The sequence below is a fragment of the Ovis canadensis genome, chromosome 11 (genome assembly GCF_042477335.2).
Source record: "Ovis canadensis isolate MfBH-ARS-UI-01 breed Bighorn chromosome 11, ARS-UI_OviCan_v2, whole genome shotgun sequence".
NCBI lineage: Eukaryota > Metazoa > Chordata > Mammalia > Artiodactyla > Bovidae > Ovis > Ovis canadensis.
The window spans coordinates 14,092,752-14,164,646 of NC_091255.1; the positions used below are offsets into that span (position 1 = coordinate 14,092,752).

At 44.4% G+C, this 71,895-nt stretch overlaps 1 protein-coding gene and 1 long non-coding RNA gene across 6 annotated transcripts; one reads left to right on the forward strand and one right to left on the reverse strand.

Moving 5' to 3' along the window:
- Positions 1-2,812: 2,812 nt before the first annotated feature.
- Positions 2,813-43,286, reverse strand: MMD (monocyte to macrophage differentiation associated). 5 transcript variants are annotated; one of them, XM_069602526.1, is made up of 8 exons: positions 42,977-43,283; positions 34,676-34,757; positions 33,993-34,146; positions 29,653-29,813; positions 26,132-26,206; positions 24,443-24,544; positions 21,955-22,024; positions 11,602-13,565 (listed from the first exon to the last, which is right to left on the reverse strand). In XM_069602526.1, the coding sequence occupies exons 3-8, from the start codon at positions 34,035-34,037 to the stop codon at positions 13,365-13,367; spliced, it is 654 nt and encodes a 217-aa protein (XP_069458627.1). In that variant the 5' UTR covers positions 34,038-34,146; positions 34,676-34,757; positions 42,977-43,283; the 3' UTR covers positions 11,602-13,364. The 5 variants fall into 5 exon arrangements, with proteins under 5 accessions (XP_069458630.1, XP_069458629.1, XP_069458627.1 ...); XM_069602529.1 differs by lacking the exons at positions 11,602-13,565; positions 33,993-34,146 and adding an exon at positions 2,813-3,379; XM_069602528.1 differs by lacking the exons at positions 11,602-13,565; positions 33,993-34,146 and adding an exon at positions 6,701-6,855.
- A 234-nt stretch (positions 43,287-43,520) lies between these two features.
- Positions 43,521-46,214, forward strand: LOC138447132 (uncharacterized). The gene is made up of 3 exons (XR_011259685.1): positions 43,521-43,727; positions 44,450-44,602; positions 45,878-46,214. It is a non-coding gene; the product is annotated as an uncharacterized lncRNA (long non-coding RNA).
- Positions 46,215-71,895: the final 25,681 nt, after the last annotated feature.

The following is a 71,895-nucleotide window of genomic DNA, read 5'->3' on the forward strand; positions in this document are numbered from 1 at the left end:
CTCATCCTCTGTTGTCCCCTTCTCTTCCCGCCTTCAATCTTTCCCAGCATCAGGGTCTTTTCCAATGAGTCCGCTCTTCACATCGGGTGGCCAAAATACTGGAGTTTCAGCTTCAGCATCAGTATTTGCGATGAAAATTCAGGACTGATTTCCTTTAGGATGGACTGGTTGGATCTCCTTGCAATCCAAGGGACTCTCAAGAGTCTTCTCCAACACCATAGTTATAGTCCAACTGTCACATCCATACATGATTACTGGAAATACCATAGCTTTGACTAGAAGGACCTTTGTTGGCAAAGTAACGTCTCTGCTTTTTAATATGCTGTCTAGGTTGGTCATAGCTTTTCTTCCAAGGAGCAAGCATCTTTTAATTTCATGGCTGCAATCACCATCTGCAGTGATTTTGGAGCCCCTCAAAGTCTCTCACTGTTTCCATTGTTTCCCCATCTATTTGCCAGGAAGTGATAGGACCAGATGCCATGATCTTAGTTTTCTGGATGTTGAGATTTAAGCCAACTTTTTCACTCTCCTCTTCTACTTTCCTCAAGAGGTTCTTTAGTTCTTCTTTGCTTTCTGCCATAAGGGTGGTGTTCCTAGCCAGGAGCTAGTCCACATTCTCCAGGGCACCTCTGATGAGGAAGAACTTTTGGGAATGGAATTCAGCGCCTCCTGATTGTCAGGTCCTGTGTTAGACATTTCATGCAAATAATCTCACCATAGCCCTAGGAGGGGACAGCATAATCTCTCTTTTCAAACAGAGGACATCAAGGCTCATTCAAGTCACTTATTCCTCTCTTTTCCACCGGCCAGGTCACAGCCTCCAAAGATCTGTGAAGAGCCAGGCCTTTATCTCTCACTGGCTCAAGTTGCTAAAGCTGATAAGGAAAAAAGATAGACTTGGGCCAGACACAGGGTAGATTTCCACCACTGAGGCCACCACAGAAGCAAGTTAAATCAATGGGCAGAAGAGAGATAAAACACTGCACAAAGCAGCTTTCTTTTCCGGGAGCAAAGATCAGCTAGGGAGGGGTGGAGGTGAGGGCAGGTAGGGGAGAAAGTCTTCGAATCTCCTTCTTAAACAATCAGACAGTTCAAGGCTGCTTGCGAGGAAATACACGGGCCCACGTTTTATTTCTAAGATTGGTGCTCATTTTTAAATTAGTACTTTTACAGTGTTTGACTATCTTCCAAGATTGGTTTTATTGCTAAAATCTGCATTTTAAAGATAAACCAAGACCCGGGGTCTTGCACCTGTGCTTTTCTGCTATTTAGGAGCCCAGACTCAGTTCATTATTGAGAGCGCAGCACTGGGATCTCTCTAGAAGATCCCTCAAAGAATTCCAGTGCTAATCACAACACCAAACATGTGCCTACAGACCTTACAGTGGCTTCCAAAGCCCTGTATATCCGCCATTCAGTTCCCCTTTTAAAGGAAAAATAATCCATGACCTTTGTTAAAGAGGAGTAGGCAGAGTTTCAGAGGCTACTGCAATGGGGTTTTGGAGTAAGGGCCACTAAGCTCAATACAATGACTGGGAGGAAGTTCCAGTCAAGGAACGGGGCTGGGGGCAGGAGTGGGGTGGTCAGCGGGTGGATAATGACCGAGCAGGCCAGGGTTGTAAGATACCAGTGCCGGGGGATGAGGAATTTCATTAGCTCCCAAGGGTAAGGCTTTTCCCTTTAACTGACCCAGCAGGATTCCTGCTAAGACTGGACTAAACAGGCCAAGGACAGAGCCCGAGGTCAGGGACTTGTCAGAAAGGGAACTCGGGAGGCTGAATAGAGCTCGGTCAAAGGAGATGGGCTCTGTCAGCCTCTCTGACTTGGTTGCCGAGTGTTCCCTGCTCACAGGGCTCCTCCCGGCCCCCTCTGTGCCTGTGCAGTCCCTCCCCAGGAAGGCCTTTCGCTGCGGGAATCGGCACCGCGGGTCCTTACAGTCGCCCCTCCCAGAGAGTGCCTGTCTGTGAGTACAGGCCCACCCGTCCCCATGCCCCCCGCCTCTCTCCTTCCTCCCGACACCATCTGCCATGCCGTTTACTTGTACATTTTGTTTATAGTCCCGTTCTCCTCCAGGAGAATGTCAGTCCCATGAGGCAGGAATTCACTGTATCCCCAGTACCTGGAACGGCATCTGGCATGTCGGAGGGGCTCACGCTTTGTTGAATGCATTGGATGCCTGGATGCTGACGGTCTCCATAATACCTTCAGATCTTGATTATCTACGTCCACAGCAAAGGATGACAGTCCCCAGTGTCGGAAGACCCTTCCGACCAACTCATAGCTTACTTTTACCAGGTGTTATTTCAACTTTTATACAATAACCTCAGATGTTGCTCAGTCACTCAGTTGTGTTTGATTGTTTGTGACCCCATGGACTGCAGCACGCCAGGCTTCCCTGTCCTTCACCATCTCCTGGAGTTTGCTCAGACTCATGTCCATCGAGTCGGTGATGCCATCCAACCATCTCATCCTTCTCTTCCTGTCTTCAATCTTTCCCAGCATCAGGGTCTTTTCCAATGAGTCAGCTCTTTGCATCACGTGGCCAAAGTATTGGAGCTTCAGGTCAGATGAACCATGGAATATTTGCCACCCATAAGAATTCTAAGGTATTATGTGCTTAGGAGGGGTTGAAAATGGGAAAAGGAAACCCAGAAATATTGGAACAAAGAAACCCATCTAGGAGTTTGCTGCAGAACACTTCACATGCATACAGGGTCATCTTCCTCAATTGCCAGAGGAACAGATGAGTGCCCCACCCTCCTTTTGTCAAAATTTTGGCTCTCTGTGCACTAATGAGAAAGAGAAATACAGATACAGTTATGGAGAAGGAAAGAGTGGCTTTATTTCTTTGCCAGGCTAAGGGGGTACACAGTAGGATAGTGCCTCAAGAATTGTGCCCCTTTCCTGGTGAAGTGGTGTTGTTTAGTCACGGATTCATGTCTGACTCTTTTGTGACCCCATGGACTGCAGCCTGCCAGGTTTCTCTGTCCATGAGATTTCCCAGGCAAGAATACTGAAGTGGGTTGCCATTTCCTTCTCCAGGGGATCTTCCCAACCCAGGGATCAAACCCACTTTGGCAGTCAGATTCATTACCACTGAGCCACCATGGTAACCTGCATAGAAAGAGATTGTCTATCTAGGCAGGCGAATGCGATAAGGATCAAGGCAGTGATAGCCTACTTCTGTTTTCTGCAAGTTTCAGAAGGGTGGGGCTGCTGACAGCATTAGGGTGTGTGCAGGGTCCAGGTGGTCCAATCTCCTAATCTTGATGAGTTTTCCTTTAATCCTGTGGTTTTGTGGCTGCTCCTCCCTTGATTAGCAACTGTTTGAATCTGCTCTTTTGGAACTCAGAGAAGGTCATGGAGGCTGGAGTCTTGCCTATAAGAAATGGTGAACAAAAAGGCCATTGTTCCTGGGAGTCCCACAGCGCTCTGCTCAGCATCACGCCCTCTCTCCTCCCGAGAGGTCCTGTACAACAGGCCCTTAGTAGGCAATCACACAAGCTGCTGCTTCTATCTGCAGTCAGCATCATCTTCCCTCCAGAGGCCCCACGCGGGGTTTCTCAGGAGCACCCATGCTGTTTAGGAAACCCGTCGGACTGTCTGCTGCCACGCGCCCCTGCTCATTCTTTCCCCGTGCCCAGATTGTCATCTCTCCTGTCTCTACCCACTGCCCCCTTATTTCTCATCTCCCTAGTAAGTCCCCACACACCCTGCACGTTTCAGCTGAAACTGCCTCTACGGGGAGGACTTCGGACTCCCCTGGGCAGGGTTAATCACTCCTCTTCCAATAATAGCAGCCAGTACAAACACTGTGATTAGGCTGTATTATAATTACTAATTTGTGGCCAAGTCCTCTCCCCAGGTGAACACGGGGGCCTGGAGAGCACAGACACAACTTACTGTCAGCGCCAAAGGAAACGTCTCAGCGGGCAGGTGTCTCTCACACCTCACCACTGCCCAGGAGGCTGGGGAAAGCCTGCTTCAAAAGCGCCTGACTCACTTCCGAGCTTCTGGAGTGCAGGGAGGCTCTGAGAGCAGACTTCACACAGGCTTCCTCTAAGGCGTGCTCTTCCAAAGCAACAGCTGATTTTCAGACAGAGGATTTGAATCTGGCCCAGCAGATGGAAATCTACTCCCCTGAATAAGACAGCTGTTGAAAAGCTAGTTAAAGCAGCCATTTCCTACCTGTCTGCTCACACTGGCATGTTCACTGGTCACTGTCATTTGGAAAGTGCCAGAAAACAGGTCAGCAAAACTCCACTAAGGCCTTGGAACCAGATAAAGGAGTGGAGCCAGGGGATCATCTGGCCGGAGTGACAGGCAGGAGTTCTGTCTTTTTATAGCATCCGCAGTAGGAGATCAGTCTCTAGCACAGATGTGATACCCAGGAAACAGTTGATAGTGGCTCAGACATGAGTTGGACCATAAAGAAAGCTGAGCACCAAAGAATCGATGCTTTTGAACTATGGTGCTGGAGAATACTGTTGGGAGTCCCTTGGACTGCATGGGGATCCAACCAGTCCATCCTAAAGGAGATCAGTCCTGGGTGTTCATTGGAAGGACTGATGTTGAAGCTGAAACTTCAGTACTTTGGCCACCTCATGCGAAGAGTTGATTCATTTGAAAAGACCCTGATGCTGGGAAATATTGAGGGCAGGAGGAGAAGGGGATGACAGAGGATGAGATGGTTGGATGGCATCACCGACTCAATGGACATGAGTTTGAGTAAACTCTGGGAGATGGTGAAGGACAGGAGAGCCTGGCCTGCTGCAGTCTGTGGGGTTGCAAAGAGTCAGACACAATTGAGTGACTGAACAACAATAGACAGTAAAGAATCTGCCTGCAATGCAGGAGACCTGGGTTTGCTCCCTGGGTCAGAATATCCCTGGGAGAAGGGAATGGTTACCCACTCCAGCTGGACACAACTGAGTGACTAACACTTTCTCTTTCAAACAGTTGATGGATGAACGTGCAACTTCAGGGGAAAAGAGACAAGACGGAGGAGACATTGTATATTGCAGTTGACAATGCAACTGCATTGTCATTTTTAGAAGTCCCTCAGTTGTTTCTCTGTGGCTGCCCTGGGCCCTGGTCACTGCTCGAGGGCTCTCTCTGTGGTGGGCAGGGCAGCTCTCTGGCTGGGCTCTGGTGGCTCTTCCCTGGGGTGGCTGCTTGTGTGCGGCCCAGGATCTAGGGCTCGGGGCTCAGCAGCTGAGGCTCATGAGTTTACTTGCCCTGCGGCGTGGCACCCCACTCCAGTACTCTTGCCTGGAAAATCCCCTGGCTGGAGGAGCCTGGTAGGCTGCAGTCCAAGGGGTAGCTAAGAGTCGGACACGACTGAGCAACTTCACTTTCACTTTTCACTTTCATGCATTGGGGCAGGAAATGGTAACCCACTCCAGTGTTCTTGCCTGGAGAATCCCAGGGACAGGGGAGCCTGGTGGGCTGCCGTCTATGGGGTCGCACAGAGTTGGACACGACTGAAGCGACGTAGCAGCAGCAGCAGCGGTGGCGTGGGGGACCTTCCTCGACCAAGGACTGAACCTATGTCCTCTGCATTGGCAGGCGGATTCTTAACCTCTGAACCACCAGGGAAGTTCCTAGAACTGATCCTTTAACAAGCCATCAAAGGTGGGTCTGGTAGGTGAGCCTCCAAAGTGGCACATGTAGCAGCAGGCGGGGACCACATTGCTGCCCGGGACTGTGGCCCAGTCAACCGGGCGCCTTTGGGTTGACTAAGTGGAGGGTGCATGTTCCCCACTGGGCACAGAAGGAAAACTGTCCAGCTTTCCTTGCCCACCCTTTGTCCACATAGTGCTCTGGATAAACCGCTAGAAAGCCAGGGGTGTCCGCCTGCCTCAGTTTAGCTTCAGCCACAGTCCCATGAGCTTTTAAGAGCTAAAAAGTGCAGGAGACTTTTTAAGAGCACTACTAACTGTTCCTCCAGGTTGCTTCTGCTTGAAAATCTCTGCAGGTGGGCTATATTGTTTGAAAAGCTCAGCCATATGGGGAGGCCATTTGTCTAGTGCCAGTCATATGCCAGAATGCATGAATTAGGCACTTCGGGGGTATCATTTCATCCTGGGGCTGCACCCTGAGGGAGGTCCTGGACTTCCTTCTGCAGGTGGGCATGGAGGCTCCAAGGTCATGAGGGATTTACTGAAGCTCATCTTCACTGGCAATCTGTCCCAGGCTGGCTGACCCATGCCAACTCAATACGCAGCTTGCAGATGAGATCAGAAAACACTCATGTTTTAAAAGAACCAAATCTTTTTGAGGAATAGCATTTCCTGACCTTTTCGGTGGCTGACATGGTTTGGGTGTCGTAAGTTTGATCTGGCACGGAATAGCAGGGGGGAGCTGCAACCTCTCCCAGGTGGGGCTGAGAGCGTTTCCCAAGGCCCTCCTGAAGCCTGGCCAGTTGTTTCACCTTGGCTTCCAAGTGCAGGGAAAGTCTGAGGGACAGTGAATTGTGTAGGAGAACGAGAGAGCTGTTGTGTTGGACAGGCTCCTGATGGGAACAGTTTTGACTTGGTTTGCAAGCGCCTAGACTGCACGGTGGCACTGCTTCTTGGAAAAATCACCCCGCTGATCATGACAGGGAACATGTAGGAGGAAGAGGCGCATAAGGTAAGAGGCTGGCACTGTCTGTGCCAACTAGCAAAAGCAGCAGAGACGCGAAGGCAGTAATTCTAACCTTGTTAAACTAAAAACATTTCTCAGGTCCTCTTGGGAAACTTTATTTTGCTTCCCAAGGAAGGAAGCGAATCGGCTTCTTCGAGGTCAGTTTCATTTGGAAATTTTCCTCTTTCACTTTCCATCTAATTGGCACATAAGAAGAGCAGACACAACCTGGAAATGTCAAGCAAAAATCTGGAGGTTTGGAATGAGTCTTGTTTGTAAAAGGTCTTCCTTTGGGCTTCCCCAGTGGCTCAGTTGGTAAAGAATTCGCCTGCAGTGCAGGAGACCCCGGTTTGATCCCTGGGTTGGGAAGATCCCTTGGAGAAGGGAAAGGCTGCCCACTCTAGTATTCTGGCCTGGAGAATTCCCTGGACTGTATGTCTGTGGGGTCTAAAAGAGTTGGACAGGACAGAGCAACGTTCACTTTCACTTTGGGTAAACCCATTAAGAAAACTTTGACCCAGGGATTGCACTCTTGAGAATGAAAACACTAAGACTCCAGGATCCCTGGGTTTAATCTGGCTCTGACACTTATCTTGAGCAAGGAAATTCATTTATCTGTGCTTGTTTTCTAATCTGTAAAATGGAGATAATAAAATTATCTACGCATACGGTTTTTTGTAAAGAGTGAGACAGTCCATGTAACTAACTAGCACAGTATCAGTCCCCCAGACATAGAAGTACTCAATTGTTTCTTATTATAATCTCAAAGACCCAGTCACAAACAGGGACAAAACTGTATGCAAAGCTGTTCATACAGCACTATTTACAGTAATGAAAAATCTGAATCTAAACCCCCCCAATTAGTTCATGACTAAAACAGGCTGCATGTCTGGTCTGGAAAGATGATGGAGCCATTAAAAATTTTGGCTACGAAAGCTATATAATAATTTAAATGTTTATAATATAATAAGCAGGAAAAAGCTGTTACATAATTGCATATTGTGGCATATTTACAACTGTACAAAACAAAAACCAAATTCCTTAAATAGCGGGGAAAGAATGGCAGAAAATATATGATGAAGCATTAGGATGAGTGGACTCATTCTAATTGAGGGCAGTCTGCACTGAGGCTCATGGGTTGCAGAACCAAGTGTTATTTCAGTTTATTATTACATGCAGAAAAGAGGACCAGAGGGATGCAGGAGAGGCAGAACAGCTTTCCAGACTTTTATAAATTTAGTTTCAGTTGGAGGATAGTGGCCTTAGAGTGTCGTGTTTGTTTCTGCTGTCCAACGTGAATCAGCCAAAGGTATCCGTGTGTCCCCTCCCTCTGGAAGTTCCCTCCCGTCCCGCCGGCATCCCTCCCCTCTAGGTCGTCACTGAGCACTGAGCTCCTGTGTTACACAGCAGCTTCCTGCCAGCTGTCTGTTCTCCACACCATAGTGTCTATGTTTCAGCGCTACTCTCTCAGTTCGTCCCACCCTCTCCCTGCCCTGCCGCATCCGCAAGTCCACTCTCCACGTCCACACCTCCATCCCTGCCCCACAAACAGGTTCATCAGCACCGCTTTTCTTGATTCCATATATATGTGTTCGGTTCAGTCTCTCAGTCGTGTCCGACTCTTTGTGACCCCATGAATCGCAGCACACCAGGCCTCCCTGTCCATCACCATCTCCCGGAGTTCACTCAGACTCACGTCCATCGAGTCAGTGATGCCATCCAGCCATCTCATCCTCGGTTGTCCCCTTCTCCTCCTGCCCCCAATCCCTCCCAGCATCAGAGTCTTTTCCAATGAGCCATCTCCTTGCAGTCCAAGGGACTCTCAAGAGTCTTCTCCATATATGTGTCAGTATACAATATTCCCCTTTCTGACTTACTGTACTCTGTATAATAGGCTCTAGGTTCATCCACTTCAGTTCAACCGACTCAAATTCATTCCTTTCTATGGCTGAGTAATATCCCATTGTCTATATGCCCACAACTTCTGATTCAGTCATCTGCTGATGGACAACCAGGGTGCTTCCATGACCTGGCTATTGTAAACAGTGCTGCAATGAACATCGTGGCACTTGTGTCTTTTAAATGATGGGTAGTTGGTCCTTTGAGCCCTTCGGTAATCTAGCTTGGATTTTCCCTTATTTAGGACAGACTGTCTCATGTTTCCATGCCAGTTTCTCATCAACTTTAATTGTAGTTTCTATGAATGTTCTAGCGACCCTTGGTCAGGGAAGCCAGTCGGTGAGAGCCACATTGGCTTTCAGGGACCAGAGCCACTGGGCAGAGCAAGTGTGTCCTGAAAACACTTTATGTTGTCTTTCTTGTGCACGACACCACCCTCCAACCTGCCCCTCCCTTTCCACTCTCATTCCCAGGCCTCTTTCCACTTCTGCTGTGAGGGTGGCGCTGCGCTGTGGACGGAGCTGGGTGAGACTCAGCTCCTGCCTGCAGAGGGGCGGTCCCGGCCACAGAGAGGGCAGACAGACAAACGCTGCCCAGGGCAAAGGACGGGGCCAGAAACGGGCGGCGGTGCTGAGGCCCAACCGGGAGGATGCACGGGGCCGGAGCCTGGGGGCACGGGTGGAGGTCTGGACCAGCAGATGCTCCCTGGGCAGGGTACTGGCTGGGAGTAAAGGCCTTCCAAGCCGAGGAAGAGCGGGTGTGAAACCACAGGTACCAAGGCGCCGTGAGGGCAAGATGTCACGGGGCTAGTCCGCGGGGTCCAATCAGGGAGAGAATAAGGAAGAGTCAGCATGAAATTAAAAGACGCTTGCTCCCTGGAAGAAAAGTTATGACCGACCTAGACAGCATATTAAAAAGCAGAGACATTACTTTGTCAACAAACGTCCATCTAGTCAAGGCTATGGTTTTTCTGGTAGTCATGTATGGATGTGAGAGTTGGACTATAAAGAAGGCTGAGTGCTGAAGAATTGATGCTTTTGAACTGTGGTACTAGAAAAGACTCTTTAGAGGCCCTTGGACTGCAAGGAGATGGAACCAATCAATCCTAAAGGAAATCAACCCTGAATATTCATTGGAAGGACTGATGCTGAAGTTGAAGCTCCAGTACTTTGGCCACCAGTACTGAAGTTGAAGCTCCAGTACTTTTCCACTCATTGGAAAAGACCCTGATGCTGGGAAACACTGAAAGTGGGAAGAGAAGGGACTACAGAGGATGAGATGGTTGGATGGCATCACCGACTTGATTGACATGAGTTTGAGTGAACTCTGGGAGTTAGTGATGGACAGGGAGGCCTGGCGTGCTGCAGTCCATGGGATTGCAAAGAGTTGGACACAACTGAGCGACTGAACTGAACTGAGCATGTGAAGAGGCCACAAGAAGGAGGCCTGAACCATACAGACCTATACAGCCGTCAGTGGCAGTCCTGAAGCAGGGGAGAGACAACCTCATTCTTTCAGGGGGATGACGCTGGTAAGCGTGGAGGATGAGCTTGTCTGTTGAGTGTGACTGGTGGCGGGTACACGAGGAAGTGGCTACAATAGTCTGAGAATCACTATCTAGGGCTTTGTAGGGAGCCGCAGTGTGAAATGGGGTGAGGAATCAGATCAGGGAGCTGGGCTTGAGGTGGAGGTGACAGCTCTGGCTGCCTGGTTGAATCTGGGGGGTTGGGGGGTCCAGTCAGAGAAATGAAGGATGTACATGGCTATGGCCATGCTATCAACCAGGACAGGATATTTCAGAGAAATGGGTTTGGTGGGGGAATGAAGAGAATGACCTCAGCTTGGGACTGGGTGAGGAAAATGTACTGGAGGTGGGGAAGAGGCAGTTGATTAGAGAGGTCTGGCCTTCAGAAAAGTTTAGGCTGGAGGTACTGATAAGGATTGATGCTTTAAAATTGGGATGCTAGAGAAGACTCTATAGAGTCCCTTGGATAGCAAGGAGATCCAACCAGTCCACCCTTTAGGAAATCAGTCCTGAATGTTCACTGGAAGGACTGATGCTGAAGCTGAAAGTCCAATACTTTGGCCACCTGACATGAAAAGCTGATTCATTTGAAAAGACCCTGATGCTGGGAAAGATTGAAGGCAGGAGGAGAAGGGGACGACAGAGGATGAGATGGTTGGATGGCATCACCAACTCGATCGACCTGAGTTTGAGTAAACTCCGGGAGTTGGTGATGGACAGGGACGCCTGGCATGCTGCTGTCCATGGGGCCACAAAGAGCTGGACACAAATGAGCGACTGAACAACAACTGATAAAGAAGGAGATACACAGAGTGAGCAGATGCTCCAGGAAGAGATGCTCCAGGAAGTCCTGGTGGACTAGACAACAGAATTCTAAACAAAACCTCAAGACACCCAATCTTCAAATAGATTTGACAGAGGTTTGCGTGAGGGTTTACTGAGGTTCTAAACTGTGTGAAAATTGTTGTCTTTTCCATGATTATGCTGACGAATTTTCAGTTCAAGTTTTTGATCCATTTGTTCTTGCTAACTCTGACAATGCTGTGATGCAAAGTGAACAGGAGGCTTCAGAACTGGAGAGAACCTGGGTTCCTGTCCCAGCTCCCTGAATGAGCACAAGGCAGGTAAGCCTGACTGTTTCCTACCCTGCAGAAGAGGGAGAATGAAATCCAACACTCAAGAGTTGTTACTCACTTACAGTATGTGTCTGCTTGGTAACAAAAAAGCGTGTTAAGTTCAATCTTACAGGATATTATATAAACTAAACCAAAAGGCTTCTCTCGGTAACATCATTTATAAAATTTATAATCCTTAGGCCCAGACTAGCATATTTTAAGCTGAAAATGTGCTTTAATGTTTGTACTGGTTCTGGCAATTCAATTATTAAAAAGTGGACTAGAAAATTGTAGATGACAGGGTACATTTGTTTTTCTTCCCATCCTGATTTTTCAAAAAAAAAAAGAGAGAGAAAAAAAGGCTAGTATACAAATTACACATGCTAGATGAGCTCAGGCGTTCAAAAATGCATTATCATTTTCACAGTCATCTAATTTAGAGACAGTGGAACAAGTCCAAGTAACAATTTTATTTTAGTCTACAGCACAATTTTTTACATACACTTTAGTGGTTTTGACAGTGGTACTTTTCAGCAGACTTCAAATGAATCGACAAAAGTTAATATACTTAAAATTAAATATACACAAAAAACAAGAGGCATCCAGATGTTCAGAACCATGCAGAAGGGATGGTCTGGTTGGTGTTTTCACTGGGCACCTTGCCTATTTGGGGTTGCAGAGAGTCGGACATGACTGAGCAACTATCACTTTTGCCTATTTAAGAATTCATCAGCAAAAGGCAGTTCTTCTGTTCTTCATTCCCATATAATTTACCAAAGTCAGAGTTCTAAACGTACACACACACACAAAATAAACCTTCCTTTAAGGCTACATCAGTACAAAATTTCAATGAACTGAATTCAATATACGGTCAAACTAACAATTCCAGTGATCATACCCAATCACTAGAAAACAGGCAATATCAGCACCGGATCTAAATGCAAGGTTATTTATTAAAACACCAACAGGAGATTAACCAAAAAGCAACTAATATGTTAATCTTAATATAAGACATTGAAGAAAAACCAAAAACAATATATTAAATATCACTCCACTGAGCCAGGCTATAACTGACGGACAACAGACACATGAGTTTGTCAAATAGTGCTTTAAATACTTTTCTGTGATAAAAAGTGTATCAGGAGATGCAAAGGAAAGGTAGAAATGTGAATTTATCCATTTAGTTCCACAACTTAAAATGACTATCAAACTGATAAGATAAAGCTAAGTGACAATAACTTAACCACTGGGCACCAGACAGGCATGACCACTATTCACTGTAATTCATAACGCTCTTCAGGAGTGTTCCGTGGATGGCCAAGCCAGCAATCCTGTCTTAATACAGACTGGATACTTATCCTCTGTGGGAAAAGACCCTGAAGAAGACATGGCAAAGGCCAAGAGAAAAAGTTCAACCTTTTGAAAAAGTTAAGTGATATCAAAATGCTTTTCTATCGCTGGGAAACCAAACTAGGTCAAATATGCGGCCCAAAGCAGCACAGAATTCAGAGTCAGAGGTTGGCAGGAAAGTTTTGGAAAACTTGCAGTTTTTAAAAATTGGCAATTTCTCCATGCTTAATAAAACTATCAGAGAAGAGGTATAATGTTTGTTCATTTGTGGAATGTTGACAGATTGCTGCAAAAATTCACATGAATGAAGAACCGCACAGATGCGCTTCAATGAAGTATTTTTTAAAAATTTACAAAAAACTGAAGTTTCTATTTAAAAAATAACCACGTATGCCAAGATGAAACATGGTAAAAAGTAGTGTAAGTTCTAGTCATGATTCTTTAACAGCTAATGGGAAAGTGATAGAAATCATTTTCTCTTAAAAAGGAAGTTTTGTTATTGCACTGACTTTTACAATCTGACCTAGTAATTTAGAAAAATCATGTAGTAAAATCTGTAAAATTAAAATACAAAATTCTGGTTTGTAAACATCAGTTGGCCAAGTCTCTCCAGAGTCCTTCATGATAGTGGAATGGAATGAATAATTAATTCACTACCTTATTTACTTGCTGTGAGGGGGAAAATTCCAGAACACAGCTTTCATACTTTCACAGTAATTATATTCAAAGATATAAAGAAAGTCAGTGCAGTCGTCTTCTTTTCTTTCTCTGTGCAATTTTCAGCTCTTATCCCACTCCTAAGTGCCGTAACTGAAATAATACTGCTTTGGAGACCTAGTACAGATTGGTCATAAATGTCGCATAAAGTCTGTAGGACTTCGGTAAAGATATTTCCAAATGGCATAGTAATGCACTGCAGCTGCTGTGGCCACAAACAGGTGCCAGATGGCATGGGCAAATGGAATGATGCCATCGCTCTTGAAGAACACAACTCCCAGGCAATAAATTAAGCCCCCACAGGCAAGTTCCTGAAGTCCATCCGTGTTGTTCTGTCAACAGAGGAAAAAAAATGAAAAGGTTTTGATGTTACTCTGATATGACAGCTAAATCCATCCCTGCAAATGCCCCCTAAGTCTCCTGATTTTCCAGACAACAAAGCAGCTCTGCACAGACAGAATCCTAATCTGTAAACATGAACTACACTTAAATCAACCTGGATTAACCTCTGAATCGGCCGTCTGGATCTCACCAAGCAATCAGGTTATAGGTTCCATGGCAAAAAGCAGAATCTTCTGCTCATCTATAGCTTGTTTAAGCAGACGAATCACATCTAAAGTGAACGGTCATTCATTTAATAAAGTCAAGTCCTTGGCTTTCATCTTTCTCTTGAGGAGCCTTCTTCCCTACAAAGGTACACTCAAGCCGCTCTGTTTATAATCCACAGCGCCAGCACAGTTTTCACTCCCTTTGTCTTCCTCAAACTCTGTTCTACACTAATCGCTTTTCTCAGACTCCTCTGTTTCTGTGAGCTTGTGGCTTCCTTACAGCTGACACGGCCAGAAGGCAAATCATTGCTAGGAGTGACCTCTGAGACCATATAGCACAATACAGTTCCTAACCTTCTAGATGCTCCAGGCCTTTTTGTCTTTGTGCCTGCGAGTTTTTTAGCTCAGCAGGAAATTAACAGTCAGTTGTGCTTTAGCACAAAAACGAGACTTTATAAAGTACTCTTGGTTTTCAAAGCCCTTGACTCATCTACAAGATGAGACCGGGCTGTGTGATGGCAGGCGAAGAGAACAGAGGCAGGGCTCAAGATGCTGATGGACGAACTTGCCAGGGTTTCTGGAGACCAGAACAGGGAGGTCTCCAGTTCTGCAGGGTGAATGGGAACCTACAGCAGCTCATGGTCAGGCCTTGATAGGGACAGTGGTGGGTGTTCTAGAGGCCTGGGCCCTGCGGCTGCAGCCTTGACAGCCTTGGAGCAGGGCCCCGCGCAAGTCCCACAGGGGACGGGGGTTGGGGGGGCCTGGTACGTGGGCTGCCTGCGCCAAGGCGAGGGCGATGGCTGCACTGGACACAGAGCCAGGCGTCGTGAAGACCCAGGCTGGGGGCGAGGGCCAGCCCCGTCTTCAAAATTCACATGGGCACCAGGGTGTTCTGCAGGACCAAACAGTGAGGAAGGAGACTTCTCAGACTGCTCCTTAACCATCAGTCAGATTTCATTTTCTTTAAAAAGTAAAACATAGCAAAACAAAACACCAGACACATTTATTATTTCCTAGAGGTTATAGAGCAATTAATATCCATCAATAAGAGTACATCATGAGAACGCTGGGCTGGAAGAAACACAAGCTGGAATCAAGATTGCCGGGAGAAATATCAATAACCTCAGATATGCAGATGACACCACCCTTATGGCAGAAAGTGAAGAGGAACTAAAAAGCCTCTTGATGAAAGTGAAAGAGGAGAGTGAAAAAGTTGGCTTAAAGCTCAACATCGAGAAAACGAAGATCATGGCATCTGGTCCCATCACTTCATGGCAAACAGGTGGGGAAACAGTGGAAACAGCGTCAGACTTCATTGTTTTAGGCTCCAAAATCACTGCAGATGGTGATTGCAGCCATGAAATTAAAAGACGCCTACTCCTTGGAAGAAAAGTTATGACCAACCTAGATAGCATATTCAAAAGCAGAGACATTACTTTGCCAGCAAAGGTCCGTCTAGTCAAGGCTATGGTTTTTCCAGTGGTCATGTATGGATGTGAGAGTTGGACTGTGAAGAAAGCTGAGCGCCGAAGAATTGATGCTTTTGAACTGTGGTGTTGGAGAAGACTCTTGAGAGTCCCCTGGACTGCAAGGAGATCCAACCAGTCCATCCTAAAGGAGATCAGTCCTGGGTGTTCATTGGAAGGATGGATGCTAAAGCTGAAACTCCAGTACTTTGGCCACCTCATGTGAAGAGTTGACTCACTGGAAAAGACGCTGATGCTGGGAGCGATTGGGGGCAGGAGGAGAAGGGGATGACAGAGGATGAGATGGCTGGATGGCATCACCAACTCAATGGACATGAATTTGAGTGAACCCTGGGAGTTGGTGATAGACAGGGAGGCCTGGCGTGCTGTGATTCATGGGGTCACAAAGAGTTGGACACAACTGAGCAACTGAACTGAACTGAATAATAAAAAATGCCCTGTGTACGTCTATTAGGGACATTTTCCTTAGAGAGGGTTAGGTTTTCCTAATGGAGGGTTAGGATTCTTATAGGAGCATCTGACCCCCAGTGAAGAGTCACTGATCTAACACAGCCTCCTTAGAGATGAAGAGACTGAAGTCAGAGAGATAAGTACTGCTTTATCAACTTTCAAAGAACCAGAACATGGTTAATCTTAAAAGCAGATTACGTCTGCTTCATTATCAACGCCATTACTGTGTTTCTGTGTCCCTATTAAATGTTTGAAACATTCATTTAATCTTCACAATCCTAAATTAGGTATTTTTATCTCAACTCCACAGATGAGAAACCTAGAACACACAGAGGATAAATAATTTACCCATGGCCACAGAGCCTTTAAGTATCAGAATCAGGATTTGAATCAAGACCAAGGTGTTTTGTTTCCTGAAGTCACATTCCTTTTTCAGGGAGGGAGGGAGCTCTTTTAAAAATTGATGATTCATTTATATAGTGTAATGCATAGATATTAAGTGGACTGTAAGGTTTTGTGAAATGCACACTTCTATAAGATGATGCTGTCAAAAGTGCTGCACTCAATATGCCAGCAAATTTGGAAAACTCAGCAGTGGCCACAGGACTGGAAAGGTCAGTTTTCATTCCAATCCCAAAGAAAGGCAATGCCAAAGAATGCTCAAACTACTGCACAATTGCACTCATCTCACATGCTAGTAAAGTAATGCTCAAAATTCTCCAAGCCAGGCTTCAGCAATACGTGAACCGTGAACTTCCTGATGTTCAAGCTGGTTTTAGAAAAGGCAGAGGAACCAGAGATCAAATAGCCAACATCCACTGGATCATGGAAAAAACAAAAGGGTTCCAGAAAAACAGCTATTTCTGCTTTATTGACTATGCCAAAGCCTTTGACTGTGTGGATCACAATAAACTGTGGAAAATTCTGAAAGAGATGGGAATACCAGACCACCTGACCTGCCTCTTGAGAAATCTGTATGCAGGCCAGGCAGCAACAGTTAGAATTGGATATGGAACAGCAGACTGGTTCCAAATAGGAAAAGGAGTACATCAAGGCTGTATATTGTCACCCTGCTTATTTAACTTCTATGCAGAGTACATCATGAGAAATGCTGGGCTGGAAAAAGCACAAGCTGGAATCAAGATTGCCGGGAGAAATATCAATAACCTCACATATGCAGATGACACCACCCTTATGGCAGAAAGTGAAGAGGAACTAAAAAGCCTCTTGATGAAAGTGAAAGAGGAGAGTGAAAAAGCTGGCTTAAAGCTCAACATTCAGAAAACTAAGATCATGGCATCTGGTCCCATCACTTCATGGGAAATAGATGGGGAAACAGTGGAAACAGTGTCAGACTTTATTTTTGGGGGCTCCAAAATCACTGCAGATGGTGACTGCAGCCATGAAATTAAAAGACACTTACTCTTTGGAAGAAAAGTTATGATCAACCTAGATAGCATATTCGAAAGCAGAGACATTACTTTGCCGACTAAGGTCTGTCTAGTCAAGGCTATGGTTTTTCCAGTAGTCATGTATGGATGTGAGAGTTGTACTGTGAAGAAGGCTGAGCGCCGAAGAATTGATGCTTTTGAACTATGGTGTTGGAGAAGACTCTTGAGAGTCCCTTGGACTGCAAGGAGATCCAACCAGTCCATTCTGAAGAAAATCAGCCCTGGGATTTCTTTGGAAGGAATGATGCTAAAGCTGAAACTCCAGTACTTTGGCCACGTCATGCGAAGAATTGACTCACTGGAAAAGACTTTGATGTTGGGAGGGATTGGGGGCAGGAGGAGAAGGAGACGACAGAGGATGAGATGGCTGGATGGCATCACTGACTCGATGGACCTGAGTTTGAGTGAACTCTGGGAGTTGGTGATGGACAGGGAGGCCTGGCGTGCTGTGATTCATGGGGTCGCAATGAGTCGGACACGACTGAGCGACTGAACTGAACCGAACTGATGTAACTCATATTACCCCTATCAAGATACACAAATATCCTAACACTCCAGAAAGTTCTTTGGTGATCCTTCCCAATCCTAGACAACCCCTTCCACTAAGGCAACCGCGGTTCTTGTTGCTATTACCACAGACTAAGACTCTCCATTTGAGAACCTCACATAAATGGAATTATACTCTATGTACAGTTTTGCGTCTGGCTTCTTTTTTGCTCAATACAGTATTTTTGGTGCTAGTAATAAAGAACTTGCCTGCCAATGCAGGAGATGTAAGAGATGCGGGTTCAATCCCTGGGTCAGGAAGATTCCCTAGATGAGAAAATGGCAACCCATTCCAGCATTCTTACCTGGAAAATCTCATGGACAGAGGAGCCTGGCGGGCTACAGCCCATGGGGTTGCAAAGAGTCAGCCACGACTAAAGCGACTCAGCATGCAAGTGTGCACCTGCACGCATGCGGGTGCTAAAGCCATTCATTCCTATTACTTAGCATTGTATCAAGTTAAGAGATAATTAGTTTATCCTTTCCATTTGGGGCTATCATGAACAAAGTTTAACACTTAGACTGGTTTACAAGTCCTTTTGTAGATACATGTTTTCATTTTTGCTGAACTATAAATATGTGCTTAATTTTATAATAAACTGCTAAGCAGATTACCAAAGTGGTTACATTTTATATTTCCAAAACAGTGAATCGAGGCTCTAGTTATTTCACATCCTTGTTGGTATTTGGTGGCGTCAGCCTTTTTAATTTAACTATTCAGTATGGTGTGGTGGTAAGCTTTTAATTTTCATTTCCCTGATTTCTGAGATGACTGGTGACAATGAGCAGTTTTTCAAGGGTTTACTGGATACCTGTATCTCTTTCTCTTGTTATTATTGATTTAGAGTGGTACAGTGTTTGGTACACATCCTTTGTCAGATACATATAGAGAAAGCAAATAGTTTCTCCCAGCCTGAGGCCTGACTGTTCAAATTCATTGATCTTTTCTTCTGCAGTATCCCATCTGTTGTGAAATTCCTCCAATACATTTTTTTTTCAACATATAGTTTTCAGATCTAGGATTTTCATTAGGCTCTTCTTGCTTATATAGCAATATTTGTTTAGATAATGGATGCTAAGAGTACAGATTTTGTTGTCTTCCAAATGTTGAGTTTGTTCCGTTGTTTACTAGATCAACTTTTATCCTTTGAGGTTTCTGGGCTTTGTTATGGGAGTGCCACAGCTTTGTCTAAGACTTGATCTTGCTAGGGTCAATGGAATACTTGTTTTGCTCTGTGTGGTCTCTCCTTTCTGGCTGGTTGGAACTCTGGGGTCTCCAGTACTGGGCTCATTCAAGAATATCCACTTACTTCACAGCCTTTCAATAGCTATCTTCAGCTAGCGTATGCAGCATCTTGCCCAGCACAAATGCAGCTTAGTATTTGGGCAAGGGCACAAGGAAATCCCTTTGTAGATTTCTGGAGACTCTTCTCTGTGAAGCTCCCTCATCTCCAGGACCCTGCCCCAACCTGGGGAGCTGAACTGCTGGTTTGTTTCCTCCACCCAGATGGCTGCTCCTGGACTCCACTTTCTTTCACTGTACTTTGCAAAGCATTCCAAACAGGGAGAAAACTGCAGTCCATTTGAAGCTCATCTTTTGGTTTCTCTCTCCTCAAGGATCATAGTCCTATATGTCTGTGTCCAATGCCAAAAAACTGTCGTTCATGCACTTTACCCATTTTTTATAGCTCTTTGGGGCAGAAGGGTAATTCTGACACTCGTTACTCTGACTGCAACACCGAAGGTTTGAGTCTTCCTCATCTGTGCTGCTCCTGTTCCTTCAGATGCCTGCGTGGTTCCTTCTGACCTGCTCTCTGCTCGCTGCTTTCACCACAGGACTCGTGTCCGCTGCACGGTCACACCCCTCACACGCCTGTGCACATTCGGAGGCTCCTGCTTCCCCGTCCCCGGGCCTTCCTCCACGCTGGGTCCATCTCCGCGCCACGTGCGCCACTCCTCCGCCTCTTGGCTCCCGCCTGTCCTTCTGAATCAGCGTGAACAGCGTTTCCTCGGGTATTCTGTCAGGCCCTCCCAGAGCAGGCTGCACTTTCCACAAAGCCTTATAAAACTTGATAGCCGCTTCTTATTTTGTATGAATTGTATTTTTCTGCTTGATTCTATCAGGGCAAGGGTGGGGATTTTCCTGTTTGATTAACGTGAACAGTAGTCACCTGTTATTGTACCACTTGAAAATGTCCATGAAAGATTTACACTAGTAAAAATACTGGATAAACTTGTTTTTACGATACCCAGAGGCAATTTACTTGAAGCTTCACTCTAATCATTAGTAACCCATCAACACAGACCTTGCTCTGGGTGTCCTCAATTGCCTTCCAAGCAGAGTTTCTCACTTCTGTCTTTCACCTCCCTCCTCTCACCATTCCCTGATGCCTTTACCAACTAAAGTGAAAGTGAAAATGAAAATGAAGTCACTCAGTCGTCTCCGACTCTTTGCGACCCCGTGGACTGTAGCCCACCCGGCTTCTCCATACATGGGATTCTCCAGGCAAGAATACTGGAGTGGGTTGCCATTTCCTTCTCCAGGGGATCTTCCCAACCCAGGGATCGAAACTGGGTCTCCTGCATTGCAGGCAGACGCTTTAACTGCTGAGCTATATATATTTTCGGTGCAAGGTAAGTTACTAAAGCCATTGTAGATCTCATATCTCAAAGAACATATCTCGTTACAATCTCATAAAACATACCCCTTGAAAAAACACAAGCAAACATAAATCCTAAATCTTTTACAGGTATTTTTGTGACCAGGGCAAGAACTATACACAGCAAAATTCTTACAAAGTGCCTGTGAGCTCAGGAGTGAAATTACAGGTACATTTCTAATCCTTGCAGGCTAAGAAGAGAGTTCAACTAACCAAACCATGAGTTCCTTAATTAATACAGTAGCCAGTGCCCAAAAATGCAGAGTATAGACTGGAAATACATAAGCTAAAGGCACAGGTGAGCAGTGGGCAGGATTGTGAGGTCGTTACGTTACTATTCCAAACTGACAAATAAACATGGATTTCTCAACACTGGTTAGTCTGACTCATACAGGTAATGCCACATTTTCACTCATTAAAGTCCCCAAAGGAAAATTTCAAGCAAAGTTAAAAGACAAACAAACAAACAAACACTTTCCTGGGAAAGAGAAATAATACGACTTAAAAGCAAGTGAAAAGAAATGTAAGAGTGAAGGGATTCAAGAAATATCCAATAAAATGTTGAGCCAAATGACCTTTTGAAGTTCTTCCAATGCTTAAATTTTAAGAAGTCATTAATTTACTGTTTACAATAGCCAAGACATGAAAGCGACCTAAATGTTCATCAACAGAGGAATGAATAAAGAAGATGCGGAACACATGTACAATGGAATATTACTCCACTGTAACTGAGTAATATTTTTAATATTACAAGCCATTAAAAAGAATGAGATAATGCCATCCGCAGCAACATGGATGGACCTGGAGATCGTCATACCGAGGGCAGTAAGTCAGAGGAGAAATATTGTATGACATCCTTTATGTGTGAAATCTAAAAAGAAATGAAACAAATGAACTTATTCACAAAATAAATACAGACCCACAGACTCAGAAAAGGAAGTTATGGTTGCCAGGAGGGGAGGATGGCAGGAAGGGACAGTGAGGGAGTCTGGACTGACATGCACACACTGTTATATTTAAAATGGACAACCACAAGGCCCTCCTGTACAGCATGGGGAACGCTGCTTGATGTCATGTGGCAGCCTGGACGGGAGGGGAGTTTGGGAGAGAATGGATACAAGTGTATGCAGAGGTGCTCTGCTGTGCAGCTGGAACCATCACGGCATTATTAATTAATTATACTCCAATATAAAATAAAAAGATTTTTAAAAAATTTACCCTTGTCCATGAATTTAGGTTTAAGACACTAAGTAACTTAAAAAATTCCCGCCTTCACATTATCTCACACCTCTTTGGGTAAAGGGTAGGAGTTGGGTGAATAGAAAGGTTATCCCAAAGAACAAATACAGCAGATTACCATATGGAAGAAGACACTTGGATATACAGCTTTTCCAAACTATAGACAGCAAGTAGTGCAAGTTGTGGCACTTTGTAATTGATATATTTTTTCTTTTGAGTCTCTAATAGGCATATTATAACTTCAGAAATAAAAACTAGAAATTGTATCTATAGACATATTACAAGTCACAGTGATTGGAAAGAAAATAAGGTGAAATAACTAAATTATGAAGAAACTTACCATTGATGTTACCACCAAGGCAGGAGAAAAGCCCATTGTGAGATAGAAAAAGAGCTCAATCACCTTATACCTGCAGAGGAGAAATGTGTTAATATAATTTATCTATTCCTACAACACTTAAACCATTTCCTCACCATTTTTTTCTTTTTTCTTCTGAAATACAAATGTAAACTCTTAATGAAATATATTTCATTTCTAATGAAATGTATTTTCCCTACAGGAGACCCCAAGCCTCTAACTGAAATACTGTGGTTGAGTACAACAATGAACTAATATTTCTTTCAGGATTGTTGTTGTTTAGTCATTAAATCCTATCTGACCCTTCTGGGACCCCATGGACTCCAGCCCTCCCGGCTCCTCTGTCCATAGGATTCTCCAGGCAGGAATACTGGAGTGGGTCGCCATTCCCTTCTCCAGGGGATCCTCCTGACCCAGGGACTGAATCTGCGTCTCCTGCATTGGCAGGCGGATTCTTTACCACTGAGCCCCCAGGGAAGCCCTTTCAGGATTGATAAGGCATCAAATTCTACATGCTGCATGGAAAATGTTCTTTGCCCAAAGTTATCACTGAATCCAGTTAACCACGCACTTTCCCTTTCTAATCCCAGTGTTTGCCTTCACCATCATTCCAATTCATCACTATAAGATACTGAAATTATGAAGCTGCACAAGGAATAGCTTGGCGCCTCCTCTATCAGTGGCAAAGGGATGGGAGCCTTAAAGAACTAAGGGAATGTGTTTCTGATTGTCTGTTTTGTATCTGCAGAAACTCTGCACAAAATTTGTTAAGGCTCATCACCTTAGATGCAGATTACTTGAAAATGCTAAAAAAAAAAAAAACACTGTACTGAAATTCAAGTTATATTTATGCCTAGTCAAACTACACTTTAAGTTTCTCGAAGGCAAAGACCAAAGTATATTTATGTTTGGATCTGCAGGGCCTAGAACAGTATGTGGCACCATTTAGGTTTTCCCTAATACCTGCCAAACCAAATGGCCAAGGGTGACTCGCATCTCGTTCTTAGTGTTTTGCACTCAAAGTCCACCGGGAAGTAATCATATCAGGGAACTGGGGAAGAATGTGGGTTTGGTTTACATCAGAAGGCCTGAAATAGGAGAAAAAATAGTTGTCTTACTTTACTTCCTATTTTATCCAAGGGTATAAATTAGGGGTTTGAGTCTGGGAAGCAAACTGTTCCCTTGGATATATATATATATATATAAAATGCATAACACCACTCAGAATTGCTAATTATGGTCAAAAATGCACTTAAGTGAATTTCAAAGTTACAGAGAAGTTAGCTAAAACTACTATTTTCTTCTGAAAAGAGAAAACAATTTATTACTTTGTGACAAGCACGTTATATTCAATTCTGAGGGCCATTCTGCCAAAAACAATAGATAAAGAATTTAATAAACTGTCTCCAAATAAATGATCTCATGGTTGTGAGTTTCTCAAGCTCAGGCGTATGAAATGACAGAAAGAGCCATGGAGTAGGAACTAGGCCGCCTGGGTCCTAATTCCAGACGTGTCGCTGATTTCATGCGTGACTACATGTTCTCAGTTTTCAAGCATGAAGCAGAAATAGATGACTTGAAGGTCTCTTCCAGAACTAAGATGCTAAATTTCAATAAGCTTTCTTTTTATATTGCTTCACACACCAGGACCTTTGAGTAACAGGTTTAAAAAAATGTGTTCCATGGTGAGGATACTAAGAGCAATGGCACCCCACTCCAGTGCTCTTGCCTGGAAAATCCCGGGGATGGAGGAGCCTGGTGGGCTGCAGTCCATGGGGTCGCTAGAGTCGGGCATGCCTGAGCAACTTCACTTTCATGCATTGGAGAAGGAAATGGCAACCCACTCCAGTGTTCTTGCCTGGAGAATCCCAGGGACAGGGGAGCCTGGTGGGCTGCCGTCTATGGGGTCGCCCAGAGTCGGACACGACTGAAGCGACCTAGCAGCAGCAGCAGCAGCAGCAGCATACCCTTCCAAACATCCCCCTTCCCAGGAGTCCTAGGTTGGAACAGCCTCTGGGTCCCTAACTAGGTTAAGTGTTATGCTGAGGGCTCAATATCTATTATCTCCAACCTTCCTAGAAACTTAGAAAAGCAGCTATTTTTCTCATGTGGTAACTGTAAGTCACAGAGGGTCTGGCTAGTGTGCAGAAACGACTAGTCTGGCTGAGGATGTGAAGTGAAGGCTGGCTCATTCCAGAGTCAGAACTGCACTGCCATTGCAGACGAGGGAGAAGGCGGCTTTGTCTTTTAGCTACATCATGCGTTACACAGGTACCGTTCATTTGTCTGCAGCAATCTGTCTGCCAGTGATAAAGAGCAAATGGTTCTGAAGATTTGTTAAAACAATATATATTCTGTTTATGTATTTCTACTATTTTGAAGTGCAAATGTAAAGTAAATCATACTGTAATGTAGATAAAATTTAGGAAGTTAATTTTAAAGGTATTAAATGTAAATTATTTTCTCTTACTTTTCATGGTAGAGAAATACATAAATGGTTCCTCCAGCTGCCATGAGCCAGATAAACCAACGCATATGAGATGCCAGGGGTCCAAGTTCACGGAGATTTAACCTAAAAACGTAAACATGACAACAGAGAACAGAAGTGATAAATGAAAGGAGTTCATACAACCTGTTTTCCTCTAGTCCTGAAAACTGAGAGAGAAGGAATGAGGATAAGACCAGAAAGAAAAAGCGCTCACCATGTGTTGGAGGTATTTGGGCAACTGGGGTCAAATTAATAACTGAAAGATAAAATTGTCGTTCAACCTTTAAGACTTAGAATCAGTTCCAGTGTGGTTTAAAACAGAACCAGCCGAAAGGAGACATGGGGAGGTGAGCCCCAGCGCACCGCGACCCGCGACTTTCCTGATGAGGCGGGCTGCTGCAGAGGCCACTCGCCTTCTCATTCTGGACTGCATCCCCGAGAGCAGACTGTTTACCAAGATTACTGAGAACAAAACCCTCAACCGGATCACACACACGCACACAATGGACACCTACTACACAGACCAAGTATCTCTGCCAAGAGAAAACGTCAGAAGAATTAGCCCAACATATGTCATGCGAGATACTTTGCTAGAATTTAACCATGGACTCCTGTGAAGCCTGAACTTAAAATGCTACAAATTCATCTGTACTAAATTCAGATTAAGAATAGAAAAAAATGTGATTCTGAATCACTATTACTACAAAATTAATATTTCCAAATGGAAAAGGTACCATCTGCGTATCGAAGACTTACATGTGAACAAACTGTTTACTGTAATATTTGTTTCCTCAGTCTACATTTAAATTTTTTATTTATTTTAAATTGAGGTATACTTCACAAAAGCCTCCAAGTATCCTCGCTCCAACATGATGCAGACCTATAATTTAGTAACAGGTACTGGGGAGAGACATCCCTTACTTCTTACTACAACACATAATTAAGTTTCTTTTGAATGATGGATGCCACATTAGTCAGAATCCAGAGACTGGCTGTTTGTAATGACTATGGTAGTTGATGGCATAATATGAATTTCCGAGTGGTTAAAACTGGACCATACCGTGGTAGCGGAAAACTAATTTTTCTTTAATTATGGATTCAAAACAGCAAAAGACTCTATCTTGTCTATACCAAAAAGACAGGAAGAACCAGGACACTGAACTGAACACCAGGCATTTAAAATAGCTAACTAATTAGGCTAGCTCTCTTATTCATATAGCTGAAGAAATGAGAGACGCACTCCATATATAGTAGCTACTGCACTGTGAAGACAAGCAGTATGAATTTCAAAAGTTAGCTTGTTTTCTTTACATATATATTTATAGTGTTTCCATTTAAACAATTAGATGTCCAAGTATTCTGAGTAGCAGAACCACAGAGAAAGAACATGGAAGGCAAAGGGAACGTATTTCCAAAGTGAGCATGCTACCTGCACACGGCTTTGCAGCACTTCTATCAACAGTCCAGTGCAGACATGTATTCTGAGCGTCAGCAACATTCTCTCCTTAAAATCTGCAATCTGACTCCAGCAAAGAAAAATGGGAAAGGAAAAAAACCCATGTCTGTATGCTTTTGGGGGTGGGGAGCAGGGACAGGAAGACAGGAGGGAAGAAAGACTGAGAAGTCTCTCATAGAAATGCTGTCTTCAGAAAGAGGAAAACTGTATCTTACCATGGAGCGTAAGACGCAGCGATGAAGAAATAGATGACCATTCTATCGCACATGTGAAAGCAATGCTCCACTGTCCTGTGGGGGGAAACGCATTAGACAAGTTTTCAGAAAATTTTAAGACTGGAAGTAGGGGTTATCACTCTGCTATGCCACAACAGCCACTCTTGTTCTTAGTTCTCATGGCATACATAAATAGGCTTTCAAAGTCACACGGCTTTTTTTTAATAAGATGAAGCCACAAATAAAAGCTTTATTATTAAATGACACATACCGATGATCCTCTCCATGTAAGAACCCCACAACAATCAGAAACTCTGAAATTGTTGAACAATAACAAGCAAAATCTGTGCTTTCTGATGTTTTCCATTTCTTTTAGATCTTAACTAATAGGAAAATGAAGTTCCCTGAGGGCAGACCACCTCTCAACCCCTATCATGGTGCAGGGCGCAAACCCGTGAGGGCTCAGGAAAATACTCCCTAAAGCCACAGTCTTTTTAGAAGGTCTCTGAAGCAGCCTTTACTCCAAGTACCTTCATGCAGACAGTAAGTTGCAATAAAGCAAATTTAGAAACTAATTTAGGAACAGCAACGACACAAACAAAGGGGCAAAAAAAAAAAAAACAACGTTATCTGCTGTCAAGAGGGTAGCCACCTGCGCTTCTAAGCAAGTGTTCTCCTTCTACAACTGGAGGGTCAGGAAGTGTACAACGATCTGGCTCCCTGAGGTCTATTCACAGAGCAGGTAAGACAGGATCTGCCCTTCACTGAGGGAACGTAAAAAGTACAGACACACTGCACTGTCTTTAATCCACTTCCAGCCCAAGTGGCGGACACGACAGCTTGGTGGCCCACCAGCATTAGACCCGCCTCAGCACACACACAGCGGTGGCCAGGGCGGGCGAGGGTGTTCAGCCAGTCAGTGCTGGTCACTACGTTAATGTTCTCAAGCCTGACTGCCTTTCAGAATCGCCCGAGTCACAAACTCCAGGCCAGAAGATCCTGACTTAAGAGGGCTAGAAGATGAGGCAGAAGGTGGAGGGAAGAGGGGAATCTCTTAACTGCTTGGACGACTGTGATTCTGAGCCAGCTCTGGGCCTTGCTAATTCTGCTTTCCAGACGGTGGCAGCACCCAAAGTCAAGCTGCAGCTTGTTCAAGACCCACCCCCCAGGGACTGCCCTGCCGGCCCAGGGCTGAGACTCCATGCTGCCAGCGCGCGGGGCTGGGCGCGAGCCCTGGCGTGAGAACTAGACCCCCCGCCCCCCGCCCGCCACAACTAAGAGTTCCTCTGTGGCAGCTAACACCTGGTGCAGCCAAAAAAATAATAAATAAATTAAATATTTAAAAAATAAAACCCCACCACCCGCCTGACTCACCCTCCTCACAGGTAAACCAGAAACAACAACATCTCTATCAGAGCATGTATGAGCATTAAATGAGACCACGTAGCCATGTGATTAGCACAGCACCCAACACATAGTAGGCACTTAACCAATGCTCATTCCCTCCCCTCTTTTACTTAAATTAAGGATATACTGGGATATTTTTAAGAATGCAATTAAAATAAAAAAATTAAAAAAAATTAATGCAGAGCAAAACTCCACCCATAGCTTAGGATTCCAGCAGTGCTATTCCAAGGTTCAAGAGAGACTGGTTTCTCTCACACCTTCTTCCCAGGCCTTGGCAGGGAGCCCCTGAATACTGAAGCAGGTACCTGCAACTCTTTTTACTGATTCAGAAATCTAAACAGCAAAGCCAAGTCAGACAAGGCAATCGCAGGCACTGCACTGTGCCAAAAAGATAATGAAGTGCTCTGGCCTCTGCGACAGTGTCCTGAAGAGTCAGGACAGGTACTTTTGAGGCTTGCTTCTGAGTGAGTCCCAGGGCTCCATCATGATTCAACGCTGTGGTTTTATTTTAAGCTCAGGGAACTGTCAGCTTCTGGGTGAAGGTAGCAGACTACAAACTGTAAGCAATAACGTGAAGGGTGTGGTGGAAGTAAACCTCACGACAGGAGTCAGAGCACCTGGGGCGATCAGATTCTGCTGGTATCAATGACGGGCAAGTTAGGACGCTTCTCTGGGTCTCAGTTTCCCCAGGTGAAAATGATGGGGTTTGGATTACATGTTCCTTAAGGATCCTTCTCAGAGAAGGCAATGGCACCCCACTCCAGTACTCTTGCCTGGAAAATCCTATGGACGGAGGAGCCTGGTGGGCTGCAGTCCATGGGGTCACTGAGGGTCAGACACGACTTCACTTTCACTTTTCACTTTCATGCATTGGAGAAGGAAATGGCAACCCACTCCAGTGTTCTTGCCTGGAGAATCCCAGGGACAGGGGAGCCTGGTGGGCTGCCATCTATGGGGTTGCCTGGAGTCAGACACAACTGAAGTGACTTAGCAGCAGCAAGGAGCCTTCTGGTTTTAAACTCTGATCTTTAAATGTGAGGAAACTAATAATCATCTCATCACTAGCAGAATCCCAAATCCTGCTTTTAAATAAAGCCTATCTTTTTAATGTTAGATTGTCCAAATAGCTTGAGATTTCTTTGAACATTCTGTAACACCAAAAATTACCTTCTAATATTACACTAAATCACTTTTGGTCTGCTCTAAATCCTCCTTTCTGGCCCTTAGGGGTTGTGTGGAATCCATTTCATAAGCAACTAAATAGTGTGCTCTACCTCTGTAGTCCCCCAAACTAACTCTTTTTACTCAAAGGATGATTGCTTTTATGTTCTTCTTGCTGGGAGGTGAGGGACCACTGTATTCTTTGGAAAGCATTTAATAGCTAATAAGCAGCAACATATGTGAGTTTTGTTTGAGTAGATACACTGGATCCAATTCTGAAAGCTGAACTTCGCAGAACAGTAGCCTGAGCTGTAATATACCTGCAGTAGCGGCAGTGATTCTAATTTTCAGTCATTCTCATACGCATCATCTCGTTCACCCATCACTACAGCCCACCAGCTGGGCATTACCATTCTCGTTTTAGTGATGAGGAAACTGAGGCTACATGAGGCTAGGCTGCAGGGATGGGACTGGAAAACCCAACTGATGAATCCAAGCCCAGGGTCCTGCCCACCACCCCGCAGCTGCAGTGCAGAACAGGCGTCGGGGTTCCACACTGTCAGTCCTAGGGAAGCAATGTGGGTTTGTTTGGTTGTTGGCTGGTTGGGTTTTATTTCGGCTGTGCAGCAAGGCTTGCAGGATCCCTAATCAGGGAATGAACCTGCGGCTCCAACAGTGAGGGTGCAGAGTCCTAACCAGTGAGCTGCCAGGGAATTCCCAGCCATGTGGTTTTGTCTGTCTTCTGAACAAAGATGCGCTTTTAAAAGATACACATGGGGGTCCTCAAACTCCTTCCAATCCACAGAAAATTTCCTGAACAATGGGACAGCTGAGTCCACCAGGAAGGGAAATGTCCACTCTTTGCCTCAGCTGCCCAAAGCATGCCGGCATGACAGGCCAACCCGAACCAATGATTCTGTGTGACCTGTTGAAACAGCTGCCATTCATGGTACCTTAAGTGACTCTTTTTCCATGCTACAATGTGAAATACTGTGGAAACGATGAAGAGGGCACAGAGGCCCATTCCATAAATCCAAGCTGTTATCTTTTCCCAGCAGTCATCAGAGAGCCGGTGAAGGAGGGCACTGCCCACAATGGCTGGAACAATGAGGAACTGAGAGAGAGGGAAAGAAAAATAAATATTCAGTAAAACACTGAATTGAGAACTGTTAAAAATACCCAGGTTTACGAGGAACAACTTTAGGAAGGTCACTTTAAAACACTCATCTCCTTTCCCGGATAGTTAGAACAAGAACCAGATGAAGCTGATGTTTTGCTGCGCTGAGAACAGGTGCTATGACTAGGGCCCAGAGCCTCTGCCCACAAGTGGGGACACAGTCAGGCAACAAGATTACTCAACAGACGTCCTCTATCCTAATTTTGCTACCAAACACATACCCACATTTCCCAGGGATGACTTGATCTTTAGATAGTCTTTCCCGTTTCCTCAAAGTGCTACTGAAAGCCCAAATTTCAACAAAGGGTAACTAAATGAATCAAATCAGTGTGTATAACGCACATACCACACTCAAATCATCTGTCCAATCATATGTCCCCATTTCTAGTTGGGATGTCTACATTCCACCAGTTTGGGGGCTACTGTAGAATGAAAGCAGTGAAAAGGTCTTTGGGTTAGCTCATTTTCTGAGATTCATTTACCTATTTGGCTGTGCCAGATCTTGGTTGCAGCATGTGAGATCTAGTTTCCCAACCAAGGACTGAACTCAGGCGCCCTGCACTGGGAGGATGGAACCTCAGACATGGGGCCACCAGGGAAGTTCCCAGGTTATTTCATTTTTAACAGCACCTTTCAAGTAGACAAAGGTAATCCACTCCTACAGAGTCAAATGATTTTAAGAGACTAGAATCTTAAGGGGGAATTTTGCGTTTACACTATATTTTACACTACATATGGACGCAAAGTGCAAAGTCTAGTCATAACAGTATGACTAATAAACATTTTATAATAATAGAAATCGACAGAAGAAATAAACTACTTTATTAGATACCAGAATAAACATACCTGGCAAAGAATGCAAACTTTAGAAATCTCATCTACTTTTGTCTCCAACACCTGCGTTTTCTCTCTTGCAACAGAATATTAAATCCTCCAGATAGGATCAGCACTGAATTTCAATGCCGGTTACAATGGCTTAGAACAAAATGTGATAATTAAGGACAACAAAGTAAGTTTTTCATAAAACAAAATTTATTTTGAGATTATGTCCTTTCTAATTTTTTTAATGTTAAAGTATCTTCCTGTTAATGAAAATTAGATGGAAGTTTTTCGTTTTGTCGTTTTTAGAAATTTTAATGCTCTCTGGAATCCAAAAATCAGGGATACAGTTTAATAAGTTTAATAAGATGACATTTTCTGTTCTGAAAAAATTAATGTGTATGTTTTGTCAGTTTTCCCTTAACTTTGGTTTATATAAGTGTTCCTGATGACCATCCAGGAGAGATAAACTAAAGGATTATTCAGGTCTATTTCAAGAAAATATTATTCTTAAAGGTGATCTGTGCATCTCAACAACCAAACAATTATATTTAAATGCTCAGTATTATGCTGAATAATAAGCACTTCACTGGTTACTTTTATAGGTCACTATTTTGAAAACTATCAGGACACTATTTTTCTAACTTTTATCAGTACTTTGCAGTTGGTAAATGGATACAATGATGGATATATACTGGAACAATAAGTGAAAGAAAAGGCCATAAGAGCTGTCATTCAAACTTTATCTCCCTTATATCCTAATTCTGACCTAGATTTAAATACATACACACACACGCTTATTTTCTTAAGGGCCTGTGGACAGTTATCTTAAGAAATAACTTTACTTTTAGCTCTGTTAAATCCATCAGACATTCAGTTAAGAATAAAAAATGGAAACAACCCAAATGTCTATCAAAAGATGAGTGGATAAAGAAGGTGGGATATGTATAAACATACACACATACATACATATATACATACACACGCACATAACAGAATGTTACTCAGTCCTAAAAAAATGAAATATTGCCAATGTGCAGCAATATGGAGGGACCTAGAGATTATCATACTAAGTGAAGTAAGTCAAAGAAATATATGATATCATTTATATGTGAAATCTAAAAAATAAAATGGATGAATCTATATACAAAGCAGAAACAGACTCACAGACATGGAAAATAAACATGGCAACCAAAGGGGAAGGGGTTGGGGGAAGGAAGGGGGATAAATTAGCACTATGGGATTAACAAATACACACTGCTAGACAAGACAGAAAAGCTCAAGTTTTACTGTATAGCGGAGGGAACTATATCCAATATCTTATAATAACCTATAATGAAAAAGCTGGCTTAAAAGTCAACAGTCAAAAAATGAACATCATGGCATCTGGTCCCATCACTTCATGGCAAATAGAAGGAGAAAAAGTGGAAACAGGGACAGATTTTATTTTCTTGGTCTCAAAATCACTGCGGACAGTGAATGCAGTCATGATTTAAGACACTTGTGCCTTGGAAAGAAAGCTATGACGACTCTAGACAGTATTTAAAAGCAGAGACATCACTTTGCTGACAAAGGTCTGTATAATCAAGGCTATGGTTTTTCCAGTAGTCATGTATGGATGTCAGAGTTGGACCATAAAGAAGGCTGAGCACTGAAAAATAGATGCTTTCAAACCGCGGTACTGGGTAAGACTCTTCAGAGTCCCTTATACTGTAAGGAGATCAAACCAGTCAATCCTAAAAGAAATCAATCCTGAATATTCATTGGAAGGACTGATGCTGAAACTGAAGCTGCAATACCTTGGCTACCTGATGCGAAGAGCCAACTCATTGAAAAAGCCCTGATGTTGGGAAGACTAAAGGGCAAGGAAGAGTGGCAGAGGATGAGACAGCCAGACGGCATCACTGACTCAACGGACATGAGTGTGAGCAAACTCTGGGAGACAGTGAAGGACAGGGAAACCATGGGGTCACAAGGAGTCAGACACGACTTAGTGACGGAACAACAACAAATGAAAAGTAATCAGAAAAATGTATATGTATGTATATACAAAGAAACTGTCATAATATTTTAAATCAACTACACTTCAATTAAAAAAAAATAAAAGATGGCTATCTAGAAAGTACAGCTAACAATCAAATTAGGCTGTGCATGACTCTAAACATTTTGACCCTCTGGTGTTGTGAAGCTCACCCACAAAGTGTGTGTCATTAATGCAAAGACAGGGGTCAGCTCAAGTCTAGAGAATTTCCCCAAATCCTTCCTGCCCTGAGAATCTAAGCCGCAGGTCCAGGGAGACTGTCCAGTAGTGAGGTTACTCCAGATTTCATTACTGAAGAAGCCCTTTAACGGAATCCAGGGCAAGCATGTACAAACAGAGTAGGTAGGAACTCTTTTCTGAAGAAAAAATATTCAGCAAGATTTCAGCATTTTAATTATTTACATAAAAATCTTTTGAGCACCTAGAGAAAAAGGACAGTGATAAAAGAGAATAACATTTTGATACCACAAATAACACTTGAATTCTACTACTATAATACTAGGGGCATGGCAACCCACTCCAGTATTCTCGCTTGGAGAATTCCACGGACAGAAGAGCCTGGTGGGCTTCAGTCCATGGAGACTCAGAGAGTGGGACACAACTGAGCGACTAACACTTTCCCTTCACTTCTCTATAATACACAGAACTAATACTTGAGAAAGTTTGATTTCTGCTAAGCAATGACCAGACAGCACTGTTCCACTAGAGTTCAAGGGAATCTACCAAAAACTAGTTTATTTCAGGTTTACTTGGCATCATGTTCCTTTATAGAAATCAGACTATTCTTTGCAGAAGGGGCTTAAAGAAATGAAAAGGCACAACTTGAATTCAAGCAAATTTTATTCCAGTAATATTTATGTGTAACCTACCTACATATTATACTAACACTGTCTAAGATAACTGAATTAGCCTGTTCTAAACACTCTTCACTAAAGAGATAAATTGATCTACTCTATCTCTTATCTTCAGACTATAGACCAGCCACCATTTTCCCCTCAAAAAATTTCACTGGATGCAATTTTCAAAGGGAATAATGAAATCATAGATAAAAGGAAGTTTATAATGACACAAGAAAATGCCAATAAAATGAAATCAATAGGGCAACTATGAAAATACACACATAAACACAAACCCTGGGCTTCCCTGGTGGGTCAGATGGTAAAGAGTCTGCCTGCAATGCGGCAGACCTGAGTTCAGTCCCTGGGTCAGAACGATCCCCTGGAGAAGGAAAAGGCAACCCACTCCAGTATTCTTGCCTGGAAAATTCCATGGACGGAGGAGTCTGGCGGGCTACAGTCCATGGGGTCACAAAGAGTCGGATATGACTGAGCAACTTCACTTTCTAGGTAGTTTTGCTTTTCTTATGTATTCTTCAGTATTTTCCATTTTTCTTAAAATGAACAGGCTTTGCTTTTAGAAGGAAGAAAAAACTGAATTCAGGAATTAAACTTTTCTTTTACAGTAAGGACTAACATCTGCTCTGAGAAGAAATGACGATCGTGGGGATGGGAAGGATGTGGCTACCTGTTTTAGGAGATCACTGAGGGGAAAAAAATCTTTCTCAGCAAATGGTGAACACTTCTTGCTAAATGAACACAGCTGACTATCTTGAAAAGGTAATTTATTTCATTCTAGGGGTGACAGTCTTTATAAATAATTTCCTTTGCTTTTTCTTATAACTAAACACTTATTTTCTTTCAAAGAAGGTCTTATCTGAGAAGGCAAATTCAGGATCAACAGAGCTGACTGTAGGTCAGAGCACTCAAAGTATCCGACAGGCTCACAGTTTCTGGTGACACGACCTAGTACTGATACGAGGTCAGGAAAGGTCACAGGGATGGCTGAACCGGATTGACGGGGTTGAGATTAAGAGATGATCGCCCTTTCTTCCCACCAGAGCGCTTGGGAAGCACGGAAAAGGCAGGAAGCTTGTACTCACTGCATGCGTGTAACAGTTAGCAGCATGTTCGTAACAAGTCGGCTTGTAGCGGCCATTGGCAGGGGCCCGGTGGTTCATGAACCTGTAGAGACAAAGACATCCCGTGAGAAAAGCTTGGAGCGTGTAAAGAATGGTGGGAAAGCTCGTCAGAGTTTGCCTGGTCTATTCTAACTGAAGAGCTGACTGCTGGAAATACCTAGTTACTGGAACAAAACCGAAGCCACAGAGCTGTTGTAAACTGAACCGAAGCCTTGGTCTAAAGTGCATGCCCTAGTTAACCGGATTCAATACTCTTTCCGTTCATTCAAAAAAAAACCTTCTACCAACCAAAAGCAAACAAAGCTCATATCTATCCCCTTCAACTGGGATACTTAATAAAAAATGGCACAACCAAATCTGAAATTTAAAAGAAAAAAAAAAATCAAGGTCATTTTCCTAAACTTTACAAATACCAGTAACCAACATTTAATGTGAATTCAATGCACTTGAAAGTTCCTATTTTCTCTCTCAAAATGTATAAAGCTTTATACATGTAGATCTTTAAATGCTCCATCCCATTATTAGCAGGGCTGCCAAACTAGTTTCCCTGTATTGCATTACCTGTTCCGGCATCAGACAGCTTAAATAAATGATACTTGGCTGCCTCCAGGCCACTTGAAACAAGAGGTTCATTTTCACCTGCATTCTTCCCGAATTAAAAGAGTTTGCTTCAAAATCTAAATATGTGACCAGTGCCTGACACATTGGCCAGAACTTTCACATGTGCCTGTGCTTAGTCGTTTCTCTTTGTGACCCCATGCACTGTAGCCCTCAGGCTCCTCTGTCCATGGAATTTTCCAGGCAAGAATACTGGGGCAGGTTGCCAGGATCTTCCCAACCCAGGGACTGAACCCTGTACTGGCAGGGTTGCCTCTCGTCTCTTGCCTCTCCTGTACTGGCAGGCGAACTGTTTATCACTGAGCCACCTGGGAAGCCCTAAAGTGTATCTAAACACCAACATTTGGCATGTGTCCCTGACCTGCCTCCTGAGAAACCTGCATGCAGGTCAGGAAACAACAGTTAGAACTGGACATGGAACAACAGACTGGTTCCAAATAGGAAAAGGAGTACGTCAAGGCTGTATATTGTCACCCTGCTTATTTAACTTCTATGCAGAGTACATCATGAGAAACGCTGGGCTGGAAGAAGCACAAGCTGGAATCAAGATTGCCGGGAGAAATATCAATAACCTCAGATATGCAGATGACATCACCCTTATAGCAGAAAGTGAAGAGGAATTAAAAAGCCTCTTGATGAAAGTGAAAGAAGAGAGTGAAAAATTTGGCTTAAAGCTCAACATTCAAAAAACAAAGATCATGGCATCTGGTCCCATCACTTCATGGCAAACAGATGGGGAAACAGTGGAAACAGTGTCAGACTTCAGTTTTTTGGGCTCTAAAATCACTGCCAAGGGTGACTGCAGCCATGAAATTAAAAGACGCTTACTCCTTAGAAGGAAAGTTATGACCAACCTAGACAGCATATTCAAAAGCAGAGACATTACTTTGCCAACAGAGGTCCACCTAGTCAAGGCTATGGTTTTTCCAGTGGTTATTTATGGATGTGAGAGTTGGACTGTGAAGAAAGCTGAGCACTGAAGAATTGATACTTTTGAACTCTGTTGTTGGAGAAGACTCTTGAGAGTCCCTTGGACTGCAAGGAGATCCAACCAGTCCATTCTAAAGGAGATCAGTCCTGGGTGTTCATTGGAAGGAGTGATGCTGAAGCTGAAACTCCAGTACTTTGGCCATCTCATGCGAAGAGCTGACTCACTGGAAAAGACTCTGTGATGCTGGGAAGGATTGGGGGCAGGAGGAGAAGGGGACGACAGAGGATGAGATAGCTGGATGGCATTACCGACTCAATGGACATGAGTTTGAGTGAACTCCGGGAGCTGGTGATGGACAGGGAGGCCTGGTGTGCTATTATTCATGGGGTCGCAAAGGGTCGGACACAACTGAGACTGAACTAAACTGAACTGATGGTCTATACCATACAGATAGACATATGTCCATGTTCCATTCCCTCCCTGGGCTAATTTTGTGGCAACAGGCAAAGCAGTGCAAAGCTCCAGTACCACTGGGCATGAAAGAGAAACAGCTGCCTTCTACTTCAGTGTGTGGGTGAGGATCCCCCCAGCCCTAGTTCACACCCCTGCCATGTTTGACCAAGGAGTCTGGTTTAATCTGTGTGTTCTTTGGAAGGAGTGAGATATAAGCTCAGGAAGATAAAAAGGCAGCTGTCTGAAAGAAGCAGATGCAGAGAACACAGTGGTAAGAAAGCCCTGCTGGCTTTCAGGTCTGAGAGCCCTGCTGGCTTTCAGGTCTGAGCATTCAAGCAGCACTCCTGGGCCTGGGGCCTGCAAGATGTCAACAGGCTTTACACAATAGTGTAGGTTTTTGCTTGAGTTAGTTTAAGGGGGTGTGGGTAGGAGGCGGAGACTTTGTTACTCATCACTAATGAGATCTGACTAGTAATGTCTTATCAATTAACATGATGGAAAAACGGTACCAGGCTAAACCAAATGGCACAGACAGGTTGCCAAAAACAGACTAAAACATGTGGCCAAGCAATTCCAAACAGTGTCCAGTTTATGAACAAAAGACCAGCCAACACTTTCTCCTCGAATTAAAGAAGGGCCTGGTATCCCTAGAGCAAATGAGTAAAGATCAAGTGGCAGTCCCTGCCAACCCAATATAGAAAGTTCGAGTGGAAGATCCCCTAGGGAATGGATTTGGCACTATGAAGACACCTTCCCTGGAATACCAATGGGCAGATACCTAACTGACATGCAAAAGATACACATACTGAATAGGATTCATCACATGGCTTGGAAACTGTTAGAGAGAAATGTACAGTTAACAGCTTCAGAATTATTCCAAGATATTCTCACACATAGATAAATAAATCTTTTCTCCCCTGACAATCCTTTAAATAATTTCACTAATTTCCTAAGGGACTAGAGTGTTGCTATACGGCAGTTATTAGTAAAAAGGAAAATAATTACACTCTTGGGAAGGAGGCTTTAAAAGTGTCCCCAGCATTCAAGGGCCTACCAGATGATCAGCCTGAGACATAACGACAGGGTATGGGGTAAGTAAGTAGCATACCCCATTAGGAATTGTAAAGGGTAAAGAGTAAGGCTCCACGGTGGCTGAGGGTAGATTAAATTGTAAGCACTCTGTGCAGGGCACGCTCAGGAGGGTTTGTCCACCCACCACCAGCCTGCAGGCTAAAATAGCAATTTGTATCTCTGGCAGCCCAATCTAAAAATAGTCAGGCTATAACACAGAGACAGGGATAGACTTTAAAAGCAAGGAAGCGGAGTGGCCATGTGTTTAACATGTTTGTGCCCACCTGGAATCACTCAGGTTAAAAATAAACTCAGAAGTTGCAGAGAAAAATATTCCTCCCATGTGACTTAAGGTAGTTTCTCTTTAAGGGTAGGGGCAAGATTCTGGCAATAAGGAAAGGGAAGAGCAAGTATGCCAGGCACCGTCTGGGGCCCCATGGGATGGTACATGGTTCTGCCAGGAAATTTACATTTTTCCATTTCTCTCTGATACAATCATGTCTCCCATTGCCTCCTGAAGAAATCATTATGAAGAAATTAGTCACCCAAGACCTACATGAAAAGCAGATGTAAAATGCAAATAACCGCCTGCCCCCTCCACACTGAGGCTATTCTCTTTGCCCCAAAAAGAATGAGAAAGGGTCTCAAGAGTTATGGGAAACAGCACCCACTTAGGCAAGACACCTCCACTTAAAGCAAAGCCGTCCTGATGGTCATCCAATGCTAGAAAACATTCTAACAGTGGGTGTGTTGCCCATGCCACAACAACAGAAGCCCCCCAACCAAGTGTCACAACTAGAGAAAGCCAAAGCGTGCATGCTAAGTCACTTCAGTTGTCCGGACTCTGTGACTCTATAGACCATAGCCCGCCAGGCTCCTCTGTCCATGGGATTCTCCAGGCAAGAATACTGGAGTGGGTCGCAGTGTCCTCCTCCAGGGCATCTTCCTGACCCAGAGACTGAACCCGTGTCTCTTAGGTTTCCTGCACTGGTAGGTGGGTTCTTTACCAGTAGTGTCTCATGGGAAGCCTGGAGGAAGCCCCTGTGCCTCAAGAAAGCGCGCACATGCTACAGCGAAGATACTGCACAGCCTCCCCACCATCACCGCAAAGTTTTAGTCCAAAACAGTGCCTAAGGTCTGAAGGCAAATCCGCAACGCACCATCAGACCGCAGAGCCTGAAATCAAATCTCAGACGTTGTCCTAAATTCCTCTGTTTCCCCATACTCCAAATACAAGTACTGTCTGTGCTATCTTCAAAATATATTCCCAAACAGTCCCAGTCTCCAGTTTCAAAGTTACTATCTTAAATCAAGACATCGACTCCTCTGGTCTGTAAACAAAGGCTCTGGTCTCCCTGCCTGCCCGCACATGGACTCTCTTCTTTACCCAGCAGCCACGAGTCTGTTAACACCAGATCATGTCACACGTTAAGCCCAGCTTAAAACCTGTCTGGCTTCCCAAAGTGCTTGGGAACAGGGCCTTCTCTGCAGGCCACAAGCCGTCCCAACTTCTCCAGCCGGGGGCTCCCTTCCTCTCCTCTCCCCCTCAGGCCAATCACAGCCTTTCTGCTCCTCCAACCAACCAGGCCTGATCTGACTCAGAGCATCTGTGTTTGCTGTTTATGTCTGCCCAGAACATTCTCCTCCAGTGTGCCCAGCTCTCCTCTCACCTGTCAAACTCGGCTCAACCATCCTACCTAAAGTATCCATTCAGCAGAGCCCGTATCATAATTAGTAAGAACTGGACTTTTTGAACTTGTTTATTTCATCTTCCCCCACTGTAAAGTGAATTCCATGAAGGCTGCCTTGTCTATCTTTTCATTTCCAGTCCCAACACAAAGTCCAGCTGATTGTTGGAGATTAATAAATAAGTGTTGAATGAGAACAAAAAGACAGACATTTTGCCTGCTGTTGAAGTATTTTATTATCCTAACAGAGAGATCCTGTCGTCAGTTAGTTTCACTGGGGATTTCTGTATGCAACAAAAACAGGCAGTCTTAGACCCAAGAGAATCCTCAATCTTGTGAGAACAAAATGCACAAAGGACAAGACCATGAACATTTCAGGGGCTCCTTCAACATCATTCGATGGGGCAACAGAACTGATCCCTACATAGAACCCTACTATTAATATTAGCTGTCCTGTATGAATAAGCATGATGTCTAGGAAAAAGTGTCTGCGGCCAGAGGTCGTGATAGTGGTGGCAGACACTTAATTACTAAGTAAGGGAAATGGCACAAATAAAGAAACAACTTCAGTGTTCACTGAATCGGTGTATGATTCGATGCTCTGAGAACTTGAAACAAAAAGGCAACAGGCGGCACTGCAGCACTTCCTAATGCTTCAGAATAAGACCCCTTACCACACACTCGATTTGAAACTAACCAGTGGTCACCAGGCTGGAGCTAAGGAAAGCAGTATCCTTTTCCTTGGATTTCTGGCTGCCAGGCTAGAGAAACGAGCACACACCAACAGCACACTTTAGAAGCTCTGGGTTCTAGGCCTCTGTGCTATCGCACAGATGTGTGTAGGCGGGGAGACAGAGGCAAATGGCTGCATGAGTGGTGGAAAGGGACATGAACCCTCTGTCTGCCCCGTTCTAGCTGTGTGATGATGGCAGGCTCTCTTTTTATTCTCTAAAGCTCTTCTATTAAATGGGTAAAAAGTTTGCCTTTCAGGGTTACAGTTAGGGATGAGATGAGTTACCTACAAATACCCAGCTACTGCCTGGCACCAATAGGTACTCAATAAATGTCAGCAAGTATTCTAATCAGTCAGAGATGCTGTGAAAGGGAGAGAATGACTCTGTGCAGTGTGGAGGTGGAATCAAGTGTAAAAGGGATACAGCACAAAAGATAAAAGGCGTCCCAGTAGGATTTTTCACATCCTAAGATTTTGGAGAAGCCATGCCTGCATAAAGCCCTCCACTTACTACACCAGGTTAGGCGTCCTTACAGCTCTTCTCCACATGGTAGAGCTCTGGAAGTTGATCCAAAGCCACAGTGACCGCCAAGTTTCCATTATGAACAAACCAGCAGGGTGTTCAAGTTTTCTTATAAGTTAGACATAGCCACAAAGGATGGCCTAATGAAATGTTTTTACTGCAGTCAAATGCTCTTCAATGGAGTCCTGGTGGATCTATCAGAAGGAACACATGGGGTCAAAGATAAGTGTGTTCCTCTCTCTAGTTCCTCTGTCATTTACAACCTGTAACTTTCCTAAATGCGCACAAGATGGATAACAAACACAGCTTTCAAGAGGTGCAGAACAGTACTCTCAGTATGTTAATGTATAGACCACAATATACTTATTTGCAGACTTTATTTCTAAGTTCAAATTGATTTATAGAAATATCTTTCCAAACAAGAAATTATGGGATCATTCATTCTGCAAAGAAAATCAGGGCAGGTCTAGATGTCATCAAGGAAATAACTTAAATATCCACTGACATTGTGCAGTTGCTGCGGAAATTACAATGTCTATGCTATACCGAAAGAAAATGCCTGTATTTTTAATTTTTAAATGAATGGAGTAGAGCGCAAAATCACATTACAACTGTGATAATAAGAACTGGACAGATCAGTGTCCAGCAAAAAAGAAGAGTTCAATCAGCTGAGATGGTAGGATCTTAAATAAAGATGTGCTTGTTTTTCATTTCTCTTAATACTGCTAATGTTTGCTCAACAAACAATAACACAAGTCCCTTTTTTTCCTTCTTTTTCAGAAGAAAACCTAGAAGGATAGAAAAGAAATAGAACTCTTTAACAAAAACCGGTAAATGCACAGAAGACTGCCACTGTTCCCGGAAAACAGGAAGAGCACAGATGTGCAGAGAAGTAAAACCAAATTAAACAAACCACACATACAGGGTTTTGCCAGCCATTGCTGAACCTGGTGTTACATCCTCCCTTAAAGCCCCTCCAGTCCTCATGGCTGACTTCATGTTCTAAAGCCGGAACATCACGGTTCCTTTTTGCCTTCGGAAGAACTGATATGATGTTCCCATTAGGCGAACACTGCCAGGCATTCAACACACTGAGTGATAAGCAATGTTCAAAAGTTAATCCAAGTCTTCACCCTGATCACCCCAACCCTCCCTGTGCAAATGTCGCTCTGGAGAAGGATGAGACCAGCAGAATAGGCAGAGAGGGTTTCTAGGGATTCAAGCATCGGAAAGGAAAAAAACAAAGCGTACTTCAAAATCTTGTAATAAAAAGCAATGCCTAAAAACGCAACAAAAACCTTCAGAGATTTCATGCTTTTTTTTTTTTTTTTTCAAATTCTACTGCACACTAACCTAGCCTGCTCAGGGTGAAGGCCTGGGAGTGGGGATGCCTGCCTGATTCAGACAAAGGGATGGAGAGTTACCACAAACACACGAGAGGTGAACTTTCACCCACTTACACGAAAGAGAATTAGGGGGGGAAAAAAAAAACCCGCAGAGCTTCCTCTCGAATTATGCCCAGCCTCCATTCATTGCTAGATGGCAGGGACCTGGAGTCAGGATTAAGGCCACGGTGTCTCCCCAGGCTGGCGTTCCCACCGGCTCTCCAGCCAAACAGCTTCCGGGGGGGCCTCCTCGGTTCCTCGTTCTCAGGCGCCTCAACTGCAGGTTTTACCGCCCAGAAGCTAACCTGCCCCGGCGCGGTGACCCAAAATAGCACACGCTGGGGCTCTAAGCCCGAGAACCCCGCAGGCAAGGCTAAACCGGCGGAGCCTGCCTCAGTTTCCCCCACCGCACGGCCGTTCAAAGACAAGTGCCGGAAACCCCCAGCACCCCTGCGGGGCAACCTGGCTCGGGTCCGGGCGCCTCGGGGGTCCCCCAAGCCTGGTAAGGGGTGCAGGCCAAGGCTGGGGTCGGAAGATCCGGGGCCGGTGCCCGCGGCTGGCGTTCAGGTCCCCGGAGCAAGCGAGAGGCTGTCCCTGCAGGGCAAAGCTGGGCGGGCAACCGACGCCCCGGGGAAGGCAGCCGGGGTCCGAGGGCTGGGGACTACAGCCTGCAGCGAGCAGCGGGAACCCGGGCCGGCGCGAGACCCGCTCCCGGAGCGGGGGCGCCCGGGGACGGCTGGGCGGGGAGCCCCGGGAGCACGAGAGGAGGACCGGGCGGGGCGCCGGGCCCCCCACGGGCGGAGGCGGGCCCGGGACCCGGTGCCGGCGCAGGCGGCGGGGCCGGGGCGCTGCCCTCTCACCGCTGGAATCGACTCTGGAACCGCATCGATGCTCCTGCTCCTCCGCGGGGGCCTCGAGCTCCGTCTCGTCAGCGCCGGCGTCCGAGCGCGCGGCCCGCAGGAGCTGGGGTGGCTCCGGGGGCCGCCGCGGGCCCGGCGGACCGCTGGACCGGGCAGCGCAGACGGGGCCGGGCCGGGGGTCGGGACCGGGCCAGAGCCAGACGGGGTGCCTAGGGGCGGGAGGGCGGCCCTTAAACGGCCCGGCCGCCTCCCGCCACCTCCCGCCGCCCGGCCCTGCCGCCCCCGGCAGGGAGGCCCCGCCCCGCCCGGCGCCTGGACCCGCCCCCCGCTGCCCGCGCCCCGCCCGCCTGCGTGCTCCCGTGGCCGCCCGCTCGTCACCGCGCCCGGGGGCCAATCAGCGCGCGAGGGGAGCCGCAGCCGCGCTGCCATTCATTCCCGCTGGGGCAGGCGAGGGGCGGGGCCTCCCGGCCGGGGGCGGGGATACAGAAGGGGCGTGGTCTCCCGGCGGGGCGGGAGCCAGAGGGCGGTTCACGGCTTGAGGGGCGGAGTTGGAGCGAGAAGACAGAAGGGCCCGATGACAGGAAGAAAAATGGTAAAGGAGGATGTGAGGCACCGCTCTTGAAAGCGACTGTGGTGAAAACAGCAACAAACAAGGACCTCTGTGCGTGTTCTAGTCCTGACTCTGTGTCTTTCGTTCTTCAGCACTCATTTCTTCATCCCTGCGTTGGTTTATTCCTTCATCATTTTCAAGGTCAGCTACCCTGAGGCTGTTATGCTAGGTTCTGGGGTAGATTTTTTTTTTTTTTGTCATTTTATTTATTTATTTATATTATTAAAAAACATTTTTTTTTACTTTACAATACTGTATTGGTTTTGCCATACATTGCCATGCATGTAGGAATGCTTACATGCAGTCCTTTCATTTATTTGCTTAATCCAAGAAACTTCTAAATAAACCAAAAAGTAGATTTGAATCAGGGTCTTGTGGGAAAAATCTAAATTCAGAGGGCTTCCTGTAAGAGGTTCAAAGAATATTTAATGATGACGATTTTTTTGTTTGTTTTGGGGTAGAGTTTTTGAGATGAACCAAGCTATGTACAATTTTTAATCATCGTCAAAGCCCTCAATGATAGTTTGTTTTTCAATTTTTATATATTTATTTATTTAGTGCTGGGTCTTCATTGCAGTGCAGGCTTTCTCTCGTTGCCCTGAGTGGGGGCCTACTCTCTAGTTGTGTAAGGATTTCTCATGTTGGGGAGCGTGGGCCCTAGGGTACATGGGCTTCAGTAGTTTCTGCCCATAGGCTCAGAAACTTGTGGCGCCTGGGCTTAGTTGCTCCGTGACATGTGGGAACTGACACGGATCAGGGATGGAACCCATGTATCTTGCAATGACAAGCGAATTCTTATCACTGAACCACCAGGGAAGCCCCTGGTTTTATTTTTTCTTTAATTTTTTTTTTTTTTCCCCCAGCTGCATCACATGACCTGTGGGATTCTTATTCCCCAACCTGAGATCAAACCTGTGCCCCTGCAGTGGAAGCCAGGAGTCCCAAACCACCAGACCTCTAGGGAAGTTCCAAATGGCTGATTTCTTGATTCCTTCCCTAGAGATGGCTTCCTCCAGGTATTCTGTCCACACCATCACTGACACCCCAAACTTCAGGCTCTCAAGCAAACAGTAGGTCAGCCTATTAGAAGTGTTTAGTCGACAGACAGTGGCGAACATTGGAAAGCTGAGAAGTAGTTCACCCAAAATTCTGGTTTCTTTTCCTTTAATACCTTCCAAGTTGGCTGGATCTAGAAGGGTGCTTTCCGTGGTTATTTTCATCAGTTTCCCAGGAGATAAGCATTATCTTACTCATTTCACAGATAAGGAGTCTAAGAAGTTTAGAATCTTACCAAAGGCTAAGATTTGTTCCTAGCTTTGTCTGACATTAAAGCCTCAGATCCTTTCAGCCCCAAACTGCCTCTCCTATGTTGTAAAGTTGTATATTTCTTTAATTTTTTTTTCTATAAGTCAGAAAAATGAGCATGGATTGAAGGTTTACTAAACTGCTCTGTCCAGCCACTGGGTTAAATGAATTGGTGGGGGAGGGAAAGGTCACAAAGGAAATAACTAATAAAAACAGATTAAAAAAAATGATATGAAGTAACATAGGGAGGATTGAAAACAATGAAGCAGCAGATGCTAGGTCACATCTAGCAATGGTTTAGGAATGTGCAGGAGACAGACGCTAAGTGTGGTGAGGCTAATTAGGAAATAGGATGCATGAGAGAATGAAGTCTGGAGATGCATTTTTAAAGAGATGATGGGCATGACTTGGCACACATCCTTTTGTAAAGTATAATAGCTTGGAAAGCATAGGAGATGTGGTTAGTATGGGGAAAACTTGTGAATGGCCACCTAGGTTTAGAAACATCATTATGGATGGCATTTACCAAGGTGGGGGAAAATGAGTGAGATAAAAATTAGATCAAATCAGAATAAAATATCTTGACCTATAGTGATCTCTTCCACAGAAATATTGTAGGAATATAATACACAGGAATATTAATAAACTAAAAATGGCTTGTGTAAACAATATGATCACAAAATAAAATCAACCTCATTCTTGGTGACTCGCCCAAGTAAAAGCAATTCTCGAAAGATAAAAACCATGAAAGAGTTTAGAATTAAACACCTGCCCCTCCTCCCTTTTTTACTGAGGTGTCCATTTGAATCTTTGTTGTTGTTTTCATCTTTTTGAGGAGAAGTCCTGAGTATGTTTTTAGAAAAAGGTACCAGATTCAACTTAAAGATTAGCATTTTGAAGTGGAAGAAAACAGAGTTTTCACATTAGCAGGATGTGACATTTTTGTTGAGCTCAGAAATATACTAGTTCTCCTTTCTGGGAAACAGCAGACAACTATTTGCATAGCCTCTGCCTGGAAGAAAGGATTTGCAAAGGAGCAGATGCCAGCTGCAGAGGAATCTCTTGGGAGAACACCTGTCCTGCTTGCTGAGGGCCACAGAGTACCTGACCGGATGCTGACCATACTAGGAAGCACCTGAAACCTAGGCCTTCAGCTGCCATCATCCAATCAGAAAGTAGCAGCTCTGCTGCAGACTATGGCCTCAGATGGCCAAGGAGGTTGCCTGAACTCCTGATTGCAAATCTTATTCTATGACTGGCTTTCAGTGTGTCTCTTTACAAATATGACAATGTAAAGCAATTATTAAAATGTAAATGCTCCCATCCTTTTTTCCCTTGTCTTAGTTCAGTTCTTAGGGTTTTGCCCACATCTCCTTATTGTCTTCGTCCCTACTCCAAGCTGCATATGTTGAAATCCTAATGCTCAATGTGATGGTATTAGTGGGGTGATGGGAGTAGGGGTAAGAGGTGATTAGGTCAACCACTACCCTTATGAATGAGTTTAATGCCCTCATAAAAGAGCCATGAGAGGGATATCTGGCCCCCTTTCATCATGTGAAGAACCAAGTCAGCAGTCTTCAACCCAGAAGAGGGTTTTCATCAGACCCTGATCATTCTGGCAGTCTGATCTTGGACTTCTAGATTCCAGAACCAGAAGAAATGAATGTCTGTGGTTGATAAGCCACCCAGTCTTTTTTTTTTTTTTCTTAATAGCCCAAGTAGACTAAAACCTGACCTTCAAGGAATACCTGTCTCTTTCATGTTCAGTTCCTGCTGCTGCTGCTGCTGCTGCTGCTGCTGCTGCTGCTAAGTCGCATCAGTCGTGTCCGACTCTGTGTGACCCCATAGACGGCAGCCCACCAGGCTCCCCCGTCCCTGGGATTCTCCAGGCAAGAACACTGGAGTGGGTTGCCATTTCTTTCTCCAATGCATGAAGGTGAAAAGAGAAAGTGAAGTCGCTCAGTCATGCCTGACTCTTAGCGACCCCAAGGACTGCAGCCCACCAGGCTCCCCCGTCCCTGGGATTCTCCAGGCAAGAACACTGGAGTGGGTTGCCATTTCCTTCTCTCCTAGACCTTCACAATGAAAACAGCTGGTGAGAACAATGGGAAGAAAGATCTAGAGAGAAAAAAGAGGCCTTGGCAGAGAGGCTATATTGGTATACAAGATGGAAATGAGCGAGAGAAAAACTTTCCATAATCTGGGGGATGTTGACCTTTATTGACCCTTGTGCCTTCAGTCAACTAAAGCTTGGACTCTGTTGACCTAACTCCCAATTCTGTGCTGAATTCCCCTCTGCTGAAGGCGTGAATATGAACATATGAACATGTGCCCTTAGCTTAAAACTTCCCCAATTGCTGTTCTTGGAAACACTGTTTTGGGAAAGATCCACAGTATTTCCATTGCTTGCTGTAAGTAATCAATCCTTCCTTCTCCTGCTCTTTGGCTTGTCTGTGTCTTTTGGCCCCACACCAAGGTGAACTCAATTTTCCAATAACAAGTTTTGGCCCAGATGGGATATCTCACCTAACCTCTTTGGCTTCCTCCAGCTCCGAATAGGCTAGGCAGTGGGCTGTGGTAGCTCACCTGGGTGAATCTGTCTGTGTTGCTGGGGGACTGTGGGGAAGGGCATAGGAGAATCCCTCTTGGCACCTGATTGTCAAGTCTGGGCACAGCGGACACTGTGGACATCTTGAATTAAGAAGTTGCTTTGGAGAGGTGAGTGACATTTATTCCACAAGTTAGCTTCAAAGCCCTGTCCCCATCTCAAGGTGGGAGAAGGAATGATTCAGGAACTGAATAAGTAATCAGATTTTCTCTGGTTGTCTTGGAGAGTCTGAAAGATCTGAGAGGTTGTAAGATATCACTGCCCTCCGAGTCCTGGGGGCTGATCAAGGATGCCTGATTGTGAAACCCTTCCATGAGACAACCTGTATTTCTCTTGGTTTTGACCTTCGTTAGGGAGCTCTGGTAACTTAAATTATTTCTAGAAGGGTTCCAGCTTGGTATACCTGAACAACCTGCCTATCTTTTTTAACTTCTTTTTTTGTATTGAAGTGTAGTCAATTATGGAAAATTAAACTGTGGAAAATTCTTAAAGAGATGGGAATACCAGACCACCTGACGTGCCTCTTGAGAAATCTGTATGCAGATCAGGAAGCTACAGTTAGAACTGGACATGGAACAACAGACTAAGGCTCTATATTGTCACCCTGCTTATTTAACTTCTATGCAGAGTACATCATGAGAAACACTGGGCTGGATAAAGCACAAGCTGGAATCAAGATTGCTGGGGGAAATGTCAATAACCTCAGATATGCAGATAACACCACCCTTATGGCAGAAAGTTAAGAAGAACTAAAGAGCCTCATGATGAAAGTGAAAGAGGAGAGTGAAAATATTGGCTTAAAACTCATCATTCAGAAAACTAAGACCATGGCATCCAGTGCCATCATTTCATGGCAAATAGATGGGGAAACTGGAGAGTGTCAGACTTTATTTTTTGGGCTCCAAAATCACTGCAGATGGTGACTGCAGCCATGAAGTTAAGTGATGCTTGCTCCTTGGAAGAAAAGCTATGACCAACCTAGACAGCATATTAAAAAGCAGAGACATTACTTTGCCAGCAAGGGTCTGTCTAGTCAAAGCTATGGTTTTTCGATTAGTCATGCATTGATGTGAGAGTTGGACTATAAAGAAAGCTGAGTGCTGAAGAATTGATGTTTTTGAACTGTGGTGTTGGAGAAGACTCTTGAGAGTCCCTTGAACTGCAAGGAGATCCAACCAGTCCATCCCAAAGGAAATCAATCCTGAATTTTCACTGGAAGTACTGATGCTGAAGCTGAAAGTCCAATACTTTGGCCACCTGATGTGAAGAGCTAACTCATTTGAAAAGACCCTGATGCTGGGAAAGATTGAAGGCAGGAGGAGAAGGGGACGACAGAGGATGAGATGGCTGGATGGCATCATCTACTCAATGGACATGAGTTTGAATAGACTCTGGGAGTTGGTGATGGACAGGGAGGCTTGGCATGCTGCAGTCCATGGGGTCGCGAACAGTTGGATACGACTGAGTGAGTGAACTGAACTGATAGTCAATTATGGAGAAGGAAATGGCAACCCACGCCATTATTCTTGACTGGAGAATCCCATGGACAGAGGAATATGGTGGGCTACAGTCCATGGGGTCTCAAAGAGTTGGACACAACTGAGCAACTAATACACACACATAGTCAATTAACAATGCTATATGGTTTCAGGTGAATAGTGAACACTTACATTATTAATTGAAAGAAATTATAACTAACTCTCTAAATAAGGAAATTTTCATTGGGCTAAGAATGGCTCAATCTGTGTCTCCATCAACCCCTACCATAGACCTCTTGGAGCTGAACACAAATCCTCAACCAGGATCTGAGGATATGGGAAAACAGATATTTTCTCCTCAGACAGCAAATTAGGGTACATTCTGAGTCACTGGAAACTGTATAGCTATATCCAAATGACAAAAACCAATTTTTTTTTTTTTTCAAGTAATACTGTCTGGCCACAATACCAACTAGGTGACTATGAGAAATGGCCAGAGGGTGGCTCATTAAATTATAACACCATCTTTCAACTTGAACTGTTTAAAAAGGAAAGGAATGAAACCCCTCCACCTTTTTGGAGAAGATTAGAGAGGGATTTAGGCAATACCCCCACCCTGGACCCTGAGGATCCAAGAAGTACAGTAGTAATAAACACTTAGGTCATATCTCAGAATGTTCCAGGTATAATATTAGCTGCAAATTTCAAAATATTGCAGCTAACACTCCCACCTCCCAACTAGTTGCACTGGTCTTTAGAGTTTTAAAAAAGTGGGACATGATGGAAGAAGAAAATGAAGACAAAAAGTGGACCACTCCAGGTATGGGTAATGATTCCTGCCCCCAACATGGGACATGAAGATCTCCAGCAAAGCGGACACCTAGTCAATGAGCTTACTGAGAAAGAGGGATATTGGTAAAGGGGATGCTCCAACTGTTCCCAGAGAGGGAAGGCCTGAACTCAACAGCCTTCCTTTCAGCTCCCAGTAGCCAAAGAAGAGAGCTTGTGGGCCCTGGAGGTTCCCCAACTGTGTCTTCAAAGCACCATCTCAATCTTTCCTGAGGAGCCCTGTTTTACCTTAGAAATAAGAGAAGAACCAATTGAATTTTTGTTAGATACCAGATACATTCTTCCTGTTGACAACTCCAAGGTGTTCCACTCTCCAAGAGGGAATACAACGTCAAATGAATCTCAGGAAAGAAAGATACTAGGAAATCTGACCCTGGAAATGCCAAGATGGGGCTCCTTTGACGTTCTAAAACTGGTTTTGCTACTCAGTAAAAACTGGCTTTCTAGGAGGCTTCTCAGGTGGTGCTAGTGGTAAAGAACACTCCTGCCAACGCAGGAGAAATAGAAGACTCAGGTTCGATCCCTGGGTCACGAAGATCCCATGGAGGAGGGCATGGCAACTCACTCCAGTGTTTTGTAAGTGGTTAGGATTGGCTAAGATTAGACTGAATTTAATTAAGGAAATACATTTTGTTATTCAGAGTAGGCTGATGCAAGACTGAGGTTTGGATTTTTCTCTCCTGGGAAAACGAAGTTTTCTTAAAGTGTTGAGTTGCTGATAATAGTTTATAAGTTTCTTTGCCTTTTGAGAGATCTGATTGGAACTCTCTGTATTTGCCAATGAGATCTCTTTGGTTAAGTGAATGGGTATTTCACAGTGACCTCTAATCCTATTTGACTAGGTGTTTTGAAAATTTTTGATATTTTTTACAAACTTCCCAAATACCAAATGCTAATTAAAATTCGTTTGACCAGCTAACTTTGGGATGCTTCAGAGAAACCCTGGGGAATCTCAGAGAGAGACTGAATTAACTAGGTTTATTTGGTATGTTAAACTATGTGAAAAGTGTTAGTCGCACAGTCATGACCGACTGTTTGTGACCCATGGACTGTAGCCCACTGGGCTACTCTGTCCATGGAATTCTCCAGGCAAGAATACTGGAGTGTGTAGCCATTCATTTCACCAGAAATTATGTCAGAGGCATTGTAAAATGAGCAGTGATAAGCCTTTTCAGGTTATGCTGTATGGGTAAATGTTATTAATATAGGTATTCTAAAAATAATGTGAAACTCCTGAAAATCTGGTATGTCCTGATAAAATATAGTATTATCAATCATAATTTTAGCTATTATAACCAAGTTTCTTTGTCAGTTGATTGTGATCAAATGTTTAATCATGCCTTTAAAGTCTCTTGCTATTCATAGACAGCTTTTGTTTAACTCCAATGTTTCTGCCTTTCTTTGGGATTGGAATGAAAACTGACCTTTTCCAGTCCTGTCGACACTGCTGAGTTCTCCAAATTTGCTGGCATACTGCGTGCAGCACTTTTACAGCATCATCTTTTAGGATTGGAAATAGCTCAACTGGAATTCTATCACCTCCACTAGCTTTGTTCATAGTGATGCTTTCTAAGGCCCACTTGACTTCATATTCCAGGATGTCTGGCTCTAGGTGAGTGATCACATCATTGTGATTATCTGGGTCATGAAGATCTTTTTTGTACAGTTCTTCTGTGTATTCTTGCCACCTCTTCTTAATATCTTCTGCTTCTGTCAGGTCCATACCATTTCTGTCCTTTATCGAGCCCATCTTTGCATGAAATGTTCCCTTGGTATCTCTAATTTTCTTGAAGAGATCTCTAGTCTTTCCCATTCTGTTGCTTTCCTCTATTTCTTTGCATTAAAGCAACAGTTAGAACTGGGCATGGAACAACAGACTGGTTCCAGATAGGAAAAGGAGTAAATATCAATATCAGATATGCAGATGACACCACCCTTATGGCAGAAAGTGAAGAGGAACTAAAGAGCCTCTTGATGAAAGTGAAAGAGGAGAGTAAAAAAGTTGGCTTAAAGCTCAACATTGAGAAAACGAAGATCATGGCATCTGGTCCCATCACTTCATGGGAAATAGATGGGGAAACAGTGGAAACAGTGTCAGACTTTATTTTTTTGGTCTCCCAAATCACTGCAGATGGTGACTGCAGCCATGAAATTAAAATATGCTTGCTCCTTGGAAGGAAAGTTATGACCAACCTAGATAGCATATTAAAAAGCAGAGACATTACTTTGCCAACAAAGGTCCGTTTAGTCAAGGCTACAGTTTTTCCAGTGGTCATGTATGGATGTGAGAGTTGGACTGTGAAGAAGGCTGAGCACTGAAGAATTGATGCTTTTGCACTGTGGTGTTGGAGAAGACTCTTGAGAGTCCCTTGGACTGCAAGGAGATCCAACCAGTCCATTATAAAGAAGATCAGTCCTGTGTGTTCTTTGGAAAGACTGATGCTAAAGCTGAAACTCCAATACTTTGGCCACCTCATGTGAAGAGTTGACTCACTGGAATAGACTCAGATGCTGGGAGGGATTGTGGGCAGGCGGTGAAGGGGACGACAGAGGATGAGATGGCTGGATGGCATCACTGACTCGATGGACATGAGTTTGAGTGAACTCCAGGAGTTGGTGATGGACAGGGGAGCCTGGCATGCTGCAATTCATGGGGTCGCAAAGAGTCGGACATGACTGAGTGACTGAACTGAACTGAACTGAACTGAATGTTTCTGCAAAAGTGTTTTGTCTTCAAGAAGATTCACAGGAAGGACTTTTTGACAATTACTTGTTTCTGATAAATTTCAGATCATACTGCTGAACCGGATAATAAATTAAAGAATTTTAATGAAAACCCCAATGGCTTCATAAAACTATTAGCAGAAAGGATTAGTTACCTTATGAAAAGTTTCAGCACAGCTAACTTAAAAAAGCCTACACGGTCCATTAACCAGACTTAATTTTGCAAGCAAATTAGTTTTAATTTGGCTATACTTGGTAGAAATGAGGGTGATTTTAGGAGGAAAAAGATTATGTTTCAGTGGATATTAAATTCTAGTTTTCTTAACTAAGGTCTGTATTTACTGCCTAAAAGTCCCTTTCCAGATAGTTCCTTGCTGCTATGTTACAGTACTGTAAAGTTTAATTGGATTATTAAAGTGACCCTTATCAGAAGGGCCTCTGCATCGGACTGGTCTATATAAAGGCTGCTGACCCCAAAGGACATCCGCACCAGGAGTGGAAAAGACTGCAGCAGTGATAGACAGCTGACCTGGGAATCTGGACCAGGACCAAGACCCCTCCTACTCATTTAATTGAGCTGTTTACCAAATGTTTGTCTCATTATCAACACTGGACTTTCCCTCAATGTTTAGGATGGAAAGGAAATTCTCCAGTGTAATTGTCACAGAATATAACTACTCATGGTCTGCATTCTGGCTGCTTTAAGTCTACTGCTGAAAGCATGTGTACAAAGTTTCTGGGACAGTTCAGTATAATTGATAACATGGATAGTCTATAACATTTTCCCCCATTAACATAACTCTAAGCTTGTTCACTGGGTCTGATTAGTTTTCCCAAAATGTGGATGGCTAGGCAAATATATGAACAAAAAGGAGGCCTTGCATCGATGGACATGATGAGGTCATGGCAGGCGGCAAGCACCCTTGCATGTAGGGTGCACCCTTGCAATCAAAAGACAGAAATTTTCCCACTGAGGAGGTTATTGTGACCAGCATATGATTTAAATCTAACTTGACGCTGACTAGAGTGGTCTGTTTTATGACCTCTAAACATGCATTGTACATCCACTTTGGCTGTTGAGGAGGGGAATGCATTTAGAAATAAAAAAATAGAGGACGTTGTCACTCACATAAAGGTCTTAAGGAATTTTACCCTGCAAGTCCTAAAAGATAGTAATCAGGATGCCAATCTGCTGAACTCAAATGTTCCTATGATTAAAAAAAAAACAACACATGGTCCCACGAAAACACATGGCCCTTGATATTTTAACAGTCTCTCAAGAAAGAAATTATGTTATTATATAATACATACCAAATGCTACTTTTTTGTACCTGATGAGACTTCTAATGTGATTCAACTTATGATATATATAAAAAATCAAGTCTCATCTCTGAATTATTCCCTTCCTGTATTTAGTTGCTCAGTTGTATCTGACTGTTTGTGACCGCACGGACTGTAGCTCACCAGGCTCCTCTGTCCATGAAATTTTGCAGGCAAGAATACTGGAATGGCTTGCTGTTTCCTCCTCCAGGAGATCCTCCCAATGCAGGGATCAAACCCAGGACTCCTGCATTGCAGGCAGATTCTTTACCATCTGAGCTATCTGGGAAACCCCTTCCTAGTTTAGGGGAAATATTAGAAAACTAGTTTGATTTAGGGGAGTCTTGGCTCATATCTCTACATCGCAAAGTCTTTGTTAATTGTCTCTCTTGCTATGCTTCTGCTATACATGCTACAATAATCCTATTCAAATGAGATTCAAAAGCTACTTCAGTTCAGTTCAGCCGCTCAGTCGTGTCCGACTCTTTGCGACCCTGTGAGCCATAGCACACCAGGCCTCCCCGTCCATCACCAACTCCCAGAGTCCACCCAAACCCATGTCCATTGAGTCGCTGATGCCATCCAACCATCTCATCCTCTGTTGTCCTCTTCTCCTCCTACCCTCAATCTTTCCCAGCATCAGGGTCTTTTCAAATGAGTCAGCTCTTCGCATCAGCTGGCCAAAGTATTGGAGTTTCAGCCTCAGCATCAGTCCTTCCAATGAACACCCAGGACTGGTCTCTTTTAGGATGGACTGGTTGGAACTTCTTGCAGTCCAAGGGACTCTCAAGAGTCTTCTCCAACACCACAGTTGAAAAGCATCAATTCTTTAGCACTCAGCTTTCTTCACAGTCCAACTCTCACATTCATACATGACCACTGGAAAAACCATAGACATACCTTTGTTGACAAAGTAATATCTCTGCTTTTTAATATGCTACCTAGATTGATCATAACTTTCCCTCCAAGGAGTAAGCGTCTTTTAATTTCATGGCTACTTCATGAATGCTACTTCAGTGGACTCCAAAACGTATCTAGCCCGAGCAGCAAGAGTTTCACTCATATAACTAGGGATACTATAACACCTGTTCTCAGTGGGAAGCAGTTACAGAAGACTGACCTTAGGCCCTGTCCTGCTTGAGACTGAAGACTGAAATATCTCAAGGGGAGATTTTGTAAGCAGATAGAGTACAGGGTCTTTTGGCTTGATACCCACCAAGAGGTGAACTCGATTTGAGGATAACAGAGAGAGCACAGCATATGCAAAAAGCATGATATGTTTTAAGAGCTGCAATTCCACATGCTTTAGGTCAAAGGCATTTGTGGAGAATTGTCATAGATGAAGATGGAGTCATAAGAAGGGTTCAGATTAAACAAAGGACTGATGTGCTAAACTAAGGAGATTTGGTGTTTTTTCTGAAAGCAGTAGAGACCTGTTGCAAACCTTTGAACACACAAATGAAGTGATCAGTTATATACGATGAAATTTGTTTGGAGAACTGGAGGGGTGTGGACAAGATTGTTGCTTGTCTATATCAGTTCTATCCAGTGTAACTTTCAATGATGATAGAAATGTTCTATATCTATGCTGTCCAATATCATGGTATGTGGCCACTTATACTACTGAGCACTTGAAATGTGGCTAGTGCGTGAAAAACTGAATTTTGCCAACACTTAATTTTACTAAATTTAAATGTAAATGGCCACATGTGGTTAGTGGCTACCATATTGGGCATCACTATTATATATCATTTCCTTTTGGTCTGTCCTAAGAGAGACCCAGTTTTTCAGCTGGGTGCATGGTTGCACAAAATAAAGATGCTTTATAGCTAAGTGTGGGCCATATGACTACATTCTGGGTAATGAGATATGCGAGCTGAAGTGCAGTTGCTGGATGATGGATGAAGGACTTCCCCTGCACCCAGGTCCCTTTCTCCACAGACTGAACTGCAATGTAGGGGAGTATGCAGCAGAGCAGAGCAGAAAGATAGAAGGAACTGGGCCCCCATGGTCCAGAGCTGTCATGACAGCCAGACTTTTGGGCAACAGAGAAATAAAGTTCTGTCTTGTTATACAACTCTAATTCTGGCCTTCTCTCACATGCAAGCTATTCTAATGGATACTGTGAATAAAACTGGAAATGGAGTGACCAGGTGAAACATGATTAGAATAATCCAGCCAAGAAGTGATGCAGGCCAGAAGTAGAGTAAAGCCATTAGAAGGCAGAGAAAGGAGCTCATCAGAGAAGGATAAAAGGGCTCTTTGTACCAAGCCTGAATCTGTGGAAACTCGAGGAATAGTTCTATCCATGACTGCTTCTGTGAGCATCAATTTAAACTCACAATTCAGTACCATTTAAAAATAGAAATCTAATGAGTAAAGAGAAACAAAAATAGAACAACATATGCTCTTCTCCACACTCAGCTCAGGTTGGTAGCAATACAGATAAAATTAAATCAGTGTAGTACCCTTACGTATTCAGAAACTTGAGAAATCTTTGTATTTGGATTAAGTTACTGAACCCTCTTCCAATAACACAAGAGAAGACTCTATACATGGACATCACCAGATGGTCAACACCAAAATCAAATTGATTATACTCTTTGCAGCCAAAGATGGAGAAGCTCTATACAGTCAGCAAAAACAAGATCGGGAGCTGACTGTGGCTCAGATCATGAGCTCCTTATTGCCAAATTCAGACTTAAATTGAAGAAAGTAGGGAAAACCACTAGACCATTCAGGTAGGACCTAAATCAAATCCCTTATAATTATAGAGTGGAAGTGAGAAATAGATTTCAGGGCCTAGATCTGATAGATAGAGTGCCTGATGAACTATGCACTTAGGTTCATGATATTGTGCAGGAGACAGGGATCAAGACCATCCTCATGGAAAAGAAATGTGAAAAAGCAAAATGGCTGTCTGGGGAGGCTTTACAAATAGCTGTGAAAAGAAGAGAAGCAAAAAGCAAAGGAGACATGGACAGATAAAAGCATCTGAATGTAGAGTTCCAAAGAATAGCAAGAAGAGATAAGAAAGCCTTCCTCAGCGATCAATGCAAAGAAATAGAGGAAAACAACAGAATGGGAAAGACTAGAGATCTCTTCAAGAAAATTAGAGATACCAAGGGAACATTTCATGCAAAGATGGGCTCGATAAAGGACAGAAATGGTCTGGACCTAACAGAAGCAGAAGATATTAAGAAGAGGTGTCAAGAATACACAGAAGAACTGTACAAAAAAGATCTTCACGACCAAGATAATCACGATGGTATGATCACTCACCTAGAGCCAGACATCCTGGAATGTGAAGTCAAGTGGGCCTTAGGAAACATCACTATGAACAAAGCTAGTGGAGGTGATGGAATTCCAATTGAGATGTTTCCAATCCTGAAAGATGATGCTGTGAAAGTGCTGCACTCAATATGCCAGCAAATTTGGAAAACTCAGCAGTGGCCACAGGACTAGAAAAGGTCAGTTTTCATCCAATCCCCAAGAAAGGTGATGCCAAAGAATGCTCAAACTACCGCACAATTGCACTCATCTCACACGCTAGGAAAGTAATGCTCAAAATTCTCCAAGCCAGACTTCAGCAATACGTGAACCGTGAACTTCCAGATGTTCAAGCTGATTTTAGAAAAGGCAGAGGAACCAGAGATCAAATTGGGAACATCTGCTGGACCATCAAAAAAGCAAGAGAGTTCCAGAGAAACATCTATTTCTGCTTTATTGACTATACCAAAGCCTTTGACTGTGTGGATCACAATAAACTGTGGAAAATTCTGAAAGAGATGGGAATACCAGACCACCTGACCTGCCTCTTGAGAAACCTATATGCAGGTCAGGAAGCAACAGTTAGAACTGGACATGGAACAACAGACTGGTTCCAAATAGGAAAAGGAGTAAGTCAAGGCTGTATATTGTCACCCTATTTATTCAACTTCTATGCAGAGTACATCATGAGAAATGCTGGGCTGGAAGAAGCACAAGCTGGAATCAAGATTGCAGGGAGAAATATCAATAACCTCAGATATGCAGATGACACCACCCTGATGGCAGAAAGTGAAGAGGAACTAAAAAGCCTCTTGATGAAAGTGAAAGAGGAGAGTGAAAAAGTTTGCTTAAAGCTCAACATTCAGAAAACGAAGATCATGGCATCTGGTCCCATCACTTCATGGGAAATAGATGGGGAAACAGTGGAAACAGTGTCAGACTTTATTTTTTTGGGCTCCCAAATCACTGTGGATGGTGATTGCAGCCATGAAATTAAAAGATGCTTGCTCCTTGGAAGGAAAGTTATGACCAACCTAGATAGCATATTTGAAAGCAGAGACACTACTTTGCCAACAAAGGTCCGTCTAGTGAAGGCCATGTAGGCTATTTCCAGTGGTCTTGTATGGATGTGAGAGTTGGATTGTGAAGAAAGCTGAGCGCTGAAGAATTGATGCTTTTGAACTGTGGTGTTGGAGAAGACTCTTGAGAGTCCCTTGGACTGCAAGGAGATCCAACCAGTCCATCCTAAAGGAGATCAGCCCTGGGATTTCTTTGGAAGGAATGATGCTAAAGCTGAAACTCCAATACTTAGGCCACCTGATGCGAAGAGTTGACTCATTGGAAAAAACTCTGATGCTGGGAGGGATTGTGGGCAGGAGGAGAAGGGGACGACAGAGGATGAGATGGCTGGATGGCATCACTGACTCGATGGACATGAGTTTGAGTGAACTCCGGTAGTTGGTGATGGACAGGGAGGCCTGGCGTGCTGCAATTCATGGGGTCACAAAGAGTTGGACACGACTGAGTGAGTGAAGTGAACTGAACTGAGTAACAGCCTCAACTTCAAAGGTATTGTGAGGAGTAAATAAGATAATGTTCTTTAAATACTCTGAATAGTCATGACACATAGTACATGCTCAATAAATACAGCTGTGTCATTATTACAGCAGCTCTGCTATTTATAGTTCTTGGTTAAATACTCCAAATCCCAACCTGACATGCTCGATTGGGAGAGCCATTAGCTGAGCCTTATCTCTTGAGTTTTTAGGTTTCTATGAAGGAGGCTTTCCATGAACTGACTGCCCTCTTTCAATTAACTCAGGCTAGAAGATGAACTCCGACAGAACAACACAATTGACTCATCCATCATTTCTCTAGGGGTTCTGAGTGTGGGGACAGTTCTTTCAGAAGAGGGTGTGAGTGTGGCTAGCTCCTGATATATGCAAGAATTTGTTCTCAGACATTGAATTTTAGTAAGTGGTTGCACCTCCTGGGTTATCGGCATCTACTTTTTGCTTTGCCACTTGGGCTACATTGTATTCATGGGGTTCTTAATGGACCATAAAGAAGACTGAGCGCCTAAGAATTGATGCTTTTGAATTGTGGTGCCAGATAAGACTCTTGAGAGTCCCTTGGACAGCAAGGAGATCAGATCAGTCCATCCTAAAGGAAGTCAACCCTGAACATTCATTGGAAGGACTGATGCTGAAGCTGAAACTCCAATGCTTTGGCCACTTGATGCGAACAGCTGACTCTTTGGAAAAGACCTGATGCTGGGAGGGATTGAGGGCAAGAGGAGAAGGGGACAACAGAGGCTGAGATGGTTGGATGGCATCACCAACTCAATGGACATGAGTTTGAGCAAGCTCCGGGAGGTAGTGAAGGACAGGGAAGCCTAGTGTGCTGCAGTTCATGCGGTGGCAAAAAATCAGACACCACTTAGCGACTGAACAACAACTTGGGCTACATGAGGAGTTCTCCCCCATCTTCACCCTTATGCTTTCTTACATCCCAGAGGTTCATGGACCCAGCCCGCATCTGCCAAATGCCTGCAGTGTATCAGGCACCACAGTCTGCATTGTGCAAGTGCCAGTGCCGGGGTCAGGTCAGAGGACGGATGTAAAGACGAATAAGGAGCAATTTCTGTCTCTCAAGGTACTTAAACCTGGTGGGTTTCATAAAAATAACTCTAAACCAAGGGAGTGTATGATGAATATGGTATGCCTCCACAGGCATGAAGCGTTGACTCCACAGAAAGGGATAAATACATTCCGTCCATCTGCTGGGATTATAGAGGAAGTCTTCACGGACAAAGTCATTTGGCCTGGACAGTGAACGGTGGTAGTAGCTTATGGTGAATGATGTCAGATTCGTGATCTCCAAAGAAGAAGATTTAGCTTTGGTACCAGGGACCAGGCTGGATGACCCAAGAGCTTTTGTGTAGCAGAGTTTTATTAAAGTATAAAAGAGAAAGCATCTGACATGGACATCAGAAGGGGGATGGAGCGTGCCCTGGTCTTAGCAGGGTCTTATATACTTTTACCAGACTCACTCCCAGAACACACTTCTTAAATTAACAAGGTTAGAACTGGCAATAGAAAAAAGTCTTACAAGACCCACTCCACCTAAGATAACCTGATTAGTATACCTTGTTGTTATATGATCCTTAGTACAGAGTTTGAGATGAATTGTTTTGCTGTGTGATCATCAGCTCTGGGCTTAAAGAAAATAAAAAGGTATAGCTTAAAGAATATATAGTAACTAATAACTTAAAGAAAATAGCTCTGGGCTTAAATAAAAGTCTTATGTGACTAAGACTATGGAACATTTATACTTTTCTCCTCCTTGAGAGCCCTGGACCTCTTTCTCGAGGGCTCTGGACTCCTTATTAACCTATCTAAGAATCAGCTCTCTCAGTGGGAAGATACTGACTAATTAAGGTAAGTAAAAACTATATTACACACAAGTTTTGTAAATACCATGAATGAGTTTTTAGAGGTAAGAAAGGACAGAGCCCATTAGGTCCGAGTTAATGGTCTGGCTTGGTTCTACTATAGGTTATTTTCTTAATGAGGAAGAATGTGTCACCTGTGTAGAAACACTGGCATCAGATCATAATGGACCTTGATCCCAAGCAAAAGAGTTGGTGCTTAATTCAAAAAAGCAAGTTGAATCTATTAAAGTAATAAAATCAGTTCAGTTCAGTTGCTCAGTCGTATCCGACTCTTTGCAACCCCATGGACTGCAGCACACCAGGCTTCTCCGTCCATCACCAACTCCCAGAGCTTACTCAGACTCATGTCCATCAAGTCAGTGATGCCATCCAACCATCTCATCTCATCCTCTGTCATCCCCTTCTCCTCCTGCCTTCAATCTTCCCCAGCATCAGGGTCTTTTCCAATGAGTCAGTTTGTCACATCAGGTGGCCAAAGTGTTTCAGCTTCAGCATCAGTCCTTCCAATGAATATTCAGGACTGATTTCCTTTAGGATGAACTGGTTGGCTCTCCTTGCAGTCCAAGGGACTCTCAAGAGTCTTCTCCAACACCACAGTTCAAAAGCATCAATTTTTCAGCACTCAGCTTTCTTTATGGTCCAGCTTTCACATCCATACATGACTACTGAAAAAAACATAGCTTTGACTAGATGGACCTTTGTTGGTAAAGTAATGTCTTGGCTTTTTAATATGCTGTCTAGGTTGGTCATAGCTTTTCTTCCAAGGAGCAAGCATCTTTTAATTTCATGGCTGCAGTAACCATCTGCAGAGATTTTGGAGCCCAGAAAAATAGTCTCTCACTGTTTCCATTGTTTCCCCATCTATTTGCCATGAAGTGATGGGACCAGATGCCATGAACTTAATTGTTTGAATGTTGAGTTTTAAGCCAACTTTTTCACTCTCTTTTTTCACTTTTGTCAAGAAGCTCTTCAGTTCTTTTTCACTTTCTGCCTTTAGGGTGGTGTCATCTGTGTATCTGAGGTTATTGATATTTCTCCCGGCAATCTTGATTCCAGCTTGTGCTTCACCCAGCCTGGTATTTTGCATGGTGTACTCTGCATATAAATTAAATAAGCAGGGTGACAGTATACAGCCTTGATGTACACCTGACTTCACATTCCAGGACGTCTGGCTCTAGGTGAGTGATCACACCATTGTGGTTATCTGGGTAGTGAAGATCTTTTTTGTATAGTTCTTCTGTGTATTTTAGCCACCTCTTCTTAATATCTTCTGCTTCTATTAGGTCCATACTATTTCTGTCCTTTATCATGCCCATCTTTACATGAAATGTGCTCTTGGTATCTCTAATTTTCCTGAAGAGATCTCTAGTCTTTCCCATTCTATTATTTTCCTCTGTTTCTTTGCATTGATCACTGAGGAAGGCCTTCTTATCTCTCCTTGCCATTTCTTGGAACTCTGCATTCAAATGGGTATATCTTTCCTTTTCTCCTTTGCCTTTAGCTTCTTTTCTCAGCTATGTGTAATAAAGTAATAAAATACCTACTGTCTAATTTTGCTTTTGCTTTATGTTCTTACTTGTTGGCTGCATGTATTATAGAAGTATGTCCATTTAAGTGTATCTTTCTCTTAGTTCCCGGAAGGCAGGGATTATATAATAACTAACATAGCCTGAGTGCTCACCTTTGTATCTGCCAGGTGCTAATCTAAGCACTTCACCTGTATTATGTCCTCCTACTAACCCTGTGAGACAGGTACCATTATCCTCATTTTACTGATGATGACGTTGGCACTGAGCAGAAAGCAATCTATTTGCCTGGAAAATGTTAAAGCTGATATGTGAACGTGGGCACACTGGTATGTCACACTGCACCTTGCTAGCAATTAATCCTTTTGCAGCAACACCTAATCTAGACCAAGCAACAATTCTGGCCTTTAAGGAAAATAAGTCCATGCACAAGGTGATCCTTTTGACAATCATAAAGATACAGGATGGAGAAGGCCTTGTTACCTATGGCCTAATTATCCATGCATGGCCTTTCTCTCCACCCAGACTTGGGCTGTGGAAGAAGATCCCTGTCTCAATCAAAGACCAGAGAGCAATTCTCTAAAGGACTCCAAGCCCTGAATAATTTATGTAGTGACTCATTCTTCCTCTTAAGGGGAGCTTTTACTTTCAAACCAAAAGAACAAACAGAAGCACAGGTGTTTTCTTAGAATCACCAACTATCAGACATAGAAGGAGTTTTAACTACTGCTACTTCATTGTCCCCGCTTCGAATTCAGTTCTTGGATTTCCCTCTACCACAGCACTGTCTGTCTCGGCAGTTCAAAGCCCTCGTTTTGTGTGAGATACACCGCCTCTGCTAATGAGATAAGAGTTGGTGTTCAGTTCAGTTACTCAGTCGTGTCCAACTCTATGCGACCCCATGGACTGCATGCAGCACGCCAGGCTTCCCTGTCTGTCACCAGCTCCCAGAGTTTGCTCAAACCCATGTCCATCAAGTCGGTGATAACACCCAACCGTCTCATCCTCTGTCGTCCCCTTCTCCTCCTGCCTTCAGTCTTTCCCAGCATCAAGAGCTGGTGGGCTGTATGCAATTCCTGGCACCCGCTTTTGCCACACCTTTTATTCCACTCAAAGAGAATACATAATGCAAACAGTTAAGAGGGATGCTGTTACAGAGACAGACTTGATTTTATTCTAAAGTATGCAATTTTAAAGTCATTCGTTCGCAAAAGTTGGCAGTTTAACTCTTAATAGCCAAAATTACTGGTAACTCTTAATAGCCAAAATGACTGGAAACACCCTGCTTGGCTGTTCTTGATACATAGGTTTTGTGCATGAAAAGTGCTGAGGTCACCAGTGGTTGAAATCATCCAGAGATGGGGAGTTTGCCATTTCCAGTGGGAGCCAATGACAACTTTGGCAGTTTTACTGTCAGCAAATTCTTCCTTTTATTCAGTTGAAAATTTTCTCTAACTGCAGTGGGCCCTTTACAGCACTGGGGAATCCCTTTGTCCCTGGCTCTGCCTCTTCTCCTAGTGTTCTGAGCCTGTTCTGAATTTTTGCAATTCTCTTCAAGTCCTCCATTTGACTTGTATTTCCCACACTCAACAGATGACCTTCCCTGGGACATTCTAACTTCTCAGGAAGTGTCTGCTGGGTGAATATCTCTTCCTCTACCAAACAGTTGACACGAATGCCCCAAATTCTAGATTCTATCCTACCAATGATTTTTAATTTTAGCTGCATGTCAGAATCACCTGGGAGCTTTAAATAAAGATGCTCAGACCAATGAAACCAGAACTTCAGAGGGTAAAGGTGGGAATCAGATTTTGGTATCATTCCTCTTGGGCACTGGTATTTTTAAAGCTCTCCAGGTGATTCTGAAATAGGAAGGGGATAGGGCACAACCTTCAAAAGAATGGCATAGCTGTTGAGGGCACGACATAAACTGGTTAGAACCAACTAGGTCCAAGATGGTGAAAGATTCACTTCATATAAACCTTAAGCCTCGTTGTACTCATTATCATACTGATCCATCAGCTAAATGACACACCCGCAGGGGCCATGACAGTTTTGAGGCTAGCCATAGAAGACCAAACAGTGGTTGCTGGCTCAGTTCTTGGAAATTCCCACCCCTTCTCCAGAATAGTTGGAATAATCCACTCATGAACCGCTGACATTACCCAGCTCATATAAACCAAACACCCCATATTTGGGGGCCACTCTCACTTTCTGGGATGGACAGCATTGTGTCTGTGGAATGTGTATCTCTCTAATTAAACCTGCTTTCACTTTGCTATGGCTAACTCTTAAATTCTTTCCTTCGTGAAGCCAAGGAGCCTCACTTGGTGGCCCGTCCCACAAACCTGCCTGAGACCTGGGACATGACCATCCTCTCATGCCCTGTTTTTCTTGCAATAATTCCAGGGTGCATCCACGGTCGAGAACTTCTGGTCTAAACTCAATCCCTGCTGTTCAAAACATGGTCCTAGATCACCACCATCATTCCCATCTGAGAGTTGGTTAAAAATGTAGAAACTCAGGCCTCACCTACTGAACAAGAATGTGCATTTTACCAAGACACCCTGGGATTTCTATGCACTTTAAAATTTGAGGAGCAGTGGTCTAGACACTCTAGAGCAGGATTCAGTGAACTGAAATCCTTAGGTCAAATCCCACTCACTGCTTTCTTTGTAAATAAAGTTTTATTAACAAACTTCCTTCATTACTTTACACTGTTTATGGTTGGTTTTGTGCTGCAGCGCAGAGCTGAGTGTGGATACCGTAAAGCTGACAAAGCCTAACATGTTTACTATTAGGCTGTAAATAGTTAGGCTGTCCCTTTACAAAAAAAGTTTGCCAATCACTGCTTTAGAAGATGGAGCGGCTAAGTTCATCCAAGAAAGCATTTGTCAAGGCGTGGGTGGAGGGCAGGGCAAGCGTCCCTGCCCTTATGTTGGTGCTGCCCCTTGTGAGGACAGGGTTTCTGGTACATAGGCCTTTTCTATGTACTTACCAGGGCCATCCTGCCAAATGAGCCTGCTATTTATTTTTAAAACCTTTTAAAAATAATTTTATTTTAATTTTTAATTTCAGCTATGCTGGGTTTTTGTTGCAGGGCAGGCTTTTCTCCAGTTGTGGTGAGTGGGGTCTAACCTCTAGCTGCGATGCAGGGGGGCTTCTCATTGCGGTGGCTTCTCTTGGTGTGGAGCATGGCTCTAGGCATGCGGGCTCAGCAGACACGACTCCCAGGCTCCACAGCACAGGCTTGGTAGTCGGGGTGGTAGGCTTAGTTGATCTGCAGCACGTAGGATCTTCCCGGACCGGGGATCGAACTTGTGTCTCCTGTATTGTCAGGCAGACTCTTTACCACTTAGCCGCTAGGGAAGCCCAAGCCTGTTTATTGCTAACAGAATTAAATCTGGATCTACTCTCCAGAGAAACAGATGGGCTGGCACTGATGTGCTTTCAGCCTCATGCTCAGATCAGACACAAGCAGACATTTTGTGTCATTTCAATGATGTTGGAGAATCATTTGACTAATGCAATATTGCAAAGTCTCTACCAGAAAAACAGGACTGCATGAGTCAGGAAGATGAGCCTTGTGCCTGACAATCCAGACGATCTCTTTTACTCTACTTCCTCCTCAAAGATACAAAGGTTTCTTCCCCGACCACCTAGTGTCAGCTTGATTATATCTTTTTACAAATGTGTGTGTTTCATGTTCATTAACCACTGGCCTCTGGTGAGAAAGTCAGAGTTTACTTGATTTGCCCAGGAAAGAGGCCCTTGAGCTGACCTGCTTTATGAGCCACTTTGGTAGCTAGCACAGATTGGGAAGGTGCCCATCCTTCCTCTGTAATCACAGAACAGAGAGAAGCTAACTAGCCTGTGGAGATAGGACCTTGCTCCAGTGGACACTACATAGTATTGCTTCTCAAACTCATACTAGAAATCACCTGCCCAGCTTGTTAAACTGCAGATTCTGATTCAGTGATTCTGCACCTGGGCCTGGGAATCAGCATCGTCTAGCAGGGTTCAAGGTGAAGTTGAAGACCCTGGGATCATGCCTTGAAAAATAAGAGTCAGGGTGAGGGTTGCCAAAGCGTGGCCTGCGGCCTCAAGTCACCTGTAGCCTGCTTCCAGAAATGAAGTTTTCTTGCAGTCCACCCATCTCTTTTATCTGACCTCTTATCTGTGGCTTCTTTCATGCCACAACAGTGGAGCTGAGCAGTTAGGACAGAGGTTATCCAGGCCTTCCCCAGTGGCTCAGCAGTTAAGAATCTGCCTACAACGCAAGAGACACAGCAGACTTGGGTTTGATCCCTGAGTTGGGAAGACCCCCTGGAGAAGGAAACGGCAACCCACTCCAGTGTTCTTACCTGGGAAATCCCATGGACAGAGGAGCCTGGCGGGCTGCAGTCCGTGGAGTCAAAAAAGTCAGACACCGAGCAGCTGAGCACGCATGCGCACCTGACCTGCCACGGCTAAAAGAGAAGAGTCTACAGCGTTGATTCTCCAACAGTGGGCCAGGGGTGGCCTGCATCAGCATCATTTGGAGGGTTGGTTCCAGATATTGATTCCCAGTGTCATCCCAAGCTGCCTCCGAAGACAGTCTGGGGTGAACCTGACGAGCCTTGTGGTTGTCAAGCTGCCTGGGTGCCGCTGATGGGCCACCCTGTTGCAAGCCTGAGGCCTGGGGGAACCTGCCAGAGACAGCCACGGGGGACGTCTGCCTGGCACTGGAGGCATTTCTTTGGGGAATGCCTACTTTATTAGATGCATAAATCTAGCTCTTGCTGAGGCTTTTGGAGCCCTGCTGTCTCTCTTTCCTGCCATCCAAGTCCTGACGGAAGGTGGGCTGTTAGAATCACAGTGGTGTTGACTGGGTCCTCAGGAGGCTGACTCTCAAGTGGAAATTTGTTGTGCTCGATCACAATAAACTGTGGAAAATTCTGAGAGAGATGGGAATACCAGACCACCTGACCTGCCTCTTGAGAAGTCTGTATGCAGGCCAGGAAGCAACAGTTAGAACTGGACATGGAACAACAGACTGGTTCCAAATAGGAAAAGGAGTATGTCAAGGCTGTATATTGTCACCCTGCTTATTTAACTTCTATGCAGAGTACATCCTGAGAAACGCTGGGCTGGAAGAAACACAAGCTGGAATCAAGATTGATGGGAGAAATATCAATAACCTCAGATATGCAGATGACACCACCCTTATGGCAGAAAGCGAAGAGGAACTAAAAAGCCTGTTGATGAAAGTGAAAGAGGAGAGTGAAAAAGTTGGCTTAAAGCTCAACATTCAAAAAACGAAGATCATGGCATCCGGTCCCATCACTCCATGGGAAATAGATGGGGAAACAGTGGAAACAGTGTCAGACTTTATTTATTGGGTCTCCAAAATCACTGCAGATGGTGATTGCAGCCATGAAATTAAAAGATGCGTACTCCTTGGAAGAAAAGTTATAAGCAACCTAGATAGCATATTCAAAAGCAGAGACATTACATTGCCGACTAAGGTCCGTCTAGTCAAGGCTACGGTTTTTCCAGTGGTCATGTATGGATGTGAGAGTTGGACTGTGAAGAAGGCTGAGCGCCAAAGAATTGATGCTTTTGAACTGTGGTGTTGGAGAAGACTCTTGAGAGTCCCTTGGACTGCAAGGAGATCCAACCAGTCCATTCTAAAGGAGATCAGCCCTGGGATTTCTTTGGAAGGAATGATGCTAAAGCTGAAACTCCAGTACTTAGGCCACCTCATGCAAAGAGTTGACTCATTGGAGAAGACTTTGATGCTGGGAGGGATTGGGGCAGGAGGAGAAGGGGATGACTGAGGATGAGATGGCTGGATAGCATCACTGACTCGATGGACACGACTCTGAGTGAACTCCAGGAGATGGTGATGGACAGGGAGGCCTGGCGTGCTGCAATTCATGGGGTTGCAAAGAGTCGGATACGACTGAGCGACTGAACTGAACTGAACTGAGAGCTTTATTAGGGAGTGCTCTTGGATTAGCACCTGTAGAAGAGAGAGAAGGGGAACAGAGGGGGAAGGGAGGAGACAAGTGGGCCTCAGGGAGGGTGAGAAGGTGGGCTGTAGGGTGGTCTCAGCTGGTGGCTGTAGCCAGCCCATGGGAAGCTCTGAAGCTCAGGCAGCCCTCACAAAGAGGTTGAGAGGGTCAGAGCTCGGTGTTCACAGCCGCTCCACTGCTGCCCTAAGAGGGCACGTCATTGTCCTGCTCTCTTCAGCCAAGAGCATTGCTGAAGAGGGCTGAGAGTGGAGGGCTGTCTCCCAGCAGCCTTCTCAGCAGCTGGAGAAACAATTCCTGCCTTTATTCTGAAAGGGGGATCTGGAAAATGCCTCTCAGTCTCCACTCCACAAAGGATCATTTTTATAAATGGCAACTGCCATTCACCAGACTCCCATAAGGTGTCAAGCAATACCTTCATTTATTTCATTCCCATAGGATCAATCAGTTCAGTTCTGTTGCCCAATCATGTCCAGCTGTTTGAGACCCCATGAATCGCAGCATGTCAGGCCTCCCTGTCCATCACCAACTCCTGGAGTTTACCCAAACTCATGTCCATTGAGTCGGTGATGCTATTCAGCCATCTCATCCTCTGTCCTCCCATTCTCCTCCTGTCCCCAATCCCTCCCAGCATCAGGGTCTTTTCCAATGAGTCAATTCTTTGCATGAGGTGGCCAAAGCATTGGAGTTTCAGCTTTAGCATCAGTCCTTCCAATGAACACCCAGGACTGATCTCCTTTAGAATGAACTGGTTGGATCTCCTTGCAGTCCAAGGGACTCTCAAGAGTCTTCTCCAACACCACAGTTCAAAAGCATCAATTCTTCGGCGCTCAGCTTTCTTCACAGTCCAACTCTCACATCCATACATGACCACTGGAAAAACCATAGCCTTGACTAGATGGACCTTTGTTGGTAAAGTGATATCTCTGCTTTTTAATATGCTAGGTTGGTCATAACTTTCCTTCCACGGAGTAAGTGTCTTTTAATTTCATGGCTGCAATCACCATCTGCAGTGATTTTGGAGCCCCCCAAAATGAAGTCTGACACTGTTTCCACTGTTTCGCAATCTATTTCCCATGAAGTGATGGGACCAGATGCCATGATCTTAGTTTTCTGAATGTTGAGCTTTAGGTCAACTTTTTCACTCTCCTCTTTCACTTTCCTCAAGAGGCTCTTTAGTTCTTCTTCACTTTCTGCCATCAGGGTGATGTTATCTGCATATCTGAGGTGATTGATATTTCTCCCAGCAATCTGGACTCCAGCTTGTGCTTCTTCCAGCCCGGCATTTCTCATGATGTACTCTGCATAGAAATAAGCAAGGTGACAATATACAGCCTTGACGTACTCCTTTTCCTATTTGGAACCAGTCTGTTGTTCCATGTCCAGTTCTAACTGTTGCTTCCTGACCTGCATATAGGTTTCTCAAGAGGCAGGTCAGGTGGTCTGGTATTCCCATCTCTTTCAGAATTTTCCACAGAAACTGTTAGGAGGCTGGAATTATGAGCTTCCTTTTAAAGACTGCAGGACAGAGGTTCTGAGAGGTTTAGTACATTCCCCAGGGCCCCACAGCAAGTAAACGATCGGATAGTGATTCCAATCTAGGCTTGCAAACACCAAAGGTCACAACGATTTTCCATTAAACCTGCATTTCCCAGTTTGTATTCTTCAGAACAGATTGTTGATAAGTATTGTATGAAAGAGGAAAAAAAAAAAAAAACCTGTATGGTCAAATAGCTTTTGGAAGAGCTTCCAGGTAGCTCAGCTGCAGGAGACCTTGGTTAGATTCCTGGCTAGGGAAGATCCCCTGGAGGAGGGACAGGCTACCCACTCTAGTATTCTTGGGATTCTCTGGTGGCTCAGACAGTAAAGAATCCACCTGCAGTTTGGGAGACCTGGGTTTGATCCCTGGTTTCGGAAGATCCCCTGGAGGAGGGCATGGCAACCTACTCCAGTATTCTTGTCTGGAGAATCCCCATGGACAGAGGAGCCTGGCAGGCAACAGTCCATGGCTCACAAAGAGTTGGACACGACTGAGTGGTGCAGCACAGCACAGTGTTTGGAAATCTTTCATGAAACATAAACAGGTTTCTTTCTCAGAACCTTTAACATGTCAATGTGAAGCGTGAACCTCTGAGAATCAGTAACATGCAATATTCCCCAAACTTATTTAAAAGGGAAACTGTTGGTAGCCGAATGTGCATGGACCACCTTTGAGGGGAGGATGTATTGCCGTAAACAGCCTCCTTTTAAAGTTTTCTTCTCTGGGGAGATGGAAGGATTTGCCCTGAAAGCAGGCAGCCCTGTACCTCTGCCCTCCCTTCCCTTGTCAAGAGAGCCTTTCACAGGGTTCTCTTACAGAAGGAATGGAATGTTGAGTTTACACTTTGTTGCCTTTGGTCCTGATTTAGAAACACTGGGGCTGGGAGTCCTGGGCAGAGGGAGGGAGGTCAGCCTCCCAGCAAGGATGGCAGAGTGAAAGCAGGGTAAGGCCTTTGCACGGTTCCACCCAAGCCCGGCACCCAGCTTGGGACTCCCCCAAATTCCCTGTGGCTCTGGGTTTATGGCTACATCTTGTAGTTGACAATATACTACATGTGTCTTTAAAGCTAACGATGGCAACAGACAATAGAGGCAACTTTAAATTCCTTCCAAAAAAGTTCGAAATGCCTCCATTTCATACATACATATTTAGTGTTAGTGTGAAACAAAAAATCACCATGCAAAGTTACTCTTACAAAAACCCTTTTCCTAAGTAAGAAAATGCTGAGGGAGTGCTGAGAGGTGGGGGCTGGCAGCCACAGAATGGATGGAAGGTGGGCGGGATGGGGGGGGGGGTTTGGGCGCGGTCATCTGCTTTGCTGCTTACTTGGAGAGTTCCAGTTGAAATGCAGGGGTAACTGCAGACCTGCGTACAACTTGTAGTAATCAACCCCATTTGAGGATGCAGTCAAAGGATTAGAATCGTATCACCTCTAACTACTTGGAGTAGTTGGCCTCGGTCATGTTCCCCGCCCTTAAGATGGAAAGGCGCTTTGGCTGGACAGTTTTGGAGACGGAACCGATTTGAGCAGAAGTCTTGCGGTCTCCTCTTCCCATTTGATCTTCCTGGCCTGCGGGTAATTTAGGGTGTATGTAGTGCATCTCCTGCTATTGGGGACAAGAAGTTGAGGAAGTGAGGAAGGTTGCACCTGAGCTTTGTGTTTCAGACCATTTCTCTTCTGAGAGGCAGGCTTGCAATTGAAAGTCCCCCCCCGCCCCCCACCCGCCTCGCCAACGCCCACGTTTGAACCTTGCATCTTTTGGCTCAGATCACAAGGAGTTTCTACACTTAGTCACCAGATAAACAGACCTGGTAGGGTAAAAACAGGGGCGTGGGAGTGGTTGCCGAAGACACATTTGAAACAGAACCATAAAACGTTAAAGGGAAGGATTTGCTCAGCTCTGAGAAACTTTGTTTAAAAAATTCCATAATTGAAGGAAACAGAACAGATTGGTTGTGAAACTGACTATTCTAAGGTCAGGTTACAACAGGCTAAGTTGGAAAGAATCTTTCACTTTTTTGGCCAAACTCTTCCTTTCCCAAGAGAAGGGCCCAGAAGGTAGAATTCTGTTTCCCACGTCCAAGCCCCATGGCTGTTAGTTGCAGAGGAAGAAGGAGGGCACTGATTGCTTCCCCTTCTCACTATCAAAAATGAACAAATCGACACCTAAATTAAAAACTGAACAATATTGTGGGAGGATTGAGGTGATTTTATTATATA

Excerpts from the sequence above, each read along its gene's own strand:
- MMD (XM_069602525.1), bottom strand. The coding sequence starts at position 43,002 with ATGCGGTTCCAGAGTCGATTCCAGCG. Across the intron at positions 34,758-42,976 it reads TTCCAGAGTCGATTCCAGCG|GTTCATGAACCACCGGGCCC; the intron begins GTGAGAGGGCAG and ends TTGTCTCTACAG. Across the intron at positions 22,025-24,442 it reads GTATTTCTCTACCATGAAAA|GTATAAGGTGATTGAGCTCT; the intron begins GTAAGAGAAAAT and ends TCTCCTCTGCAG.